Genomic DNA, 72,089 nt, shown 5'->3' with positions numbered 1-72,089 from the left:
TTTACAGTGCAAACCATGGGCTTAAGTTGAAAAAGGAAGAAGCATATTGCTGGTGTCCATATAAGAGAGATCGTCTCAATGTTTAATGAGGTGTAGGAAATAAGGGTTAACTTGTTGGGTAGTAGGATATGGTTAGAATCTGGGACTGAAGCTTTATAGGGCACTTGCACTACTGTTTGTGGTAGCAAAGAACTAGAAACAAAACAGATGCCTCTTCACTGGAAAATGGCTAACAAATTGTGGCACATGAATGCAGTGAGATATTAATGAGCATGAGAAATGCAGAGACTTGGGGAAAAACTTGCATAAACTGAGGTCAAATAAGTGGAGTGAAGCAAGCAGAGGCAAGAAAACAATAAATGCCAGGATTCCAACAATGTGAATGCAAAGAAAAATAATCATAAAACAAGTGAAATTATTTTTAAAAAAGAATTTTGGCCCCAAAGCAAAGGTTCCTTCCTCCTTTGCAGAGGTTAGTACATATAGTACAATTCTCTGGAAGGAAGAGGGGAATACCAAGGGAAATCTAGAAGACATAAAAACCAAAAAAAATTTTTTTAATTTATTTTTTAATAAAAGAACTGACTAAAAAAAAAAAAAAGAAAATTCACACCATGAATGCAGAGAATGGGGCCTGTAAAGAAAGGTTCAGGAAGCAGGAATATTTTATTTTATTTTTTAATTAATAATTTTAGTTTTAGTTTTCAACATTCACTTCCATAAGATTTTGAGTTCCAAATATTCTCCCCACTCTCCTCTCCCCCATTTCAAGACAGCATGTATTCAGATTACCCCTTCTCCCAGTCTGCCCTTCCTCCCATCATGCCCCCACCCTTTCTCTTACCCCCTTCCCTTCTATTTTCCTGTAGGACAAGATAGATTTCTATACCACATTGCCTGTATATCTTGTTTCCCAGGTGCATGTAAAAACAATTATTAACATTCATTTTTAAAACTTTGAGTTCCACATTCTCTCTCTTCCTCCCTCCCCATGTGTAGTCATGCAAAACACTTCCATAATAGTCATGTTATGAAAGACTATATTTCCATCCTAAACTGCCTCCCATTTATTCTATTCTCTCCTTTGACCATGTCCCACCTCAAAAGTGTTCGCTTCTGATCACCCCTTCTGCCATGTGCCCTCTTTTCTATCATCTCCCATTCTCTTATCCCCTTCCCCCCCTGCTTTCCTATAGGGTAAGATAGATTTCCATACCCAATTGAGTGTGTGTTATTCCCTCCTTCAGCCAAATCTGATGGGAGTAAGGGAACCAGGAACATTTAAAAGAAAGAGAAGAGTCGGCACAGCATAGAAAGCCTTGGACCTGGACCCAGTAAGTGCTGAATTTGAATCTGGCCTCAGACACTTACTAGTTGTGTGACCCTGATCAACTCACTTAATTTATGTTGGTCTCTGTTTCCTCATCTGTAAAATGTGGATACTAATAGCACCTACCTATTGTTGTAAGGGTTGTTATGAGGATCCAAACAAATTTTAAAGTGCTATATAAACGTTAGCCAGCTGGTAGTGACGGTGGTGGTGGTAGTGATGAGTTGTAGGATTAATGCAAAGTAGTAGTAGTAGTAATGCTACTAACATACTAGTAATAGTACTATTAATGAGTTGTAGAATTAATGCAAGGTACTACTACTACTACTACTACTACTACTGCCACTACTACTAGCTAGCTAGCATTTATATAGTACTTTAAAGTCTCTTTGGATCCTCACGACAACCCTGTGAGGTAGATGATATTATTATCTACATTTTACAGATTAGGAAACTGAGACAGAGAAAAGTTAAGTGACTTAGCCAGAGTCATACAACTAGTAAGTGTCCAAGGCTAGATTCAAACTCAGGACTTACTGGTTCTAGGTCCAGGGTTGCTGCTGCTGCTGCTGCTGCTGCTGCTGCTCCTCCTCCTCCTCCTCCTCCTCCTCCTCCTCCTCCTCCTCCTCCTCCTCCTTCTACTACTACTACTAGGAACTCCCAGGTAATGAAACTCCCTCAACTAATGCTGCCTAAATCACCAAGAGATTAAATGATTAGCCCAAGATCACAAGGCCGCTCTACGGAGTGTTTCCAAAGTCAGTGCAGTTTTAAGCTTTAATATCAGGCAGAATTTGAATCCAGGATTTCCTGGCTCCGAAGGCAGTTCTCAACCACTATAACATGATGCTTCTCACTAGGGAATGACATAGTTGAACTTTGCCTTCATCATGCATGTATGTATGTATGATAAGGATCACTGACAGTGAAACAGGGTGAACTGGTGGAAAAGATAGAAAGGAAATAGAAGACAGGATGCCCACCTTTAAGAAGTTTATGCTTTAGGTAGGAAGAAGGACATGAGACAACTGAAAAAGCCTTTTTACCAAACCATGAATCACAAGTGGTACAAATTCTTAATAATATGAACCCGGGGCATGCAAAGAAGAGCAAAAACAGAGGCTAAAGTGGAGGATGAGCAATATGGGTGGGGGGGGGGGGACATTTTCAATAACTTATAGAAAGCACTTTGCAAGCCTTGACATGCTCTCTTTGTGCTGGCTAGTATGTCTAACCTATAAAAGATCCCAAGTTACACACTGAATTTTCCAAATTTCCATTGCCAGTTTTTGATGTCTTTCAATAGTCACTAATTAAAATAGATAGTGAGCCTAAGGAAACATTTGAGAATCCAGGGAAATTTGGAGAATTTAAAGAGAATGCTAAGGAGAAGAGACAGATGACCTTGAGTATAGAAAAAAAAAAATGGAACCTATGAAGAAAGGTACAGGAAGCAGGATTACTTCTCCTGAAGAAAGAGAAGTTCTCGTGACTACATTTATAGATCATAGCATAGCCAGCTTGCCAGCAGGTAGTGTGGCCTAGTAGGAAGACTAAAGGATTGGCTAGACAGAGAATAGAAGTTGGAAGTTCTAAGTTCTTCTTATGAAGTGGTCATTCTGACATTCCTTGAGGAATTAAGAGCTAGTTTGTTTGACTTGAGGCAAATAACCTTACTGGGCTTCAATTTCTTCATCTATTAATTAAAGAAATCAGAATAACATGAATCCCCCCTAAAAATAATAGCAACAGCCCATGCCAGTTATCTCAAAAAGATGTTATGAATGAAATAAGATAAAAGATTATAGAAATATAAAAGTGTGGGCCTGAAAGGGACCTCGCAGATTATCTAGTCCATGGTATCTCTTTGCAGATGAAGAAACTGAGACATTAAGTGACTTGGTCAAGATTATAGAGTCAGTTAGTGGTAGATGTGAAAATTTGTTAATGTAAGGGTGGGATGCTTTACTCCATGCCTCCTTTTCTTGAAATGGATGGTAAGATGCCCCATCAATTGGTTTTATTCATGGGCCTTGGATTATTGCTGAAAGTCCTAGAAAACTTTTAAAGTGGAGGTCTGTTTCAATTGCCTGAGGAGTTCAGGGGAGAGGGTTGTTATAGCCTTTGGGTTTTATATAAATGTATCCAGTCATATATGCAACTAAAACTGAGAACATGAAAGAAATAGAGGAATACCTTGAAAAATATAAGACACCCCCTCTAGCAGAAGACCAAATAGATATCATAAAAAGAAACAGAACTAGATGTAAGGGAAAAAACTCCTGGTCCTGATGGATTCTCAAGATGATTCTGTGAAACTTTACAAAAAAAAATAAAAAACTCAAGTAGCAGGAAAAATATTCAGAGCACATGGCTGGGTTGTGCCAATATAATAATAATAATAATTCTACCAAAGTTAATTTATAGTTTTAATGCTATATCAATCAGATTACCAAAGGGATACTTTATAGAACTCAATAAAATAATAATAAAATTCACTTGGAAAAATAAAGGATCTAGAATATCAAGGAAAATAATAAAAAGAGGTAAGGATAAAGAGGGAATAGCATTTGCAAACCTCATGCTGTATTATAAAGCTGCAGTAATCAAACCATCTGGTATTAATTAAACAATAGAGAAATAGATCAATGAAACAAACTAGACAAGGAACAATTAGAAAAAATGGAACTCAATAACCCTGAAACCCAGTAACTGGGAAACATAAACTACTTAGGAAAGAACTCCCTATGTGATTAAAAACTGCTAAGAAACCTGGAAAGCAGTCTGACACAAACTAGGCTTATACCTTACATCATATTTTACAATGCATTCTAAATAGTTACATGATCTTAATATTAAAGATGACCATAAACAAAACAGAGAAGAGAAGCAGATCATGGGTCTCTCCCAACTTTGGATAAGATGTATTTTAAACCGAACAATGGACAGATGCAATTACAAAAGATAAAAAAAAGATAACTTTGATTACATGAAACCACACACAAAATTATTGTACCAAGGATAAGAAAGGGACTAGTCCAATATTTATATCAAATTTCTCTGATAAGCTTTTGGGATGCAAGATATATAAACAACAGACATATGTAAGACCAAAAGTCAATCCATAATAGATAAATGGTCCTAGGAGATGAACCAACTTTGCTCAAAAGAGGAATTGCAAACTATTAACCATATGAAAGAATGCTCCCAAATCACTAATAATTAGAGAAATGCACATCAAAACAACCTTGAGGTTTTAATCCACACCCAGAAAACTGACAAAAGATGGGAAGAGTCTGGGTTAGAAGGGGGTTGTAGGAGGATAGCTATATAGTAACTAGCATATTGTTATCTAGTAGCTAGTACATACTATGCTGTTGGTGGAGCTAGGGTTCAATATAGCCATTTTGGAAAGCAATTTGGAGTTATACAAATAAAATGACTAAAATATCCATACCCTTTCATTCCACTATTTTATTTATATCCCAATGAGGCCATTGGGGCATAAAGACAAGAAGAAAGTCCTTATATATACCAAAATATCTTTAGTGTATCTTTTTATCATAGCAAAGAATTAGAAATAAAGTAGATGTCCATGGACAGGAGAATGGCTAAATCAATTGTGGTACATGAATAAAATGGAATTTTACTGTGCTATAAGAAATGATACATATGATGAATTGATGCAGAGTGACATACGCAATCAAGAAAACAATGCATGCGCTTGTATAACCTATAGCAAATTACTTCCCTTCTCATTGAGGGTATAGAGGAGGGAGGGAGAGAATTTGAAACTCAAAATTTTAAAAACAAACATTAAAAATTGTTTTTACATGTAAAAATGGGAAAATTGATTTTTACATAGAAAAAAAGGAAAAATATTTTAAAAAAGAAAACAGGGCATGCAATGATTTATAACAATGTAAATGGAAAAAAAGCAACCACAAAGAAAAAGTCAAAAGTGAAATGTTGCAAAATTATGGAGAACAAGCATAGCTTGAAGGAAAAGATTTAAGAAGTCATCCCTACCCCACTCCTTTGCAGAGGTGGGAGATCCATCAGGGCGTATATTTTCAGACTTTTTCAATGTATTGATGAGTTTTGCTGATTTTTCCTTCTTCCTTTTCTTCTTTTATTTTTGCCTTTAAAATATCATTTGTTACATAATTTGTCTCTCCGGTAAGAGGAAGGAAAAGAGGGAGGAATACTGGAAGAAAATTTGGTGTTTAAGAAAAAACTTAAACAAAAAAAAAAGCATCAAGTTAGCTAGAATGGGGAAAATCCAGGAATTGGCAAAAGGATAGCTTTAAGGACATCCCTGAGGGGGAACCACTTCGTCGGGAATAAGGGGGAGGGGAAGGGGAACAGTGAGGTCCTGGCTTTGTCCCCAGTCTGGTCTCCTTCTCTCACTTCCGCCTTTGACCAGAGAAGGACCTCCTGAGTTCAAAGGAGTCTGTAGGTTATCGGCCCTGCCACCTTCCCTTGAGTATCTTAGCTACAACCTTGTAATGTCTGGAAGCAGTGACTTGGGGGAAAGGAAAGGCAAAACCAAACTGGACTCAGAGATCAACAAGGAACCCAGAAACTATATCTTGCCTAAGGGGAATTTCTTGAGCACCCCAAAAACAGGAGAGAAGAACTTCTAGAAACCAGGTGCTGTGAGTTATCCCTTCCTCTTTGATGCACATGCTCTCTAAATTTGAAGCCATTTCCCCCTGGACTCTGTAAAGTTCATGTCACCAACTTTTAGGGGGTTATTTTGTGCCAACGAATCTTATTGTACCACCTTAGTAAATAGCACTTTCTGCTTTTTTTTGTTGTTGTTTTGGTTTTTGGAGGGGGAAAGCAGGGCAATTGGGATTAAGTGACTTGTCCAAGGTCACACAGCTAATAAGTGTGTCAAGTGTCTGAAGCCAGATTTGACCTCAGGTCCTCCTGACTCCAGGGCAGGTGCTCTACTCACTCCACCACCTAGTTGCTCCTAAATACCACTTTCTAAGATCTACTTAAGGCGGGCTGATTAAATTGATGCTTAACTGACAATCAGTGGGGGCTTGAGCCACAAGCATTCCAGAATTATCCCAACATTTCAGGGCATTCCTAGGACTCTTTGGAGCAGATGTAGCTAGCTAAGTTCTGTGGACCCAACTGATGGGTGAGTGTGAGAATTGATGTGACAATCCTCAGATCCTCATAATGGTTACGTTAAAACAAAAATTAAGTGCTGGATTGGAGTTAGGAAAATCTGGTCAAAGCCTGCCATACCAAACCATTCAAGCTATGTAATTGTGAGCAAATCGTTCTCAACTAAAGGCAACTCCCTGAGAATTGTCTAAATAACGGTCTTAATGAAATTGTAAATCCTTGATCTGTTTAGCGTTTATTTTCAGCAATCCTTCAGCATGAAATTGAGCACATAGAATTGAAATTAAAGTTGATACTATTGCCAATGGGATTTATTTTTTTCAAACTGCGTGATGATCTTGTAGACTGGCTAAAAGGGGAACTTTGGGATAATAAGAAATGTTGGCATTTGAATAAGTACTGGGAGGGAGGCTATACCCACCAGAGATCTTCAAGAACAAATAAAGGATGTATATGTTTGAGATGGGTCTTTTTTTTGTCTTGTTTTGTTTTTGCTATTCTATCTGGTAGCAAAGGTAGCACCCATAACTTTCCACCCCTGAATCCTAGGTCTCTAAACTTTTGTTCCCTGGTGTTCCACATGGGTGACTAACTTAGTACGGAATCAATTAACATCAAAAGCCATCAGTGGCAAAGGCATATTTTAAAATGCTAGAATAGCTTGCTCAAATATTAATTTGCATCCTACTTTCCCTAAGCTTAAAGACTATTATATTCAAAAAAACTTAGCTCTCCTGGGAGAAAGTATTATAAAAGGATTCATGAGACCTAGACTTTAGTCCAGGTACTGTTTCCTATTAACAATCAATCAGCCAATTCAATTAGTTCTTAGTGAAGGCATTTATTAACATTACATAAGGAAAAAAATGAAGCTACAAAAACATCTCTTCCACCCCTTAAAAAATCTGGGGTGCATCTCCCCATAAATACACAGTGTCTATAGGAAGAGTGAACTCAAATTTAGAATATAACAATAATGAGGCATAGGTGTATGCTATGCATGGGGCAAGGATAACTCATAATTCCTGGCATTATAGGGCCTGGAAGTCCTTTCTTTCTTAGCACAGAGCTCCCCTTGGGTACAGCTGCTCTTCTGGGTAGACTGCTTAGCTGTGCTCCCCAGGTGTACTTCTCTAGATGTCTGGCTCTCTTCTCTGCTGCCAGGGATGTTCTTCAAAGCTATTTCCTCCTTCCTATCTCTCTGTATCCATATCTGTCTGGTGTGTGTGTGTGTGTGTGTGTGTGTGTGTGTGTGTGTGTGTGTGTGTGTGTGTCTGTGTGTGTGTGTGTCTGTGTGTGTCTGTGTGTGTCTGTGTGTGTGTGTTCCCTATAGTATGCAGTGTCTTCTGTTCTAATAGCTCCCTTTCAAAGCAACACGGTTAATGGAATAGAAATGAGAAAGAAAATTCTTCCCACTACCCTCCTCAAGGAGTGTCCACCACAGGTATCTGCCTCACTTACAAACCCTCATCTACTTTAACTTTGGAACTCTACATTTAGTACTGGGTTTAGCTATTTAAAGCCCTCTAAGGCAGGATAATTTGTTCAGCCAATCACATTGTTCCCTTCTTGACTCAATGGAGAGGTGTTCACAGCTCATAAAGGGATCTAGGCTTAGACACATCTCTAGAGTCAATTTAACACCTCATTAACACTTTATGATTACATTCTGGGCCTTCTGTGACTTCACCAAGTGAAATGAGGAGAGGAATTCCCTCCCTCAAATTAGGAGCAAGGTGGATATGAAAGGGTTTATTCAAACCAAGCAATGAGATTAGTGGGAGCAGAGGAAGGGGAGTGACTGTCCGTAGCTTGATAACTGCATAATTGCAAAAAGGCAAATTGAGGCTTGATAGATAGGAAAAGTTCCCAACCTTTAGAGCTATCCAAAAATGGAAGAAGCATGCTTTGGGAGGCAGTGTTTCTTCCTTATTGGAAGTCTTCACGTAAAGGCTGAATGACCACTTGGTGGGAAGTTGTAGAGGTGGTGTTTGATTAGGTACAGATTGGATTAATGACCTGAGTTCAGACCCTGACTCTGCCACTAGCTAACTATGAGATCTTTGTTGTTGTTTATATCATAATTTATTTATTTCTTTATTTATAAGATTTGTGGGGGTTTTTATTTTGAGTTCCAAATTTTTTCCCTCCTTCTATCTCCCCTCCACACACACCCTCCTTCTATCTCCTCCCCCCCACACAAGGAATACCATACTCATTATATATGTCAAGTCATGCAAGACAGATTTCCATATTAGCCATGTTGAAAAGAAAAGAAAGGAAAAAAAAGTATGCTTCAATCTGCACTCAGGGTTCATCAGTTATCCACCACCTGGATGTAGATATCATTTTTCATCACAAGTCCTTTGGAATTGTCTCAGATCATTATATGGATTAGAGTCTAGCTATGGGATTTTAGGCAAACTGCTTTGCCTTCCTGGCCCTGTAAAATCACATGCTTAGATTGTGTCATCTCCAAGGTCTCTTCTTGCTCAGAAATTCTTTGACTGGTACATGGTGGCTATTCTTCTCCTTCTCTTTTCTTGATGAAGCTCAGCTCCCACAGGTTCAATTATCATTTCTATACTGATGACACCTAGTTTTATAGATCCAGTTCCAGTCTCTCTCCTGAGCTCTCATCACACATAACTAGCTGCCTATTTACACATTCTGGAGTGAATATCCCACAGGCACATAAACTCAATAGATCCAAAGCAGAACTCATTCTCTTTCCCCTAAACTCATCCTACTTCCAGGCTTCTCTATTTCTTTTAAAAACTCCACCATCTTTCCAGCATCCTGATTTATCACCTTTGGATCATCCTTCACTAGTCACTAGTCCTTACCCTCCATCTTTAATCAGTTGCCAAATCTCATCAATTCTACTCTTCAATATCTCTTACCTCAATCCACTTCTTCTACTGGGACAGCCATCACCCTAATTCAGGAGCTCGTCACCTGTCATCTACACTGTTCCAATGATCTCCTCATTGATTTCCTTGCTTTAAGTCTCTTCCTCTTTTCCATTCTACCTCCTCATAGCTGCCAAAGGTGTTTTGTTCTTATTCAGTGACCCCATTTCAGGTTTTCCTGGCAAAGATAGTGGGGTGGTTTGCCATTTCCTTCTCCATCTCATTTTACAGAGGAGAAAATGGAGGCAAACAGAGATCAAAATATGAGGAGACACCTTGTTTTCCAGAGCTAAGGCCCAGAAAGCCAGTTGTGCCCTGACCTTGGCATAACAACAGTCCTTTGCACTTACTCTTTGGATGATCTCGGCCATAGCAAAATCCCAGAATTGTTTTATACAATTACTGTATTGCTTTGACTGGCACCAGGTATACTCTGAGTTTGGACAAGCAAGTGCTGTATCCATGTTCTGGTCATGAAGCCCTACTACTTGTCTCACTGTTGCTGTTACCCCTCATTGTCAGGGATACACCTCACTTGTGTAGCCATAGGTATAAATATGGAGATCTCCCCACACTGCCTTGGGTCCCCCCACACACACTAGGGGCAGGGCTCCAGCGCTGTGTCTTTGCTTGCAAGACATTTCCCTCACTTCGAAATTAAGCTTGTATTTGATTCCTGACTCACCTGTCTCTAGCCTGCTGTATTCCACTCCAGCCACCCACAGATTAGAGGCCAGTTCCATCTGATTGACAGTGACTTACCTGGAGTCACCCAGCTAGAAGTGTCTGAGGCTAGATTTGGACTCAGGAAGATGAATCTTCCTGACTGCAGACCCTGTACTCTACGCTGCCCCAGTGACGTACCTAAAGCACAGGTCAGACCCTGTCACTCCCCTTCTCAGGAAGTTCCAATGGTTCCCTTTTGCTTCTATGATCCATTTAATATTTAATGCCTCTGACAACCTATTTCAACCTACCTTTCTGCCTTGCTGCTCCTTCCACATGATACTCTACCTCTTATCTTTATGCCTTTATGTAAGTGTGTCCCAGCTCTTTGAATCCATTCCCTTTTTCCCTCAGTGTTTTAGAATCTTTAACTTCTTTCAAAATTTCCCTCAAGAACTCTCTTGATTTTCTTGGCATATAGTATATATTTATATGTGTACATGTATATTTATAGTATACATTTCTATGTGTCCATGTCTCTCCTTTTAGAACATAAGCTCCTTGAGAACAGGGTCAGTCCCATTTTTGTTTGTCTTCCTAGCACCAAATGAGCGCACATGCACATCAGGCACTTGATCAATGTTTGTGGCTAGCTTGCTTGTTTCTTCCACATCATCCAGCAGGCATACAGTAGAATTCTAGGGTACCCAAGCAGAATTTCAGAAAGAGACCCTTTTCTGATTCTCCCAATTCTTAGTGCCCCCTCCTCTGAAATCACTTTGTGTTGATTTGTATATAGCTTGCATCTGCTAAACTGTGAACATGTCATATTCCCCCCAGAAGAATGGGAGCTCTTTTAATCAAACAAGGGACAAACATTTATTACTGTGTGTCGGCCACTGTGCCAGGTTCTGGATACAAAAACAGAAATGAAAGTCTCTCTCCTCAAGCAGCCTATATTCTGTAGGGGAAAACAACATGTATATTACATATAAGTAATTAAATATAAAATATACACAGAAACTGAATACAAGGTAAATTGGCAGGCATTGATAGCTGGGGAAAGGGTGTGGGGACAAGAAAAGCCACTTATAGGAGGAAGCATTGGAACTGAACTTTGAAGGACATTTTAGGGAGTCTAAGAAACAGATGTAAGGAGGACGTGTATTCCAGGCATAGGGGACAGGTTATAGTATAACTATATGGCTCACAGAGAGAAAATGAATATCATGTGGAAGGAACATCATAGCGGTTTAGCGGGACTAAAGTGAACAGGATGGACACAACAGACATTATCATGGTTACATTGACAAAACTCAGCAGCTTGATCTGACACAGGGATAGGGAAGAGTGAAGAGTGGAAAATGACTCCAAGTTTGAGAAGCTAAGTGACTTGGAAGGATGCCGGTACTCTTTATAGAAATAGGAAAGTTTGGAAGAGGGGTATGTTTGTTAATGGATTTTGTTTTGGATATGGTGAATTTGAGGTGCTTATAGGAAACCCAATTCAAAATGCCAATTAGAAAGTTCCTAATGAAAGGAACCAGATCTCCTTTGTTCTACATGATCCTGCAATTCAACTGCCATTTGCCCAGTATTTGTGCTACTTATGAGGAAAGGGGCCCAGAATTTCTCTCTGCTCAGACTCTTACTTACCCCCCACTGCCTTTTGACTTTATGCATTCAGACTACAAGCTTATTTATCAACATGCAGAGTTATCAATTTATCAGCATTACTCTCAACACACGAAATACCTCATGCAAATTTGGAACATTTGATAGTAGTGAGTACGATGATCATTATGTACAAATGTAACACTTTGCAAAGTCTTCAGGGTCTCTAACAGCACTGCCAATACCCTTCACTGAATTGGCAGTTAGAGGAGTTCTGCTCACTGTGCCAGGGCTTTATCTAAGGAATCAAGACTAAAAAACTTGAATTCAACTTTCTAGAGCATGGTTGGATGGTGACAGGTGGGAGTATGTATAGCAGATGACAAAGAGATGACAATCCTGCTTTCCACTTCTGAAATATGTATTCATTCACAAGAGCAAAGCAATAAACAAATGTGAGGAACAGCTGGCTACCAAGGAGAAATAAGAATTTAGCCTAATAAGTGAACCAGCAACACTCTCCTTGTATGAGGTTAATAACTTACTGTGTGACCTTGGGTACTTACTTAACTTCTCTGGGCCTTAGCATCTTCATTTGTAAATTAAGAGGACTGTACTGGACGAGTCCTAATGTTCCTTTCTGCATTAACATTCTTTGATTCTAAGAAGATAATCCTTTGCAAGTTGTTCCCTACTTCCATTTAAGAATTCAGCCCCCCCCCATAGGATTTCTATCCCATTATATTCATATATCCCACAGAAATTAGTAGGCTTCCTATAACTATTTTAAACAATTATTTCAGCTGTCCCAGCATTCCAGCATTTACTCAATTTTAGCTACCACAGCCTCTGCTATCAAACCGAATCTCAGAATAAGAGGGAAATATCAAATTGGCTCTGTGCCTCTAGGCTTTGCAGAGGCTTCTTCTACAGCAGTCAGTACCAATTCAGATCGAATAGGCTACCACCTTCTCTGCCTACCAGTTTGACAAGTCATCAGAGTAGGTTCCAATCTATATGGTATAGTTAGTTCATAAGGCACCAAAATGTGTTTTCCTCCCTGACTCCCCACCCCAGAAAAAAAGAGAAGGGGGAAAAAAACCCTTCACTCACATTATTAGCCTCCCATATGCCTGAAATTTGTCCAATATTAAATAAAGCTAGATCATCTAGACAGTTCTCCCCACATTCCCATTTTACAGATGAAGAAACTAGGCCCAAGAGGCTGTGACCTTGTTCAAGGTCATACAGGCAGCCAGTCGTGCCAGAGCCAGAACCACTATTAGAGAGGCAGCACTTTTTACAAGCATCCTCTTTTTAAAACGAAAATGTCCCCAGAGCAAATGGGGATGTGAATTATTGTGAATGAATTTGTCAGATCACTTTTCTCCTAATGCTGAGCCCGGGGCACTGCAGGAATGGTGGTGTTGATGGGGGAGGGCAGTGGGTAGGAGCAGAGTGTGGGAAGTGGGTCCCGAATTGCCTAGGGAAGGCAGGTCTAAATAGGTTACCATAGTAGGAAGCATTCGGATTCTTGAACTTAAGACAGCAGAGGGGGAAGGCATCGGAAAGCTGACAGGAGCTTTGACGAGAGGTCGAGGAAGGAGCTGAAGAATGCTTTCCTTCCCAGTTTCCCCTTCTAGCCCTGGTGGCTAGTAGTCATGCAGCAAACCTATCCTACCCTCCAAATGCGATTCATGGAATCATAAGAGCATCAGATGAGGAAGAGACCTTTAGAAACCATCTCGTCTAACACGCTCCCTCTCCACCCCTTTCATTTTACAAAATAAGACACTAAAAACCCTGAGATGGCATAGACCATAAGATTCAAAGCTGGAAGAAACCTTAGAATTAAGCAAATCACACACACACCCCTCACTTTACAGATCAATAGACTGAGGCCCAGAAAGGTGATTTCCCCAAGGTCATACACGGACTTAGAGACTCGGGTGAGGCTGGAACACCGGGTGAAGCAGCACGGATCTTCCTAAGCCTAGATGTGGAAAAAAGCAGCCTGCTCGTGGAAGATTTCTATCCCAGATCTAAGGACGTCGGAGGTGTGGGCGGCTCCCATAGCTCCTGGGTGAGCACCTCATTTCTAAGTGCTTTAACTGGACCCACTGCAGCTATTTTCTCATACGTATGCCCCTCACACAGGGCCATTCGGGAGCGGGAGGAGGGAGAGCCCAGGAAGGGGAAGAGAAATGCATTTCTTCCCATTGAAATCTAACCAAGAGAGATCAGCTCCCGCCCAAGCAATCTGGGGTGGCTGCGCCGCTTCCGCACGAAGCAGCCAGCTTAAACATCCGCACCCTCGCATCCACAGCAACACCCCGGCTCCAGAGGGTCCAGACCCTTGGGGACCCTAGCAGGGCGGCCCAGCGCCCGCGGAGGAGGAGCCCGGGGCGGAGCTGCGGCGCCAGGAGGAGGAGACCGGGAAGGGAGCCCGGGTGTCGGGTTGCTCCGGTAACTGTGACGTGCCGGGGCCGTGGGCGGGGCAAGGAGGCAGGTTGCATATTTTAGGAAGTGAGGAGTAGGCGCCAGCTTTAGCTGCAGCGGGGACTGGGGCGCGGAGGAGGAGGCGGACACGTGGCAACTGCAGCAGAGGCAGCGGCGGCGGCAGCAGCAGGCAGCCGGAGCGGGAGCGGGCCGCGCCCCGGTCGCCCCCTAGCCAGCCCCGGCCCCGGCTCCAGCTCCTCCCGGCCCGGCGCCGGGAGTTGATCCCTTTACCTGTTTGATTCAGAGGCGACAGGTCCCGGCACAGCGGGCACCAGGCACCGCAGCCATGGGGAAGGGGGTGAGTGGCGTTCCTTTCTCCCGGCTCGGCTGCGAGCCGAGCCGCCGGGGGAGGAGAAGGAGGAAGAGGGGGGAGCGAGCGCTACGCAGAGTTACCGCGCAGGAGGAGGAGGAGGAGGAGGGAGAAGGAAGTGGAGGAGAGGGAGACTGCGGCAAAGGGGGTGGGGTGGGAGAAGGAAAGAGGGAGGAGGAAGGGGGAAAAGAGGAAGAGGAAGATGATGTGAACCTGGGACTGGGCATGGGGGAAAACGGTAGCTCTTGAATGGAGAGGGCTTTGGAAATGGGCATGGGGAGAGGAGTTAAAAGGAGAGCGCAGGTTGGAGGTGGTGGGAGCTTGGAGGAAGGTTGGGACAGCGAGAGGCCCTGGGGCCAGAGAGGAGGGAAAAAGTGGGCAGCCGCCGGGCTCGGCGCTGGTGGCGGCGGCCGGGAGACTGGGAGGGGGGCCCCCCGGGCAAGGCGGCCAAGGGCGGTCCCAGGGAAGGAGCCGGCTGCCAGCTCTCTCCATCTCTGAATGACCCGTTTCCCCGCCCTCACCTCCCGCCTCTCCCTCCGCCCCTTCCCTCTCGGTGCGCCCGGAGGGCGAGAACTCCCTTCCTCTCCGCCTGCCTGCCCCAGGGACGCCTGACTTGCCGGACGGAGCTGGCTTCTCTCTCTGCCGCGCCTTTGCGCGCTGCCCACTCCCCAGGACTGCTTGGATGGAGCGGGAGGAGGCAAGGCGGCAATGGAGGGAGTCCTGTCTCTCCCCTTGAACCGACTAACTACCCTGAAAGGCTTCCTCCTTCCCCCCAACTCCCTGGAGGGCGGCGGGAACCACCACAGGGTTTTCCCTTCTTGATGAGCCTGCCTCACCCCCGGGCCCAGCCTCTGGCTCTTAGCAGCTCGGGTGTGCCTTTTTCACCGCCCAAAAGTGGCCTGGAAGGTATACTTGTTTAGATACTTAATTGGGTACTTTTACTGCTAACCCAGGACCTGCCCACTGGCACGGTCTCTTTAAGGTGCAGCCCTAAGATGGGGCTGGCACACCGGTGGACTTGCTTTCTTGGCCAAGCTTCTGAGAACCTGTATATGTGTCCTCCCTTTCTTGCACTCCGGTGGGTGGTTTACCTTCCATGCCCATTTCTGACCACCGAAGAGCAGTCCCCCTAAACACTGGGAGCCGGGTTCCTCTAACTAAGAGAAGGGCCTAGGGGAGGGGAGAGGATTAGGTTAAAAAAAAAAAAAGATAAATCCCGGTCCCTGCCCTCCAAAGAGTTTACTCCCACCTAATTGTGACCTATGGTGAAACTGACTTCACTCTCCCAGAATTATCCCCAGGAGTACAAAAGTGGCTATTCAGTCTTGGGAGCATGTAGATTAGAAGAGTGGAATTGGGAGAGATTAATGAGGGCAGCATTCCTTCAGGAAAAAAAAAATGTCCTTTAGGCCAGGTTTTGAAAGCAGTGCTGTGCCTGGGGATGGGTCATTCATTAAGCATTTATTTAGTGCCTACTGTGTGCCAATATTCTGCCTTTAAGCACTTGCGGATACAAAGAAAGGCAAAAGCTGATTCTTGGCCACAGAGCTCAAATTCTAAGGAGAAAGACAATATGCCAACAAGTAACTGCATGCAAGATACAGACAGTGTAAATGCCAAGTAATCTCCAAGGAAAGACACTCCCAGTGGGGGACAGGGGACTGATGCAGAATCTGGGACCTTAAAGGATTCTGGGGTGAGGAGGGGGAACACATTTGAGCATGGAGGCAGCCAGTAAAAAGGCAAAGATGGGGAAGGACTCACCTTGTAGGAGGAATAGAATGCACCAATCTGTCCTCCTCTAGCCTCAATTCAGCAAACTTCCTGGGCACCATGCTAGCCCTGGGGGAGATAAAAAGGTGAGTTAAGGTAGAATCCTGACCTCAAGGAGTCTACAACACATTAGCCATATCAAAGAGGTCAAAATTCCAATACAAAAAAAAAAACCCCTCTGCTGCTTTATACCGCCTTAGAGGATGGAATGGATGCCTATATATACATTTTGCATTACACAAGAGTCCCAATCATCCTATAAATGAGCATACCCAGTTCAGGTATAAGTTTGGTGGCATTTTTTTTTAAAGTGCAGGTCTTCAGAATTATTAATCTCAAATGGCAGTTCATCTTTGGAAAAGTCATAAATTTAAAGGTTTGGGGAAAATATTCAGAAAACTGCTAAGTCATATTCAGTGTTCTTTCTGACAACATACTTGCAGGTTTAGATCCTGAGCATTTGGTGTCAAAAGACCTTTGAAAATATAGCTGGAGAATGAGCCTGTTTTCCTGCCAGGTGTCCTATGGGTAACCTCTCACTGCCTGGATCTCTTAGTAAATTACAAATACCCTGAACTCTAAATGAGATCCTAGGCTGTTGAATTTTCATCAAAGTTTTTGGTGCTCTGCTAAGTTGAATGAGATGTTTGGGCTTGCATTTTTTTTTTTTTTTTTTGGTATGTGGTGGTTCTTGATGGGTGAGATAACAGAAAAGTTTTTTTTGTATCTTCTCCCTCCCCCACCTTCTTCCTCACCACTCCCCACCCCTCAGTGATTTAATGTGATAATCCAAATGTTCAGAAGACTTTCATGAAGAAGCTTTGGGATTTTTCCATATGGGGATTAAAATGTGGGTGGAGGGGTTGACTAAAAGGCCTGTTGATAATTGGTTTACCAGGAAGCCTGGGCTAGCAGCTAATTTTTTTAAGGTCATTGTTGAGTTAGCTGTGCCTTTCTCAGTTCTGCTCACCTCCACACCCCGCTTTTTAAAGGTCAAGGTATATAGATGATGGCTCTTAATATTTACATGCATGTATAATGCCCAGTCTCTGAAAGAACTGGATTTTGTTATAGCTTTCTCCTTTAAAGAAGGACTGAATCATTCCCTAGACATATTAAAACTTCAATCAAGTTTTTTCTTGGGGCTCTTGGGCTAAACAGTTCTGCTGTAAGCTGGAGGGCACTGGATTTGGAGTCAGAACTTGGGTTCAAATCCCAGCTCTGCTGTTGGTTACCTGTGTGACCTTGGGCACACAAACTCTATGGGCCTCAATTTCTTTATCTGTAAAATGAAGGGTGACCTCTAAATACCTTCCAGCTCAGAATTTATGATCTTATTACCTTACCTGGCCTATGTCACTTTTCCTTTTCCTCCATTTTTCTTCTTCCCTCCCTTTAAACAAATCTCCATAAGAGATGTTTATGGATTGCCTTTAGAAACTGAATTAAGATTAAAAAAAAAAACTACTTTGCTTCCTTAAGCCCTTAAGAAAGTTGTTTCTTTTATTCCTTGGTCTTGGTTAGAGCTTTCTTGCAATCCCTGGCTGTGTGTTTGAATATTAACTTTGATAATTAACTGGAAAAGTTCTAGCCAGAGGAGTGATTTTAAAAATCTCTATGAAGATTGCACAAGCCAGCCAACAAACAGTCAGCAAAAATCCTGGTTGTATTGTAACATTATCAGCTGCCCTTTTGGAGCGCTACTTGAAAGTGACTAAATACCCTCTGGCTGTTAATAAAACCTGGTACTTTAGACTTGAAAAATTGTAAATGGAGTCTTGAGTGGAAAGTTTGCATGGGCCTGGCCACATGCCTGCTGAGTTATGGCAGGAACTAGTCATTCAAATCTGAGGGGTGGAGGAGGGCCGAGTTCTAGATTGCATCACACCCTTGCCTGGTGATTGTTCTGTGTGTTACATTGTAACAGCCCCGTGGCCTCCGGGTTCTCCCTGTACCTTTCTGCAAGGGTGTAACTGTTCTGGGTTACTTACTGTTTGCTAATTTGTAGAACTGCTTGCCAGTAACTTGGTAGCACTGAGGTGACTAGCCCTCTCTAAATTCGTACATTTTCTCCAGGTTATATAGATCTATTACTAAGATTTAAAAAAATAACCTGAAGGTTCTCCCTTATAAGACCCCACCCCCCAGGCCTGATGCTAACATGGCAGAATCTTCTGAGGGACAAGTATGGTCTTTTCAAAGGTTGATCATTAAAGTGTCCCCAAGTTGGCACCCATCCTTGCTTCCTCCTTAGCGCCTGCCCTCTAGAATAAAAAATAACTGGAAACTTGTTTGACCAGTAAATTCTTAATTGTAAGTTTATTTGGCTACATTCACACCTCACTAAGGTTCCGGTTATAATCCTTGGAAACTCTAATCCACATTGGAAAAAAAAAATGTATGTAGGAAAGGGTGGAAGGATGATGATTGATCCAGACTCAGAAAAGACTATTTGGGAGGGGAAAACAAATGGAAATGCTAGTTAATACTCAGCCTTTTACTTAGTTGGGAATAGAGGGGGCTTTCATTTTTAACTGTAATTTATGATGTGAGGATGAGATCATGGGATAAAGAGAGCAAAAGGAAAAAGAGGCCAGAGTAAAATGGTAACCCTGCCGATAATTTTGGGCTTCTTATTACCTCAAAGAGCATCCAGGAGTATGGTAGGGAAAACTCTGACATTACAGTGACAATACTTCCTTAGCTAGCATTTTATATAGAATTTTAAGATGTGCAGAACACTTCCATACTCATTTTGTCCTCAAAATAATCTCATGAGGTGGGTGCTTTTATTACCCCCACTTTATAGATGAGGAAAACAGGCATAGAGGTTAAGTGACTTGCCCCAGGGGCAAAGAGCTAGTAACTGTCTGGGGCAGGATTTGAACTCCTGTTCTCCTTATTCTCAGATCCCATGCATACTCTTTCCCATTGGAACACAGGATTTTTGTGGGGATCAAGTCAGATGATGTATGTGAGGCAATTTGTAACCACAAAGCCCTCATACCATGTTTCCTCACATTATTATTAGTAATATCTTGGGTTTGAGTCCTTGTACTCTCCAGGTATGGTGCTTTCTGGATTTAAAAATGCATTTCTGTCACTGGGTGAGTCCCCTACAAAGACATCTGTAACCCCTCTCCCCTTTTTTTAAGCTAGCTATTCAGCTTTCCAAATTGGGGGTGTAAGGCACCATGTTTTTGCTCTAGCTTCCTTCTGTGGTGGTCTAACATGGAATGAGAAGAAACACTAAGGTCAGATGAGTTGAACCTCCTTGATAATGTGTTTGGAATGCGTAAGTTTGGGCAAGGAGAGATAATATTCAGAATCTTTTTCCCATTGCCTTCATGTCTGTGCTTCTGAGTTGAGACAGACTACTAAATTGAATTCAGATTGTATATGCCATATTCCAAGCTTTATGGAAAACTTAATCCAGGTTTTCCCTTGCCCCTTTTTAGAGTCCACTTCCTTAAGGTGCAAAATACCCTTGCCTCAGTTGTGTGTACACACACACACACACACACACACACACACACCCCAAACCCTAATAGGTTCCCAGGTGTCGACTCTAAAAATGGCTTAGAGTTTCTAATTTCAGGAAACATCCTTCTGTTCCCCCACCTTTCGGTTTTCTTGCTTTCTTTCTGAAGTAAGAGAAAGGACTACTAAAGCAAGTTTGGACTTTCTCTTGTTGCTTTGAGTTGACTGGATGAGAGGAAGTGTATGCCTTGGCTGAAGTCATAGAGAAAATGTTCCTTGCATATGACTCATCTAATTAGTTGTACTGAATTTTTTCAAGGCTCTGGAAAATGTCTTTTCATTTCTTTGATTTATTGTGATATACTTGGGGGGGGGGGTGTAGATAACTAATAGAACCTGGAAGGTACCAGGACATCCTGCCCACCCCCACCCCCTTGGGCTCATTTTACATTCTGATCCTAAGGCACTGGACTAGATTGGTAGAATACCAGCCCTGGAGGGAACCTATATCATTGTTCCAACCTGCTCCTTTTACAGATGAGGAAAGGACTAGCTCCCAGGTCAGCAGCCGGGGTAGGAGCAGAGTCAGGACTAGAACCCAGATGCCATAGTGACTGCCTCCCCTGGTTTCTAGCAAAAAGAAATCTTGAATGAATGAATGGAATGGAATGGAATGTTAGAAATTCTATCAATATTTAGAAAGATTACCTGGTTCATTTCTGCTAACAATTACAAATTTAAATTTCTGAACAAACCCTTTGTTTTGGACTTTGGTCTTTTTTTTGCTCTGATAGTCTTTAACTTTTGGATCATCAGGGCATAGTGTTTGCATAGTATTGGATTTTCCCATAAGTCTAAGGGTGAAGATGGCTGTGTTTTTCACGGAGCCTACCTTTTATGCATTCCCCATCCTACCCCAGTATTTCTGCTCAAGTGCCAAGAAGTATCCATGGTAATTAAGAAATTTTTTTTTTTACTGTTGCTGCTTTGTTTTACGTTAATTTTTTATCAACTTTGTCCACCTAGTGAGCCATCCCATGTACTAAAGATTAAAAAAAAAAACAGAAAGGGGGGGGGACACTATTGTTTTCCACCTCTATAATAAATGTGCACATGTTCCTTTTCCTTTTCTCTTGTTCAGCTGCTTCCACACAGTGTTGCTATGAATGTTGGGGTGGGGGAATGGAACCTTTGAATTTTGACCTTGGGGTATATGCCTAGTGTAGTGGATCATGGTATCAACATGTCCTTAGGATCCAAAACAGGAGAAATTCATGTCTTATGTTTGTTTTTTAAAGATTTATTTAGCCTTATCTCCTATAAACCTCAACATGATCAGTGCTTACTGCCTTGTATGGCTTTAGTTAGGCATTACTTCATCTCTCTGGGCCTCAGTTTCCTCATCAGAAAAGTGAAGGGAGTTGCACTAGTTTTAGAGCTGGAAGGAAAATTAAACCGTGATCCTTGGTGAAGTACGATTGGAAGGTGACAGATTCATTGTCCTCTTGGGTAAGAGTAGCGGCAGCTATCTTGGGCATCAGCCAGAAGGTTTGACCTAAGAGAACCTCAAGAGATAGAGAGAAAGGTGGGGAGGAGGGCAAACTGAGCCTCCCAGAGAAGGCTGAAGTCCCGTTTGTTGACTTGACTCTATCCCAAATCGATAGTGTACAATGGGCATTCTTTGGATAAACCTCAACTATTCTTTCAGTATCTAGAAAACAATGAAGCCGTGTTCAGAATATGGAAATAATTTACCTCTTCTAAGAAAATCATTTGATTTGCCTATGCTGTAGAATGATTAAGCTCCTTAAGAGTTGGAACTGTCTCATCTTTGCAGGCCCAATACCTCCTAGCAGAGTGCTCTGCACTTAGTGGGCATTTTAATAATTGTTCTCTCTCCACCCCCCCCCATCCCACCCCCACCCCCCCCAAAAAAGTGTTCTCTAGTCCTTTGCTCTTTCAGGATATTAACCTGATGATGATGTTTTAAGGACGATAAACAAACCCCTGAAGAAGGGGGTTAGAGCCTGCTAGTTAAGAATTTAAAGACAAACCGATTTTCCTTGTTTTAAGCCTTGTTTATTTAGGGGTGAGGGACCAGTTGGTAAAGGCTTACCCTCTTCCCTGGGGCTGCTACTATTCTCTCTGTCTCCTGCTGGGTGACTGGCTGACACCCAAGTCTGGACATACTGTATGGGTATGAAACAAAGGGAGTTTACTCTGAGTTTACCAGGTTATGCTCTCCAGGACCTCCCCACCACCTTTGGGGGAGCGGATGGGGGCAGGTGGGAAGGAACGGGAACTTGATGTCATGTCCCAGGAACCCCATCTATAGAGGAAAGAAAATTTGCATCAAGTTCAATTAATGATTTCACAACAGGGGGCTTAGAATATGAATTACAGTGGAATTCACATTTACAAATAGTCTCTCCATTTTGCAGATGAAGAAATCTAATTTACTTGTGTGACCTTGGGCAGGTCATTTGACCTCTAGGCCTCAATCTCCTGAAAATCTCAAACATCCGAATTCAGCTCTAAATCTATAATCCCATAGAATAATTAAGGATATGAATCCTTTAGAAACTGGGGAACACTCCCTCTTTTATGTAAGAGAGACACATTGAGTAAGAAATGACTACTGACCTTTGAATGAAAAGTCAGGGCAAATTTTAATTTCTTGATTCAATACTAGTTGCCTTCTTCCCCTAATTGCTGTAGACACACTCTTGTTTGGATAAATTTATTTTACCCATCCTCCACCCCACTCCCACCTCCATCAGTATTTGGGGGTTAGGGTTGGGGGAGGGGTGGCAGTAAAGAGTCAGGGGACCTTAGCCTATCAAGTTCTCATAGCATAATGGGGTAGCGGGTTTGAGCCTTCTCTGATTCCCTTCCTCCCTCTCTCCCTCCCTTCCCCAGGCTGGAAATGTTCCACAAACCACTAAGACAATAAGGGTTTTATATCCACTAATAAAATATAAGTTCCTAAAAGGGAAGATAAATTTTTAAATGGATTTTTTGACTAAATTAGCTTCCCATCACAGGTCCTGACTTGTCTGAAGTTCTCTTTCTATCAATTCCTTTGCCCTTTGTCCTCTTCTATAAACAGGAGAGAGGAGGATCTAAGAGATGTCCCCTGAAACCAACACCAACGTATTGGTGTGCTTAGAGTGAATAAAGATGCTGGGTTTTCTAGGTGGTAGCTCCAGAACAACCTTCGGATTGATCCTCAAGCAGGCTGATCCAGTAGGTCTAAGATGCACGGATATTGACATCCTTACAACATGGAGGATCCATTTTGCTCATCTCTACCCCAAGCCATGGAAAAGAGATGGAAGCAATGAGATTGGAATAGCTAATCCAGCCTTTTTTCTGGGAGCCAATCTGCTTAAATAAGACATAAACCTAAATTTGAAAGGGAAAGAAATCACCCTTGTGAAAAACACTTTTCCATTGCTTCTCAATCATCTCCGACCTTTTCTTTGAATTTTTTTTTTAATATGCAGAAATGGTCAGAGAAAGGCTAGGACAGCTTGCTTGCTGGATTCTAATTCCAAGCGTTGTTCTCACTGATGAGCTGTCCTGGAACAGTCACTTATTTTGTAAGTGAATCTCAAAAATCCCAGAGGCCCCTTAGCACTGCTTTTGAAGTCAGAGGACTCTTAGGCAAATCCATTTCGTTCCCTCAAGATTACTCATCTTTGAAATGAGAGAGTATATATATTTTTAAAATGTGCCTATCAGGTACTGGTCACATTTATTATACTTTTAGATTTGCAAGGCACCTTAAGTGTTGATTTCATTTGATCCTCACAAAAACCCTGTTACCATAGGTACTGTGATTATCCCCATTTTCAGATGAGAAAACTGAAACACAGAGATGTTAAGTAACCTGCACGGTCTGAGGCAGGATTTGAATTCAGGTCCAAGCCTAGCACTCTATCCACTGCACTGCCTAGCACTTTACAGTCTGAGGCACCAGAGATAGAAATTCTACCAAAACCAAAAAACCAAAAACAAACCAGCAACCCTAAAAAACCTGGCTGAGCTAGATTTTCAGGGTTCCTTTCAGCTCCATGTGCTAGTCCTATGATCCACAGCTTTTCTAGAACCTAGATAAAAATACTTTTCCTTAATTTAGCAGCAGAAATGGGGGTGGGAAGGCCCAGTAATTAAACAGATCATCAAAATTAATTGGAGTACCAGAATTTTTGCTTTAGGATTGCACTTTTTGTATCAAACTCTCACTAAACTTGAAGCAGTGAGCTCCGGGAGGGCTTCCCAGGGACCCTGCCTTAATTCCTTCTCACTGCTCCCTTACTTCCTAGTTCCGTGGAGCTCTATTGTAGGAAAGAATGTCCAGAATGTTTCCTCTATCTTTAGACCCATTTCGTTCTTAGGAGATAAGATAGAGACTGAGCTAGAGAATTGTCCTCTCCTTTGGAAGCAGCCTTCTGTCATACTTTCACTCCCAGCTGCTGACCTTTAAAATGTAAAGGCCCTTTGATGTAAACTTGTCTTTTATTATGTGTATAGTTCAAGGCCTTTTTTCCTTTGATTTGGTTTTCTTAAAGGATTTGGTGGGGGGAGGGGGTTATTGACTATTGACCTTGGGTTATTTATACTGGGATTTTTCTCCCCAAGTTCAAATAGATAACAATTCTACACTGTAATTTTTTAAGACTAGGCTTTATATTGAAAATGTAGTTATAGCCAACAAATATTTGTTTCACATGTAATATAATTTAATGATTATTTTCCAAGCAATATGATTGCTCTGTTATCAGAATGCACACTTTTCATTAAAACCCAGCCAGTATTGTTTGGAAAATGGTCATTAAAAACTTTGTGTACATTTTGATAGGCAGTAGACCCATCCCATGAAGGATTCCTCTCCCCATAGCCAGTCAACTGCCACGCCTGGTCAGTTCTCGTTCTGTGACCCCTTGCCCAGGACACTGCAATGATTTCCTAGTTGACATGCCTTACCTGTCTCCTTTCCCTTATCAAACCATCTCCCACGTAGCGGCCCAATTGATTATTGGTGAAGCCCAGACCTGGCCTGTCTTTCACCCATTCCCCCTGTCCCCCCCTCCCCAAGAAGTTTCAGTGGTTCTCCATGCTGGGATTAAACACATACTTCCCTGTTTGATATATAAAACCCTTCACAAATTTGGCTTACAGTGACTTCATATTCTTCATGTACTGTGTGGCCCAGCCAAACTACCTGCTGCCTCAGAAGCATCTGCTGGCCCAACAGCACTAAGACTTTTGGGACATGCTGGATTTGATATTTTCTCATCTGTACCTGTTTTTTCTCACCCCCTACCCCCAGGAGAACATAAACCCCTTGAGGGCAGCTTCTTTCTTTGTCTTTACTCCAACACCTTGCCCGTACTTAAGATATTCCTATTTAAGCCCTGGTGGAAACCTTCTATAGATTTTAGAGTTTGGGTTTTGTTTAGACCATTCTTAACTTTGAGCAATGACAGGGACCTTCCTAGGCCGAAGTAGTTCTTTTGGCCAAATCTTCTATTGCTCCAATTTGAGCCTAGGACAAAGGTTCTGATGTCCTCTGAAAAGACTCAGGCATTGGGGGGGTTGGGAGGAAGATTCTAAATTTAAACTATAGAATCAACATCTAAAAATTGTTGCAATCCTTAAGTGGTGTAGGTGGATCCTGTGAATTGTGTGACAATGCACACACTTCTCTACATCCTGCTTATGTCAAAACATTTGCAGTGAACATCTTCCTTTTTCTAGGTTTTATTTTCATTCTGCAGGTTGGCAGGGGAGCTCCTCCCCCCCCATCCCCCCAATCTCCTCCCTCCAAACTTTCCTAAGGGGGAAAAAGACTCAATCATTCTCTCCTTTTTTTTTTAATTTAAGTCTGTTACTGAAGTAACAACTTTTTTTGTTCTCATGTGAATGCTAAAAAAAGATTTTACTTTGAGACTTGTGATTTCTTCTATCAGTATAGTTGCAATTCTCAAAATAGGAAAGTGAGTGCCATGCAGCTAGCTTGTCCTGGTCTTCAGATTGAAGAGAGACTGGGAATTGAGGATGTTGCCACCCTCATCACATCCACTGGAAACCATAACAATGGCAAAGTGGTCCCACTAAACTCATCTCTGCCAAATCTCTCAAGATGAGTCCTTAGGAAAGGATCATTACAAGAAAACTAGATATAGCGAACAGGACACCAGATGATAATCATAGAACATAGCAAGACTGTAATCTATCCTCGTGTCTGACAGATGAGCAAACTGAAGCAAAGTAAATTGAGGCTCAGCACTCTTGTTTAGATTATATTTTAGGACTCTTGACCATTTATTTCAGGCTTTATACCATACCATGTTGGCCTGTTGTAAAAATCTACAGAACTTGTTCACTTTGAAATCTCTGTTGAGGTGCTATTTGGCATTAGGACCAATTTTAAAGAATTTTCTGTCTCTCCCCCTCACCCTAAAATAGGTTGGACGTGATAAATATGAGCCCGCAGCGGTGTCAGAGCATGGAGATAAAAAAAAGGCCAAGAAGGAGAAGGACATGGATGAACTTAAGAAGGAAGTCTCAATGGTAAGATCCTTTGGAGGTTGGTATACAGACACTGTACGCTGCTACTTTTAAAATCCCCCTTTAAAATTGGCTTCCAGTTCTTTCAGTTCGGTTTATGTGTGGCATTCTTAGTGATCGGAGGAGTATGGATTAGTACTTTTTAGGGCATGTGGTAGAAGGGAATTCTCATTCATGGATGGCTTGAACTAGATGGCTTCTGGGATCCCTACCAACTTGGTGGTTTCTGTTCTTCTAATAGAATTGCAGGATTTTAGAATCTGGAAAGAGACCCTCAGGACATTCAGTTTAGAGATCATGTTCCAGACTTTTAAAATTATGGCAAAAAGGGTATTGTTATATGAATAGAAATGGCAGCTTTGGTCAACACACTTGCAGCTTGCCATCTATCTCTCTTGGGTACTTGAATGAACAATTAGAGGCCTGGCCCATCCAAGGAACTTCTTCCTATTTATAGGTTGGAAAGGTTTCAGGCTGTCAACTTTCTTTGTATAGGGGAAAACTTTCCAAGGCGTCTCAAGTTTCAGTTGAGATCAGTTGAGAAACAAAAGATTTGACCGTATTTCAGTTGTCAGTATTAACTTTTTTTCATGAAATTGATGAAGCCTTAGTCTTTAAATGAATAAGGAAAGTTTATGAGCTGAGCTAATCAGTGCTTCAAGTAGTGATTTTTGCTTATTTATCCTAGGATTTACTTGTTTTTTTCAGGAAGACCATAAACTTAGCCTTGATGAGCTTCATCGGAAATACGGAACAGACCTGACCCAGGTAAGTACAGCTTTTTAGAGTCGGGAGTTCTATATTGGCTATATTTTCCCCTCATCATAATGCTCTTTTTTTCAAAATATTTGAGCATTTTAAGTCAGTTTTACAGTTGGTTTCTTTTGCTTACTAAATTTTTCTTTAAGATTCTTATTAGCCCAAAAGTACAAAAATCAGTCCCAAAGCTCAAAACGATTCCTGTGACTATGCAAATTTTAAAAGGTGGACCTGTATTATTACATGGCCTTCCAGTCTTTTCAAACCTTGAAATGCTGAAAAGATCAGAGATAAGCCTGCTCCAGTGTGCTGAATCAGATCAATTTGACTGATTTGTGCTGAGTGCTAGGGGTGGGTACAGAGACAAGTCAATCAGTCCCTTCCTTTTAAGGAGCCTGCGTTCTAAGAATGAAGAGTACCTGAAGAGGTATGATGAGTAAGGCTACCACGGTAGGTTGAGGTCTTAAGTTAGTGAGTTTTTAAGTTGTATTTACAAACTCTAGGGAGTTACGGAATGACCAGATCAGATAGTTTTTGCATCTCCCATTCCCCTACTTTGGTCTACAGTAAGCAGCACAGTTGTGCATCCAGAAACCAAACAGTACGCATAAGTGACTTTTCTGACTCAATTAATTAATTTAAAGAAAGGTTAGTGAAACTAACAAGATAGTGTTCTTATGTCCAGCAGTACTTCACATCTGTTGGCAATTCCTTATTAAATTTTTTTTAATTAACAAAAATCTATTTTTTTCTCCCCACCTGATCGAAAATAAATTTTCCCTCATTGGCTTTATAGAAATATATATGTCATATAAATGAAATGTCTCATTCTGTACCTTAAATCTGTCACCTCTCTCAGGTGGTGGACAGTATGTTTCATCCTTAGTCCTCTGGGGTTTCCTTTTGCAGAGACTCCTTGTTGGCAGTTTCTGGGGCAGGATGACATTCTTAGGAGCCTTTTACAAGCAGGCAACTGTAAGAGTGAGATAGTCCTCATCCGGAATTGAAAGACATTGAATAATTTGAAATCAGACCAGGACAAATAGGAGAGGGCTCTTTTCTGTGTTCTGGAGGCCTCTCACTGTTAACATTGGGTAGCCTTTCAGTGACACTGTGGACAAGGATGAGCCCCTGCCTGCTAGTCTTCGGTTATCAGGTTGTAAGGCCTGGTGCTAGGATTAAACTCATGATGGAGTTGTTTCCTCTAGCATTTTGCTTGGGGTTCTTCACCTCATAGTGCTAGATAGAGCCAGAAGGAATTTCAGAGGCTTCTCTGGTCCAACCCTCTCATTTTACAGTTGAGGAAATGGCCCCAGGGAGGTTGTTTTTAATTTGCCCAAGGTCATACATGGGCAAGTAGTATATGTCAGAAGCCGGATATGAACCTTGGTCCTCTGACTGCTTTTGGCCCTATTAAAAATGTGCCATCTCCATTTTTCACGTCAGGGTCTAACAAGTGCTCGTGCTGCAGAAATTTTGGCCCGAGATGGCCCAAATGCCCTCACACCTCCTCCCACCACTCCCGAATGGATCAAATTCTGTCGGCAACTCTTTGGGGGTTTCTCAATGTTGCTGTGGATCGGCGCTGTTCTTTGCTTCTTGGCCTATGGAATCGTAGCTGCCACTGAAGATGACCCTCAGAATGATAATGTGAGTTTCCCTTCATTTCCTGGTTGGGTTGCCCAGATACACGTAAGGCACAAGTGTCTGTTTCTTTATTCCCCTGCCTTCCCCTTCCCTTCTCATTTTCAAGCACTGTTAGTGATATATCTCTGTGAAAAGCTAGTGTCAGTAACTTGTCTGTCTTTCTTTTTACAGGGCTCTCTTTCTCTCTCATTCTGTCTCTGCCAGACCCCTCAGCTTTTCCTTCTCGCCTTCTACCTCTAATCACTGTCTTCATATACTCCCTTCCGTCCCCATGCTGCAAAGCACGGACAAAGTTCCACTTCACCCTGTACTTTGCCATTGTGAACCAGCCATTCTGCTTACTATGACTTTGGAACCTGGCATCCTTGCCCATGCGAGGCAGCCCCTGCTCCCCAACGGTGTTGATGCTATTCCACTGATCAGGTCCAAGAGCTATGCTCAATCAAGCGTCTATTAATAGTAGCCCGCATCTCATTTAGTTTTAGAGTTTGAGTCACCCATTCTTCCCAAACCCTGTATATTGTTGGGAAGCAGACCCTCATGTTAAGAAAGCAGTGGAAGAAACTGAGCTGTGGAGGGGCTCCTAGGAATAGACATAAAAGAACTCAGATTATCTAGTCCAGTTCCCCAAATCTTAAAAATGATGAAAAAAATTAAGAGAAATTAATTAATTTCAGAAATTTCAGAAAATTAATTAATTTCAGAGAAATTAGAGCTTTTTCCAGGCATCACAGAAGTGGGATTTAAATCCACCTCTTGGTCCACTACACCTACCCACTTCTCATTTGTGACTTCTAAAACATCATAGCAAAATAATGATGCAATCTCTAGACAAGTAGTTCTCATTCTTACTAATTTGATCATCTAAGAACCATGTAGCTATAGAGGGTCAATCAAAGCTTTCAGCTAAATGAAACAGACCACCAGATCCATTTTCTCAAAACTGAAATTCAAGACTCCCCTAGTTCATGTTTTTGTCCACTAACCCTCAGTTTCATCTTTCACCTTATAACTGTCAGTAAGTTGAACAGAAGGCTGCCATGTACTTGGTCACCGAGCATCCTTCACTCACTTGGTTTGTTCCTTTCCAGCTCTATCTTGGTGTGGTCTTGTCTGCTGTGGTCATCATCACTGGCTGTTTCTCCTACTACCAAGAAGCAAAGAGTTCAAAAATCATGGAGTCCTTCAAAAACATGGTTCCACAGGTAACCAATCCTTTCAATCGTCCATTTCCCAGTTCTCACCTGGGGTTGTGAATAGCCTCAGGAATGTTCACTACCTTGGCATTCTGGTTCTCCAAGTATTGAGGCATGACTGATTTCAAGATGTAGTCAGGTATTCCTTCAAACCAGGTCTGTTTTTCTTTAACACTGGAAAGTGGTGCTAGCTTGCTTACCACACTCCGATCCTACTGGTGGGGAGTTGAGGAAAGCACTTTGTAAAACACTTTGAGTGCTATGGAGATTTATATATTTATTTTGTTATTTATTGAACTCTTTGAGTGAGAGGGAAAATAAATACCAGTTAACATATTTTAGAGAATTAATCAGTTACATGTTAGTGTTAGATTCAGCCCTTATAATTTGCTGATTTTAATGTTTTTAAACCAGTGAGTTTTTCCCATTTTTAATGATGCAAACTATTTCCTCCCAAAGCAAGCCCTTGTGATTCGAAATGGCGAAAAACTGAGCATCAATGCTGAAGAGGTTGTAGTTGGGGATCTAGTAGAGGTGAAAGGAGGTGACCGAATCCCAGCTGATCTCCGAATCATTTCTGCAAATGGATGTAAAGTAGGTTGAGTTCTTGTTTTCTTCTTGCCTACCCCATGCCCCAATCACTTCAATATTTCTGTTGATTGGGCTGACGAAAGGAGTAATAGGGGACCCATTTGCCCCCTTCTATGACCAGGGACACCTCTTCACCACCACCCTCCCACCCCAGCAGTTAGCCACCTACTGTAATAGAAAGCTTAAGGAGTTATTCAGCAGCCATACTCTATCTTGTTAGAGAACTTCCTGCTTTCCTGTTCTGGCAAATATACTGTTTTTATATAGTATGTCATTAGAGGGAAGAATGAACCTCTGAAGACACCAAATTTTGGCAAAATCTCTGGTTGCTTTGAGTCTCACTGCCTCTTTGAAAATTTTATTTCCATAAAGCCCACGAATCTGCTGAGCTTAGTTTAAGCAGATGCTTTTGGCAAGATGCCTCTAGATTTTCACACCCTGACTACTTTCACATGCAAGATTTAGGTTGGGTATCTCATTGAATTTCCCACCAATTTACAAGAATCTAAGAGGTATATATTTCTTAATGCTTCATCAAAAAATGATTTCTACTCTTTCACTCATGCAGGTGGACAATTCTTCTCTCACTGGTGAATCTGAACCGCAAACCAGGTCTCCTGATTTCACTAATGAAAACCCACTGGAAACCAGGAACATTGCCTTTTTCTCTACCAACTGCGTGGAAGGTAGACCACTTTGACAGTTTTGTAAATATAATGCATATTTAAGCACAGCGTGAGGCTTATCTTAATAATTGTCTGAGAAACTGGTTTATGATTATAAGCCACTGTTCCTGTCTATGTATTAAAGTAACTGCAACCCAGTAAATGCACTTTAGGGTGTTATGCCAGTTGGCTAGTTTTCTTTCCTCAAATCACTCCCCTGACCTCTTCAATTGGATTCTGGTTTTGATTACCAGATCAGCAGTTCTCAAAGAGTGACATGGTGACCTCAGACCCTTTCAGGCAGTCGTGAAGTCAAAACTGTGTTCCTAATAATAAACAACAAAAAAGACATTATTTTGGCCTTTTTTACTCATTCTTTCAGAAATGTACAGTGTGGTACAGTGTAGTATTCCAGAGGCTGTACTGTATGATCATGCAGATTTAGCTACGAACACAGACTGAGTTAATAGCTTGCCTCAGTAGCCATAACCACATAAACACTTTGAGCTCCTCTTAATTTTTAAGAGCGCAGAGGGTCCTAAGATCAAAAAAAATTGAGAACTAGTGATCTAGATTTCATCTGGGATGGACCCATGAATCTATTTCAGGGTTTCTAAGCATTTGAAGAAAATGACATCTTTATTTTCACAAACCTAATGAAACGTTTGCATTTCTTTCAATTAATGGATATGACAACAAAATGTGATTGTGAAAAGAAGCTGTAGTCTGCACTATACAGCCAGAGGGGGGTCCATGACACACAAATTAAGAGCCCCTGAACCAGATGTTGATTTTGCCCTCTTTTATGAGAAGGAAGCTCCTTTCACCAAAGGTCACAAACTTTTTCAAGCAAACAGCCCTTTGAATTCTCTGTAAGCACAGATAAAGAATACATGAATCCTTGGGATGTGTTTACCTTGCATTGTGCTGAAACTGAGTGTGCCTTTATTGGTCAGAAGGTTTGTGTTCTCTGGTATATACAAACTGGTATAATGTTTCCTCCCTAAGGCACTGCCCGAGGCATCGTTGTATACACTGGGGATCGGACTGTAATGGGACGGATTGCTACACTTGCGTCTGGGCTAGAAGGTGGCCAGACTCCCATTGCAGCAGAGATCGAGCATTTCATCCATCTTATCACTGGTGTGGCCGTATTCCTGGGAGTTACCTTCTTTATCCTTTCTCTGATTCTTGAATACAGTTGGCTGGAAGCAGTCATTTTCCTCATTGGTATCATTGTTGCTAATGTGCCAGAGGGCTTGCTGGCCACAGTCACGGTAAGAGGGATTGAGAGGGACGTGGACCTTTGGGCTAACTAATAGCACACAAAAAGAAATTGACTTTAAAGACTTGTTAAAGAACACCTTTCTTCTGAGGTATTGAGGGTAGTTATTAATCCTCAAAGTATTCCTGCATAAGATGTAAAAGCTTATTGCATGGGAGGAGGGGGTCTAGTTCCCTCCAAAAAAATGGAATTAATGGGTTGTTTCAATAAATTTTTATTGGTTAGTTGTTGGGTTATTTTGGGAAAGGGGCAGAACCTGGAAGGTATTTCTTTAGATAAGGAAACTGAAGCCCTGAGAAGACAAGCTAGACCTTGGGCAAGTTAAGTCAGAACCTATTTCTTTGAAATGTTTCCTAGGTATGTCTGACTCTGACTGCCAAAAGAATGGCACGGAAGAATTGCCTGGTAAAGAACTTGGAAGCTGTGGAAACACTGGGCTCCACATCCACCATCTGCTCTGATAAAACTGGAACCCTGACTCAGAATCGGATGACCGTAGCTCACATGTGGTTTGACAATCAGATCCACGAAGCTGATACTACAGAAAACCAGAGTGGTAAGAGAAAGTCATTCCATCAGCAATACATTCTAGATTGTCCTAGCTAGGTTTAAAAGCCATGCTCAACTTTTGATAGATAAGTAAGTGTATATATACGTGTGTGTGTGTGTGTGTGTGTGTGTATTTTTTTTCTCTGTTTTTAATTTGTGGAATGAAATAAGCATTTTCATAACAGTACAGTTATAAAGATGATTGTAAGTGAAACTAAATCTGTTATGCACAATTTGCTATTCCTTTTGAGTATACAAAATTATCATATAAATTTATTTTTCTCCTCAGCCCCCCTCCCCCCAATGGCTACCATTAGACACAAATGGGTGTGTGAAAGATTATTCTATACATCTGTTTACCAGTTTTTTCCTTTAAAGTTGCCCAAAGATAGTATCAGCTTTTTTTCTTGTCCTATTCAGATTCTAGTGTGTCAATTGAAAAGTAACTTTTTATAGAATTGCCTGAATTTAGGCTAGTTTCCCCAGTCGTTCAGAAATTCAGATTATTCCAGGTGGGTATGGAGACTTTTCAGAAGGCATTAAGTAGGAAATACCTTGTACTTATTTATGCCTGTGGTTGGTTATACCAGTTCATTTCTGGGTGTGGACAATCCCACTCTACCCCAACTAGTAGCCCCCCTTTGTAAACAAGAGAAAAGATAGACCAAATGTGAATATAGGAAACGTTCCATGTGTCCTCTACTGCAGAGAGGAAGGGGAAGTACTTAGTACATCGAACGGAATTATTTTTTGAAGCTTCATTTAAATGAATTAATTTGTACACATACAATATCTCTGTTTCTCTTCCTTAGGTGTCTCTTTTGATAAGACTTCAGCTACTTGGCTTGCTCTGTCCAGAATTGCAGGACTGTGCAACCGTGCCGTGTTTCAGGCTAATCAGGAAAACCTACCTATTCTGAAGGTAAGCTTGTGAGACTCCAGCTTACCTTGAGATTTCAGCCCTAATTCATCCTTAATTTGCTTACTAGTCAAACCCCCTTCTTCATATATTGTTATTTTCAGTTCAGTGGGTTTCTCATGAATACTTCTCAGAAATTTCTTCATCTACAAGAAGTGGAAAATCTCAGGCTATAAATTGACCCATGGCCCTTGGTCTGAGAAGGAGCTCAAAGCAGACCTTTCGATACTTTTGACTCCAAACTAAGGCTGCCTCTTGGGCTTTTTAGTAGCTGAGGCTTATTTGGGGTAACCACCTGGGGTTAAGAGGTACCCTAGATAGTGGAATGAGATCAGTTAGGGGACAGCTAGGCAATGCAATGGATGGGCTCTAGGCCTGATTTCAGATCTGACCTGGGCAAGTCCTTTAACAACCTCTGTTTACCTTCAGTTTCCTTATCTGTAAAATGCAGATTAATAATAGCACCTATCACCCAGAGTTGTTGATTGTCAAATGAAATAATAATTGTAATTAAGCACTGTGCTAAGTGTGCAATGTTAAGTATTGCCAGTGAGTAGTAGCATTTTCAGATGGGGCAGGCCTTTTGAGTTTTATGACACCCCTTATCACAAAAGGGGGGTATTTTTCTTGGCATTAAGTTAATGTTGAGGCTGTTGATCTTGGAATAAACCTTCAGACTGTACTTTTGCTTCCTTTTTCTAGGAAGTAGAAATTTCCTAGACTCTTGACCTTAGAGATCCATTAGGACATCCCTTGTTGTGGAAAGAATTTTCTGTCCTAGAGCCCTGGGAGGCCAATAATAGTTTGCTGGCCGATGTGCTACGCAGATCACACATGTTGATGTTTGCACATCAGAGGAGTTTGTTAATACACACATTGACTGTTTTTAGTAACTAGAGGTTTCTTTGATTAGATGGCCCCATCGTTTCAAATTTCTGGCTCTCCTCAGACCCTGCCAGTCAATTTAGAAAGTTTTCAGCACTCTCCTATAAGTGAGACCTAATGTCTTTGGTAATAAGCTGAAATCTTAGACTTGAATTAAAATGTTGGCATGGCCACAGGGCCTTTTGGTTATGTTTTGTTTTGTTCTTTTGGCTTGGAGCCTTTAAAGCCTGGACACATTTGCATGATTAAGATAATGCTTCAATTTCAAGGTCCTTCAAACTGCCCTTGAACTCTTGCTTGCTTACCTGACATTCAGAGCACTTAGAAAAAAGACCATGTGAATTGAATTAGAGTATAGGCCAACACTTCCCTAGGTGGGACACCTGCAGTCTGTAGATAGAAATAGGGTGGGTCAAAAATGGAATGAGAAGAGTCTTGTTCCCTGAAGGGGCAATGGCACATTACCTTCATAGCTGTCCTACAGCTTTTGAACAGAATGGTTCAAATCAGGCCACAGCTGTGAGAGCCACAGGAGACTCTACCAATACAGAGATAGTTTCCCCATTTTCTGCCCACCTAGTCTTTTTTCATATATACCCATTTCTTTCTACTATTCCATTCCCCCAGTATACTGAAACATAATATAATCAGTAACATGTCTGTGAAGTTATTTATCTCATTTCTCAAGGCTGTCTTGCTCAATGCTAAAAATTTTTCGTGTCATTAACAGATAATGTCCTTTGTTTGCAGCGGGCAGTTGCTGGAGATGCTTCTGAATCAGCCCTCTTAAAATGCATTGAAGTGTGCTGTGGTTCTGTCAAAGAAATGAGAGACAGATATACCAAAATTGTAGAGATACCCTTCAACTCCACCAACAAGTACCAGGTTAAATAAGGTTTCTTTGTGTGAGTTGGTGCTGGGCATGAGTGGGAAAGGAAGATAGTGGGGGAGGAAGCATTTTCCATTTCTACTTTGTAGGAGTGAAATGCCCTTTAAAAAAACAAGTCACAATTATGTCATTCTACAATCCCAAGCATTCAGGTTTGCCCTGGACCAAAAGTCGAATGCTTCTGAGCTATGTGGCTTGGAATTTTAATAGAGGAAATTATTGTTCAAAATTAACTTTTTCTTTAGATGTTGATTGAGATTTGTTATGACTTGATTTTTAAGCCTTTGCTTCAGCAATTTTAGAAGGTTTCTACATCTATAAGTTTATAATACGTCATAAGCCACATTTATTGGGTTTTTTTTTTAACCCCTGCTCATTGGAGTCCTCATTTTCAAATTGACCTAATTCAGCCTGTTGTCTCCAGGTTATAATATCTGTAGTATTGTGGTACTATGTTGCCGCCACCACCACCACCACCACCTTAATAGTGTACCCTTGATTGTTTCATGTGTAGTACTTCCCCTCCCCCTAAGAGATGCTATATCTAACTTTGTTTAGGGGATAGGAACCATGATTCCATTGGTACAGGGCACTCCCAGATTAGCCTTCTTATACCAGTGCCACTTAGCACCTTCTGTAACAGTTTTTGAGCTGTCTCAGCATAGTCACATAATCAGTATATGTCAGACACACAAAGTGGGACTTGCACCCAGCCCCTTTTCCTTGCTGCATCTAATTTAACTTGGACATTGCAAAATCTCTTTCAGCTGTCTATCCATAAGAACCCAAACACAAATGAACCCCGACATCTGTTGGTGATGAAGGGAGCTCCGGAGAGAATCCTGGACCGCTGCAGCTCCATTCTGATTCATGGCAAAGAACAGCAGCTGGATGAAGAACTGAAAGATGCCTTTCAGAATGCCTACCTGGAGCTGGGAGGCCTTGGAGAAAGAGTGCTAGGTAAAGAGATGGGGACAAGGTCCTGTCTTCCCAAGTGTAAACCCCATGCGGGCAAGGAAAAGGGACTCTAGCACTGTGATGTATACCTAGGCAATTTCAATTGTGGCAGTCTATGGGAAAGTGCTAATACTGCTTTATCTCAGAGGTTCAGCCACTGATTGTTATTTATACATATTTATACATATTGCAGTGTTCTCTGGCCCAATAAATGGGGCCTTCCTTATCATTCGAGAGTAGCAATTCCCAACCTCTGTGGCAAGGGTAATCTTTCTTTACACAAGCTCACATTTTAAACCCATTCAAAAAATTCTTTCCTGATAGATATAGACAAACAGCTGGTCCCTAAGCATCCCTTCTTTGGAATTCTGTATTCAGTTATTATGTGTTTTCTGGATTATCCACACTGAAGAGTTAATCCTGAATATCTTCTAATAGTCTGTTGCCTCCCCACCTGTCCATGAATGAGTGATCAGAGGATACAAATGTTAAAATATTGGCCCGAACAAAGCATAATTGGGTCAGTTCTCTGAGGTGGGTGGGTAGGGTGGACAGAGGGCAGCCTTGTCTCCATTTCTGCAGCCAAGGATATTGATAGACTATAGAAATGACTTGCAAAAGGCCAAAATGACTTGGCTTAGGCCTGGAGCACAAAGTTCATGATTCCAGATGTCTTAACCGCTGGACTTGGTGGTTCTTAACCTGGAGTCCAGGTAGATTTCATGGGTTTTGTGAACTTGTATGGGAGAAAAAAAATCACATCACCATTGTCATTAACCTTTGGTTTCCTTTTTAATCTTGGGAGTGCAAGGGCGTGGGAGTGGAGGGGGGCAGCGCAATCAGAGATTGTTAAGTGATTTGCCCAGTCGCACAGCTAGTAAGTTTCTGAGGCCTAATTTGAACTTAGGTCTTACTGACTCAAGATCCAATGCTCAATCCACTGTGCCACCTTCCCTTCCCTTTTAATCCTATGGGCTTTATATAATAATGCAATTAAAAGCATTATTCTGAAAAGGGAGGCAGGACATACGCTTCACCAAACTGCCATGACCAAAAAAAGAGGTTCTTAACTGCCCTGGGTGATTGCCATCCCTCCTTCTTCTCTAGTCTTTTCATAGTATCTGTAAATTAGATCTAGGAAGGGATCTTAGAGCTTATCTACCTTTCATTTCAAATGGAAAAAACTGAGGCTCCAAGTGAGAATATCCATCTGAATTTGAGCCCTGGACCTCTGTCAACTTATCATCTGTTTCTCGCCCCTCAAAGTGCTAGTGGTCCAAGAAAGTTACCCATAAAAAGGCTTCGTACAGAGGAAACAATTCATATATCAGGTTGTGGACTAAAGTCAACCAAGGTCTCTTGCCATTGGGGGATTCTAAGATTCCTTGGTATTCGGCAGGATCTCCAGTTGCCTTGTTTTCCCATGCAGGCTTTTGTCACCTCTACCTACCTGATGAACAGTTTCCTGAAGGGTTCCAGTTTGATACGGATGAAGTGAACTTCCCTGTGGATAATCTCTGCTTCATTGGGCTCATCTCCATGATCGATCCTCCCCGGGCTGCTGTCCCCGATGCTGTGGGCAAGTGCAGGAGTGCTGGCATTAAGGTATTTTTCCACACCTGCTGTCATTACATCCAGTGGGGGGGGTGGAGGGGGCGGGAATCAGGTTCCATGTTTTAGGAGTGGTTTAAAGTTAATATCGTTTTTGTTCTGTGTCCCTACTATCCACAAAACCTTGACCATTTGCTGTAAACAGAAGTAGGTGTGCCACTGTTTGAGTTTTTTCCATAGTCTTTAAACGGTAGAGAAAACTAGACTTTCTAAATTTTGAGATTTTCTTTTGGTTAATGCAGGCAGTTACACAATTTTATAAGTGATGAAACTACCTATTTTCTCCCACTTTGTTCCATTCTTTCATTGCTACAATACTGTATTCGATTGTGTTAATGTACTACATAGTGGTCATTGCTTGATTGCACATTTTGGTGGTAGACCTCCTCTCTCTTCCCCATTCGCCATCCCAAGTAAACATCCATTACAAATGTCTTTGCATGGTTCATGGTTGAGGAAGTGGGGGTGGGGAGTGTTTCCTCCAGATATACAGACATTGAGCTTTTTTATCTCTTGCTTTTAACTTGTTCTGGTTTAATACACATAGCATTTAGTCAAGTTTTCACTTAAAATTTTCATTGCTAGTATTTTGTATGTGATTGTGTGTTATTCGGGGTTCTTATGTTTTAGTTTTGCTTCATATTTATTAATCAGGAAACTTCTTTTTAAATAATGTTGCTGTCTTCTCTCCCCACTGCCCCATAACCCTTTTGTTTAGTCCCAGCCTCCCTTCACTAATAAACAATTCATTGTAACTTAGAGAGTAATCAGAAGCACTGAGAATCTCCATGATTTATTTGCCCATGCCCGCTAGTTATACGTGTGAGGTTGGAATCGGTCCTCATCTGCCTGGCTTCCAAGGCCATCCCCCTGCCCCCTCTGCCAAACCTCCCTCTTGGGAACAAAGTACTGCTTTTTCATTGGTCTTTTTGGCCATCACAAGTAAAGACTTTCTTTAATTTGTTCTCTTGGCAACTATAAGCAATTGATTTTTTTCCTCTTTTCTCTTACCAGGTGATCATGGTCACTGGGGACCATCCAATCACAGCTAAAGCTATTGCGAAAGGTGTAGGCATCATCTCAGAAGGCAATGAGACTGTGGAGGACATTGCTGCCCGTCTCAACATTCCTGTGAGCCAAGTCAATGCCAGGTAATAGCAGAAGCTCTTTTTGCTGGGATGGCTATTTTGTGAAATCAGACTGAGTGATCTCTGGTTTCTCTCTGGTTTCAAGCTTTCATCCAGTGTAACCAAACAGTGACAGGAGTTAGTTCTTTTCTGAGTGAGCATATTATCAGTTTAGAAAGTCAGGTGTGAACAGGCTTGCTAAGAAAGGCAGAGGAAGAGGCTTAGCATCCACTAGTTAGCAACCCAGGATGACAGCCACATGTTAGTTCATTCTCTTTCCCACATTCAGTATTCCCAAGGGAACAAACCCTGGGTTTTGAAGCAGTCTTCCCAAAGCAGCTCACACGTGCTTAAATGTCACCCCAAGTTTAGCTGGCAGTACGTCATCGTGGGTGTTCTCCAGTTGTTTGTTGAAAATATCTTTGTAAAAGACAAGGGTAACCAGAGGCCCACCAAATCACCGTCCTAGGTAACATGGGAAGCTAAGCCAATTCATGAGAAATTGACAGTTTGTTAGAACCTAGAGCTAGGCAAACTGCCTCCATTTATTTCTATAAGTCCTGCTTAGGGAGTTTGGGTTGGGGAAAGAGACAGGGCAACAATTTTTGAAGCAACATAAGCATTATTTAGAGATACCAAGAAAAAATACCAGTCCACCACAACAAATTAGAGTATAATAAAAAGGGAAGCAGTTATCCATATAACTGAAGCCCTTAAAAAGTTTTGTTTTTTCCCTGAAATATTCAGGCAGGCAATGTAGCATCAGAGAGCTGACTTCAGAATCAAGAAGCCATGTTATGCTCTGTCTAGTCCTCCTCCTGATAACTGGGTGACACTGGATAAGGCACTTATCTTTTGGCTGCCTACACAATAGTCCCTGATACTACAAGTTCCTTAGGGCAGTTGCTGGTCTGCATTGGTAGATAGAAGGGATTACCTCATCAGGGAGGTCCTAGAACAAAAATATTCCAGTAACCAAAGCAAGTCAATTTTTTTGAGTTATCCAGAGAGAGAATCACCTGTCTAGGCCCCTTTTGGTTCTAAATTAGGCATGTAGACAACAGGATCTGGTCAGAACACTCCCATCATTTAGTGACAAGAGTCCAAATCAGTAAAGGCAAATTACAGGATTAAACTTTTTTTTAATGTTTGAAGGAAACTGCAATAAGCCCTTCATTTTGTAGAGAAAAGGGGCTGGGGATGAGGGGCCTGTCCAGAATATCAAACAACTAGAAAGGCGCAATGCCAGGATTATTGAAAACCAAAATTTCCTGGCTCCCAATGCAGCGTTATTTTCCATGGCACTTTCCATGCTTCTCCCCAATCCTTTAAACATTTAGCCATCAATACTGATTTAGCTTGGTTTTCATTTGTCAGCCTCCTAAGTTTGGTCACATAGTTAAGAAACTTCCAAGAGGGTTGATTGAAACTCCAGGAGGAGAGGAGAGAGCATGCCTTGGCTGCTAGCATCTTGTGGGCACTTTGCCCTTCCCACTGCCCCGCACCCCCAATAGGTCTGAATCTTTTTTCCCCCAGAGCTAAAACATCAGCTGTCATCATTCCCTGTATAATAGCCGTGAAAAATGGGATAATGAAACTTGCTTTTATCTCTACAAATTGGCCCTTTTTTGGCGGGGGTGGGGAGGGCCTGGGGTTTGCAAAATACTTTTCCATACATTATTTCGTAGAAGTGCATATCCACAGCAAACGCAAGTGATGTTATCACATTTGTACGTATATGTAACAATAATTTTGTTGTGTATATATACACATATATGTGTATCACATTTGTGCTCATGTAACAAATCATGTAGATGTTTATTTTTTTTTATATTTTGTGAGCATGTGTGTGTTATGTGTATAGGTATTGGCCCCATTTTACAGATGAGGGTTGTTGTGTTTGACCTTTGTTCTCAAAGAGGACCAGGGCATCAGGGAAATGATGACATATCTTGCAGTTGACTTTGATTTGAGTGAGGGAGGGCTGTGCAGGGTCACCAGCCTCACTTTCTCCTCCAGAACCATCTGGATCCAGTGGCCTGATATTCACCAGGACAACTGGAGGTGGCCCAGCTAAAGATGAGGGAAGTGAGGCAGAGAGGACTTAAAGTGTCATGTTTGAAATTCTAGAGATGCCAAGGCCTGTGTCGTGCATGGCAGTGATCTGAAGGACATGACTCCTGAACAATTGGATGATATCCTGAAGTACCACACCGAGATTGTCTTTGCCAGAACCTCTCCTCAGCAGAAGCTCATTATTGTGGAAGGTTGCCAGAGACAGGTCAGAGAGCAGGCCTTTCAGAACAAGGGAGGGAGGGAGCAGGCAGCTTTGTTGGTAGTTCACAATGACATTTCAGGGGCTTTGCCGCCTGTGGAAGTCAAACTTCACAGCAGCAGCATGGTACCTTTGGAATCACTACTAGCAGGTTTCTTGAGGGATCATGAGTCTATGCACAGTAGTAAGCAGGAGCTAAACTATGTCTTCTCTCAACCTGGGGAGAAAATAAAGGAAAAACCGCAAAGGCTTCCTTTTCCTCATCTGCAAAGCAGGGGAGCCAGAAGATGACCTAAGATCTCCTCCAGCACCAATGAGCCTGGGGTGTTTCTGGTTTATTGATTACAAAACCACTGTCAGGGAGAAGTAGAGAAAGGAGTCTGGTTCAGTCCTAGGCTCTGTAAGGATGCCCGGACTGTAATTCCTTCTGCTCAGCAAAATCTTTCCCCTTTGAAAATTGATAGGAAAATGACTGGGAAACCCATGTCACATTTGTAGGGCAGAAATGAAGCTTCACTTTGGACATTGAGGTTGCTGGGAGAGTAACTGATAAGCATGAGACCATTTTGATAACCTCCTCCCTGGGTAGCCAGTACTTCAAAGGTGAAGCATCTCCTTTATTAATACTTTTACTTTTCTCTGGGCAGGGTGCTATTGTAGCTGTGACTGGGGATGGTGTGAACGATTCTCCTGCCCTTAAGAAAGCCGACATTGGGGTCGCTATGGGTATTTCTGGCTCTGATGTGTCCAAGCAGGCTGCTGATATGATCCTCCTCGATGATAACTTTGCTTCTATTGTGACTGGAGTCGAAGAAGGTTGTGTTTATATGCAACAAATTATGTAGATACTTATTTATATTTTTTATATTTATATTTTGTAAGCATGTGTGTGTTGTGTACAAGGAACCCTGATGCTCCTGGCATCTGCTGGAAATTGTCCCTGATCAAAAAGATGCTTCATTTTGAATGCATTTGTTTTGCACCCTTTTTTTTTTTGACTGGTTAGTGCAGCTTTAGAATGAATGATCTTGCTTTTTTTCCTAGGTCGACTGATCTTTGATAATCTGAAAAAATCTATTGCATATACACTGACCAGTAACATTCCAGAAATCACCCCTTTCCTCATCTTTATCATCGCAAGTATTCCTCTGCCCTTGGGGACTGTCACCATTCTCTGCATTGACTTGGGCACTGACATGGTGAGTTCAGGTGACAGTACATAGCAAACATTTTGTTCCCTGGTGGATGTTACATCATGGGCAGGGAGGGGGTGGCTGGTATTGTCCTCATCCACTGCAGGAATAGGTCCAGATTATGCTCGTAGCTCCTCCATGGGGAAAAGAATGTGCTTAGTCACATGGGTTGCTTGATAATCTCCCTCCTTCCCCATTTTTCATAGAATCCTAGTTGGAAAGGACCTTAGAGGTCATCTACTCCATTTCTATTTTTAATTGAGTACATGTTTTGAATACCTCCATCCCAAAGGGACACCACGGCAGAAACACTTTGTATTGTGATGGCTTTACCTTGATGTCTTTCTTGTTATCAGCAACACCTTTTTATCAGATAGCATGGCATCTTTTCCCTTTGCAAACTATCAGGTAACCAGAACGTAAAACCATCTCATCCTTAGGATAACTTAAACCAGATTGGGACAATGAGGTTACCTTAGCCTTTTAAAGCTCAAGAAAAACATTACAGCACCTCTTTGCCATGCCCCATGCTGGTCACAGCTGTAATCATGAAAGTCTGCTGTCCTTCCAAGGTGCCAGCTATTTCCCTGGCTTACGAGCAAGCTGAGAGTGACATCATGAAGAGACAACCCAGAAATCCTAAAACCGACAAACTGGTGAATGAGCGGCTGATTAGCATGGCCTATGGACAGATAGGTAAGCAGTAAACACCATGTCTGTGCAGAGTGCCAAGCACCTGGTTTGTAGAGGGAAAGAGATAGACTAGCAGACATCAGTGTTTGTCTTAGGTAGGCTAAAAGGGATAAAGCCTTATAGGATCTCTTCCCTTCCTTATATTAGAAAGTGTCTCAAGGTTAGCAAATGTTAATCTTGCCAAGTCACTTTTAGAGGAGTTTTGGGTTTTTTATTCGACATTTGGTATTTATTTCCTGGGGTAAGGTCATGTCTTTCTGGCTATTGAGGGCAACCTAACCTCATGAAGCACGGAAAAGAAAGCATGGATAGAACAGCCTTCAGACAACAACCCTTAGTCTGAATTCAGTCCTAGCCTGGAGAATTTGGTTGGCCACATTATGAGAAATGATCTTAGAGATGAAAATCCTGAACTATGAAGGAAGAACTGGAAGACAGACAGGTTTCTCTCTCCTCTCCTTTCTCACATTCTCTCTCTCTCTCTCTTTCTCTGTTACTTTCTCTCTTACATTCTCTCTCCTTTTTCTGTTACATTCTCTCTCCTTTACCTTCTTTAAGGCATGTGAAATTTGTACCATTACAAAGTTGGGCTTTCCTAGGATATTTGATTCAGTAAAAGAATGTGCAGAGATAGGGAGGGTGGGTTTAAAACTGCCACCACCACCACCACCTAGTGGAATGCTTTAAATCAATTAAAGTTTATTAAGCACTGGGGATAACAAAGCAAAGGGGAGTCCATTCTCAAGAAACTTAGTCTTATGGAGAAGCAACATGCAAATAACTCTGCAGACAGGGTATACACAGGATAAATTGGAAATGGGAAGGCACCATCATTAAAGGGAATCAGGGAAGGCTTCCTTGTGTGGCAGTTTAGCTGGGACTTGCCTGGACACCTCGGTGAGGTGGGCAAGCATCCCCCCAGCATGCAGGATAGCCAATGAAAATGCCTGGATTAAGGAGGTGTGGAGTATTGAAGAGATGATAGAGCTTGAAAAGGTCAGCTCATTCATGCTCAAAGGCAAAAAGTGAGTCATGTAGTCTAGATAGCTGCCTACAGAGGACAACTTTGTTCCTGTGAAATCCCTGAGGAACGAACTATTTCCACCTTTCTTAGGGGGTGGACAGTTCCCACCATAACTCTTAACGTGCATTTTGGGTAAGTCCTGAAGTACTAGTTGCATATTTATTAGTGGGCAAGTCAAGTGATCCATGTGTTGTCATCTGTAAGTAGAGTTGTCTGAACAGCAATTTGGTGTGGTGAAAAGAAGGGTGGGCCAGAAAGTTCAGGTGTAGCTCATTAGTTAATCTTGTTTCCTTACCTCTGGAACAGCAATAATCAATTCCTCCCCATGAAACATCTCAGGGCTACAGTGGAGATCACACAAGTTAATGCCCTTTATGTAAAAGGGCTAACAACCTTGTGAAGCATAAAGGGGGTGTGGTATTAAAAGAGCATGTTTTCTCCTTTCTCAGGTATGATCCAAGCTCTTGGAGGCTTCTTCACATATTTTGTGATTTTGGCCGAGAATGGTTTCTTACCCTCAGGCCTGTTAGGGATCCGAGTGGACTGGGACGACCGATGGACCAATGATGTGGAGGACAGCTATGGTCAGCAGTGGGTAAGACCTCTTGGATGGCTTTCTTGAGACTAGGGGGAAGATAAAGAGGGATAAGGTGGCTGGTTTGTGTGTGTTTCAAGCTGTGTTTTTGTCTCCCATTCCCTTAGACCTACGAGCAGAGGAAAATAGTGGAGTTCACTTGCCACACAGCCTTCTTTGTCAGTATTGTGGTGGTGCAGTGGGCTGACTTGATCATTTGTAAGACCAGAAGGAATTCAGTCTTCCAGCAGGGAATGAAGTAAGTAACACATGCTAAAAAGTCCTAGCTGGAAGAAAAGCTCTGGTATAAAGTACCTTGCTGGAACACAGCCTTCTGGTGGTGCTGAGTCATCCCCTGGGGACATCAGAATAGAGAATCTTTTTCACGACAACTGGGCCCTTTTCCTACTAGGCCTTTCCCCCCCTCCTTCCCCACCTCAGATATCATAGCTTAAAGGTTTGAGGGTGCAGCTAGTACAGTCCTTTGTTCTTGGGCACAATACAACCCTAGACACAAAGGTTGAAGTTATCTGGGGCACTGGTCTCAAGCATTTTTCTGACAATCACTGCTGCTTGCTCTTCCATCATGCCTTCTTATCTTTAAGATAGGGTATCAGGAAGGGAAAAAAACCCATCATTTTCAAGTTGTTTTCTAAGGTACCTTTACTGTGGTGAAAAACAAGTCTGGAAAGTAACTTGGCAGTTGAGGGAAAGCTGTACATTTGGAGTTTGAGGTATTTTGTCATTGTCTCCCCGCCCCCATTCAATTTTTTCCCCTTTCCCTCTCTAGGAACAAGATCTTAATATTTGGCCTCTTTGAAGAAACGGCCCTTGCTGCCTTCCTTTCATACTGTCCTGGAATGGGTATTGCCCTAAGGATGTATCCCCTCAAGTAAGTTACTAGACTCAGATGATATCTACTGAAAAAATGATAAGCTTTGAGATGTAGCTCTTTTTGGCAATTGCTTTCAGAACTTCTGGAAGTTTTTCCGGGTATGCTTGAGAATGTTAGTTGTCAGGGAATGGGGCTACCAACCCAGAGGCTGATATGGTCTCGCTAAACTACGTTGGTTTTGGGTTTGGCCTAGCCTGAGACTTAAAACTGTCCCTGAGGATTCCTCACCTAGAACTTGTGACTGATTACACAGGACTGATAGCCATTCTACTCCCTAAACAGAAAACCAAGTCTTCCCTGGACATCCCTCTGCCAACAGAAGCAGAGCTCTATTTTGGCCCTGCAAGCCAGAGATTCTCCAATATGATACATTTTTAAGCTTTGACCAACATGGAGGCACACCTACGTTATCAGCCAGTACAAATGCAATGACTAGGTATTGGTGCAGTTCATTGAGCACCGCTCAAGTCTAAGTATCAAGGTATTCTGCTGTCCCAAAGAAATAGGAGCTTCCTATAGGAAGTCAATGGTAGCGGCAGCAGTGTCTTTGTTAGACCCCACTGGGGTGGGGAACCCAATAGCAGGTGCCTATTAGAGGTCGGTCTTTGCTTAGCCTTTTAGTCATCCTGAGCTAATTCGATTTGTATTAGCATGGGGAAGGAGTCACACTTTTCTGAAATTATAAAATCCTCTCTGACATTTTAGTTTTAAAGCCCTCCAAGGTCCTTTGCTTCCCTTTCTGTATTTATCTGTAAAATGATGATGCCTGGAATACTTGTCCCGCAAGGCTGTTAGGGTTCAAATTTGTGTGTGTGATAACAGTACTAGGCAAACTTAAAAGGTGCCATATTAATTCCAGTTGTCCTTACTATGCGAACCCTGGTGAACTGTTTTTATCACCACGATGGATAGTTCTCCAGCATTTATTTAAAAATGGATTCCTTTGGCTAGGATCTGTGTAGAGGAAAGTAAGAGGGACATCCCTTTAAAACTTGGCCAGGATTTTGTCCAGGGGCAGGGTTTGCTGCTAGGTCCAGGTAAGGGTTTGGTAGCAGTCTCCAACTAATGAGCAAGAGAACAAGCCCCACCTCCAGTTTTCCCGTATCATTAAATATCTCCTGTGAGTTTTAGCATCTCCAGACTTCAGACTTGAAGCCCAGTATCAGTCAGTCAGTAAACATTTCATAAGTGCCTACTGTATGCCAGGTACCCTGCTAAACACCAGGGATACAAATAAAAAGAAAGCTTGTCTGTCACTGTGTTCTATGTCCCTCGAGGCTACTGTGACTGGGGTTGACTGGGCCATAGGTCCAAGGTTCAGAAGGCTGGCAGATGAAGCAAATGATTGTTCAGCTTCCAAATTTTTAAAATTTTTAATGAAATCACCACAAAATTAGGCACAGAAAATATGCCCAAATCTCTTCCCATCATAAAGAATAAAACCAAAAAGAGCTAAATAAACCCTGTGACCTGATTTCCTTTAATAAAATCGTTTTAGGCCTGAGGCATGGGGCTTCACTGCTCATTTCCGTTAGTCTTTCTATTTGACCCTATCTCAATGTGACTCTTTGTTGTGTGTTGCTGTGTGTATCCAGGGGGTGTGGTCAGGGTGTCCTTATGAGGAAGGATTTCATCATTCCTTGACAGAAGCACATGACTTCTCTCCTACTTACTTCCTCTGTCTTCTCTCCCATGTAGCCAAGAGTGTTCATAACTTATTTGGTTCTGTTTCTAGACCAACTTGGTGGTTCTGTGCCTTCCCCTACTCTCTCCTTATCTTTGTGTATGATGAAGTCAGAAAGCTTATTATCAGAAGGAGCCCTGGTGGTAAGGACATTATTATTAATTATTGGGGAGTGGGAGGCAGGTAGTGCCATCTTGGATTTGCCTTTAGAAGGTCTGTGTTCTCTGAACCCAAGGACCTGTGAATCTTAACAATTTGGGAGTGTTTAGTGGGAACCAGTCCCAGCCCTTTTCTCATAAGGATGTCTGAGCACAGCTGAATTTTTGGGTGCTTTTTCACCCGTAGGAATGTTAAGGATCCAGTGGCATCCACTAGCTTTGAAATGCAAAGTAACCACAAGGCAAAATTCACAATTACCTACTCAGCCTATACCCTATTTCCAGAGAGTTCATTATTTTGAAGTGAAATTTGGCAGTGAGATTACGATTGCACTCTGAATTTGGGGGAGAAGTGCCATCCCTATGCTGATAATCCTCAGCAGTTTTTCTTTGGTTTGTTTTCACTTAACGAGTTCTAAATCAGATAGCTAACGGCCTTTTTTTCTCCTTTTTTTCCCCACCCTTGTGTTTACGTGTGTCTGTGCCCATTTGTTCCCGCCCTTCTCCAGGCTGGGTGGAGAAAGAAACCTACTACTAGCTCCCTTGTACTGCATGTTGTGGGCCATTCCACATATTCTGCATCCATCACCACCTCTTTGTGTAATTCAGTCTTGGAATTCAGAATTTTACCCTGGTAGGAAAGAACCAAAGCATGTGGGGAAAGCAAACGTGTCCTGGAATGAAGCATGTAGATATGGGGGGAGGGGGGGTCGGGGCTGCCTGTATACATCCATCTATGGGAAGGTTTTTATGTGCCTTTTTGTTTTTGTAAAAAAGGAAAAACCGGAAAGACTGAAAGAATACATTTTATATCTGGATTTTTACAATAAAGATGGATTATAACTGAATTATTCCTGTGTCTTTTTTTGGGCGGGGCGGGGAGGGAAGATACCTGCTTTTGGCACAAATACTTACAATTTGGGGTTGGCTTACTTTGTCTTGGAAAGATGGGTGAGTTCACTTGACCCCATTTTCAAACCTCATCTCTGTCATTAGAAGCACTAGCTCATGTTCCTTTAAATCCACTCAGTTCTATAACTGTGAAGTTCTTACTTAGTATGCTGCTCACATAGCCTCAAAAGGAAATTTGCAGAAGGAGTTTCCAAATCTGAATAGCCTGGAATATCTACCACATTATCGAATCTTTTCCTCAGTTCCTATAGGTCTTGGATAAGGACTATTTAGGATAGATTCCGATCTCCAAGAGTTTTTGTTATGGATTTGATTTTCTTAAGCAGAACAATCAAATCAATAAACAATCATTAAGCACCTACTATGTGTGTACTGCGTAGAAGAGTGCTAGAGCTAGTTATATTTGTCTTTGTCTGATCTCTGTTTAGCAACACGCTTGACCAGATTCTGTAAATAACTTCTGATAGAAACTTCACTGAAATCTTTAAGAAACACCTGCTTCTTTGACACCCAGTCAGAGAATCCCTTTGGAATATGACCTACTCAGGACATTAGGACATTAGGCACATTAGGAAAATGGTCATCCAGATTCCCCAGTTGGGAGTAAAATACAATCAGTATTCTGATGTCTGACTGCGAATATTTAGTTGGGACCCATTCTGTGTCACCTTTCTTCCCTAGGAATTGCTAAGAGTTTCTCATGAAAAGTAACCAGGCCTTGTTGGCAATAGCACCCAAGAGTAACATACGATGTGTTCATACCAGGAGTGACTGTCATGCCCTTACTGGAATGCATGTAACCAAGGGTTTTTTTTTTTAGTTGTCACAGAGAAAGAACATAGTTTCTGGCATGTACATTGCAAATAAGCTGCCCGTCACAGAATACCTTTCCCATCATAATTTTCTGTCTAGGTAATAGTGACTTTTAAAGAAAGCCTTTTAATCAGCAGCCATACTCTGCCTTATATAAGACAGAAATCAGGTGACCACTAGTAAGTGTGTCAAGTGTCTGAGGCCAGATTTGAACTCAGGTCCTCCTGACTCCAGGGCTGGTGCTCTACTCACTGCACCACCTGGCTGCCCCTACACAGAGATTTTAAAGAAGAAAACTAATTTGTAAGATAGGGGTAATTTCTCAAAGATGATGGGAACTTTAGAATTCTTGGGATGCATGAAAACTCTAACTGGAAAAGAACCATACAAATATGCACTCGAGCCCCCTCATTGAACAGAAGATGAAACTTGGACCAAGTGAAGTGAATGGCATTACCCATGTCACATGACTACATTGTGGCTCGCTCTAGACCGGCAACTCTGAAACTTTGGCATGAGGAACCCTTTTCATATCAAAGTTTCAGAGTTTAGTCTTCAAAATTACTCTTTACTTTTCAAAATTGAGGACCTCCCCCTCCCCAAAATAAATTTTTTTATGTAGGTTATATCTGTCAATATTTACCACATTGGAAATAAAAGTATCTTAGTATTCTCATAAATGTGAAATAGTTTAGACTTCATAGACTCCTCCCCCAAAGGAGTCTTCTTGGGGACCTCGGGGCATCCACACATTACACTGAGAACCGCTGACCTAGAAGGAACACTAGGTTTTTCTCATACATATCCACTGGTGGTGGTGGTGGTTTTTTCCATTACACCAAGATGATGGTAATAATACAGAATCTTTCAAGTCTGCAAAGTGCTTTAAATACATCGTTTCATTTGACATAGTAGGCATTTAATAAATGCATGTTAATTGATTTGATTTGAGCCTCAAATCCCTAGGAATTCCCTGTGGCAATGAAATCACAGGCCTGGTTTAAAAAACAAAACACTGAGGAATTGAGGAAGGGAATAAACATTTATTAAGCACCTACTATGGGCCAGGCACTGAGTTAAGTGCTTTACAAATAGTACTTCATTTAATCTTAATAACTATGAGGAATTCTCATTTTACAGATAAGGAAACAAAGGTGACTTGTCCAAAGATGCAGGTAGTATGTGTTGGAGGTACAATTTGAACATCTGTGCCACATTCTATCCATCTATACTGTTGCCTAGAAGGGTGCTTATGTCTAGCTTTTTTCCTCCTGTCACAAGACCAGTGCAGCCTTTGTCAGCAGTGGCTTAAAGCCATCTTTCCGAAGCAAGAAAGACCTTGTTCTGAAACAATGGTCCTTTGCCAGGACATCCTCCAGCCGAAATCTCTGAGCTGCTTTATGATGGGACCCAATCTCCAGTTGGTTGCTTCCCCCCATGTCACCTCTATATAGTTTACATAGACACACCAACCTAGACCATCACAACAGTTTTTTAGGATGTTTTCTGTCCATTGTATCCCAATTCCAACCCATCCTTCACAGCCTTGTTGGAAAGATCTTTCACTCAGATCCGGTCCATGTTGCTTCTTGGGTCAAATCCCTACAATGGCTTCCAGTAGCAACCTGAGGGAAACTCAAGCCTGGTGTTTCCCAGCACTCAACAGCCTGGTTCCGCTTGCCCTCTCCGACCCACCTCAAACTACCGCTCTTTAGGTATTCCAGGAACACTCCAGCTCTATGGCACAATACCCTCTGCACGTCACGGTTCCTAACCCTAGAAAAACACAATGGTTACTTGGTCCAGCACAGAGTCATTTAAAATCCCACTCAAATGTGAAGTCTTCCAGAAAGCCTCCATTTCCCTCAACACTTTCCACAAAGTCAATATGCACCTTTACACCCCTATACCCCCACCCCCAGAGTTCACAACACAGGGTTTCATACACAAACACACACATATATACACATGTACATAGATATACATATATACATGTATATATGCATGCAGATTTTATACACAGGAAAACCTTTATATGTGTATGTACTGTATACATATATGTATGCATGTATCTGTATGTGTGTGTGTATTTCTCTTTTGTTATCATTATTTGTGGGTATGTATCAGTCCCTCCTAGGCTTAGCACCATGAAGACAAGGACTGGGTCCCCAGTGCCTAACACAGTGCCCTATGCACCAAAGGTGGTTAATAAATATGGGTTGATTTGAATTACAGTGATTTCCACCTGGGGGTGGGGGTGGAGATAGGGGTGGGTAGGGAGAGTGTACTGGTGGTGCTCTTTTTCCCTCTTGCTCAGGGACCCTACTCTCCCTCCATATCCCATCCCAAGGCTTTGAAGGGGGATAAAACCAACCAGTAAGACTAGCTATCATTTATTTATACAGCACTTTAAGGAATGCATGCAAAGAAACTTATGGATATTACTTCACTGATTCTTCACAACAATCCCGTGATATAGAGGCTATTATCCCCATTTTACACATTAAGACACTGAGGCTGTAACTTGCCCAAGGCCACGCGGCTAATAGGTGTCTGAGGCAGAATTTGAACTCTTTCCGATTCCAAGTCTAACTCTATCCACTATACCGTCTACCTGAATTTATTAAGGACTCCTCATATACCAAGTACTGTGTTAAGTGTTGGGTATGCAAAGACAAAAGCCAAACAGTCCCTGCCCTCAAGGACCTTATAGTCTAATGAAAGAGCCCTATACATTTATAGGTATATATGCAAGTCATGTACAAATTAGAAATAAAGTACCCTAGAAATAAGGTACCTTTCGAAGGGAAGGCACCAGCCTCAGAAAACGCCAGGAAAATCCTCCTGAAGAAGGTGGCACCTGAGCTACGTCTTGAAGGAACCCAAGGATTCTAATAGGCCGAAGAGGGAGAGTAAGACAGAGAGGGGATTGAGGGCCGAGTGTGAGGAAGAGAGAGAAGGTAGTGTGTGAAAAGAAATAATGAATGAGAATTTCTCACAAAAAGCCTCGGGCAGTTCTGCATAATACTTGAGGGTGGCCTTGGTGTAATTAAATGAAGACAGGAATCATTCTGCTGGCCCAGTCATTTTCCCAAATGAGTTGAAATGTATTGAAATGTAAAAAGGGTTCTTGTTATATGACAACTCCCAATATGTACAATTTTGTATTTATAGATAGGCTTTCTTGTGAACCATGCAAAACACCTTACATTTGTGATCATCACAAAGTTTGGGGCTGAGAGTGACATACTCCCCATTTGGGAAAACAGAGTGGAGACAAGTGTAGTGACTTGCTTAAGGTCATATAGATCATCAGTAAAGACCGGGCTACACACTCCGACCTTCTGGTTTCTCTTCCAGTACTTCCTCTACTAAGTAACTTCATGTGTTGCACTTAGCACAAGGATCTAAGACCAGCCCCCATATGAATAATAAATGAAATTTATATAACACTTGAAGTGCAACTGGGTGGGCACAGTGAATAGAACATTGGGCTTAGCATCAGGAAGACTCATCTTCCTGAGTTCAAATCTAGTCTCAAACACTCACTAGCTGTGTGACCCTGGGCAAGTCATTTAACCCTGTTTGCCTCCATTTCCTATCTGTCCAATGAGCTGGAGAAAGAAATGGCAAACCATTCTAGTGTCTTTGCCAAGAAAACCCCACAAGGGGTCACGAACAACAATGAAAATAATACTTTACAATTTGAGAAGTCTTTTTACATATGTTATCTTTTTTCAATCTCACAACAATCCTATGAGGTACGTAGGCAGTACAGATATTCCTGTCTTCATTTTGTAGATGAGGAAACAGACTCAGGTAGAACAAGGAACTTACTGGGCACATGTTATATGTGACAATTAGTTAATAAATATGGGTTGATTTGAATTTCAGTGATCTCCACCTGGGCTGGAGGGAGTACACCAGGAGTACTCTTTTCGTCTCTGCTCAGGGGTTCTGTTTCTCCCTCATGGTGTCTTAATTGATCCTATGAGGCTGACTCATTTTGCTTTGAACATAGTAGGCCCTTAATAAGGCTTTGCCCTTCATCCATTCATTACGGTTATTTGAAAGTAATTGAAGTGATGAGATGAGCTAATATATAAAGTGCAATCCTCAAAGCACTCTATAAATGGTGATCATCATCATCACCATCATCATCCTCATGATTAATTGGAGGACTTAAATGTGAAATAGGGATTAGCCTCGTTCAGTTTGCCTCCGGAGGTCAGAACTAAGAACAATGGAGAACAGAGAAAGAATGGATGGAGTCTGAATGCAGATTGAAACGTACTATTTTCACTTTCTTTATCTTTTTCATGATTTTCTTCCTTTTGGTCTGTTTCTTCTTTCACGACACGACTAATGTGGAAATATGTTCTCCATGATTGTACGTGTATAACCTATATCAGATTGCTTGCCATCTTGGGGAAGGGAGAGAAGGAAAGAGAAAAAAATTGGAACTCTAAATCTTATTTAAAAAAATGAATGTTGAAAATTGTCTTTACTTCTAATTGGAAAAAAAATAAAATACTATTTTAAAAAAGAATAAAAACTTACAGTCACAGAGACTCAGGCCTGATGCATGGTAGTGCTTCTTAAGGAATAGAATCATCCCAAAGAGGAGTGGGCTACTTGATGCAGCCATCACTAGAAGTCTTCAAGGAGAGGTTGGATGACTATTTCTCATAAAGGCAGCTAGTTGGCACAGAACATTGAGCACTAGGACTGGAATCAGGAAGACCTGAGTTCAAATCTGACCTCAGATACTTACTGTGTGACCTTGGACAAGTCACTTAACCGCTGTCTGCCTCAGTTTCCTTATCTATAAAATGAGGATTATAACATCACCTGCCTTTCAGAATTGAAAAGAACAAATGAAATAACATTTGTAAAGTACATAGCACAGTGTCTGTCACATATAATAATTCTTATAGAAGCCATTCCTGTTTGGTTGTGATAAATGGTCTCTGGGGTTGCTTTCCACTCTGAAATTCTTTGATTGTATGATACACTATCTAATTCACAGGGCTATTACAAAGTTCACCCAAGAAAGTGATAACAATAACCATCATTTACAAATATCTCGTTAATCCTCACAACAAACGTGAGAGGTATGGGCTGTTATTATCCTCATTACTACCCAGGAAACTGAGGCAGTCAGCACTTAAGGGATTGCCCAGGGTCACACAGCTAGCAAGTGTCTGAACCCATCCTTATATTTTATCCTTACTCCAGGTCAGGCCCTACCTAGCCCTTTGTAAAGCATTGTACAAACCTAAAGCTTACGTGGACGTGAACTAGAAAGTGTGGTTGGACAAGAGTTGTGATAGTCATACCTGAACATTTCAAGTGGTACGGTGGCTTGTACATTGCCTCTCCCATTAGACTATTAGCTCCTTGAGGGGAGGGACTGATTTTCCCCCTTTCTTTGTGTTCCCAGCACTTAGCCCAGTGCTCAACACAGAAATGCTTAATGACCAACTATTATGATCGTTCGTACAATTCTTCCCCACCCCCACTCCCCAACTCCTTTCCTCTGCTAACAGAGCACCTTTGCTTCTCCTGCTTCCATACCTAGAAAGGAAAAGAATAATAATTCACATTTCTATTGCATTTGAAAGTTTGCAAAACTCCTTCCTTACCAACAAGCCTGTGAGGTTTTAGCGTCCCTATCGTACAGTTGGGGAAACTGAGGCTTTGGTAGATAAAGAGATCTGTGGCCAGTTTCTGGAGCAGATTCTGAACCTAGATGTGCTGGCCCCAGGTGCAAAGGGCACTTTTCACTCTCACACCCGGTGAGCCCAGGCACTAGTGTCACTCATTCAATCCGGAATAGGTCCAAAGATCCCAAGAGGCTCTCAGCTCCAAAGGGAATGTTTTGTGTACCTGAGCAGGGACCAAAGAAAACTGGTTTTATGGGCCAAGGAATAGAAGCAGTCATCTGACCCAGGGCACTCTGCTTTAAAAAGGACAAACTAACCCCCGGGAAAGTTAGACAGAAGATCATGGAAAGTTTCTTGGAAATTAAGCGCCAGCTGCTGAAAGTTTAGGCAAATGGCCTTGCCCCCGGGTGCTGCAGCTTGTCCCGCCCCAGCTCAAAGATTAGGAAGAATGAAAGTTTAGGCGCTTTAATCCTTAGTTAATTTATGCAATTGGCCTCTTGCTAATACACGCCCTGGCTGGCTTTTGAAGGCAGGTGCTTCTTGATTTAAACAGTTAACTGTTTTCCTGAGTAAATAGAATCATTTCACCTAGGATCTTTGAGGGTTGGTGCTTAGAGATCTATTAGTCTGGCCTGCTCATTTCATAGTTCAGGAAAAGTGAAAGCAGCTGGAGACCACCGGAGCTAATGTTGCTGTCCCACTTTACTAGCTGTGTGGCCTTGGGTGAGACATCTCGTTGTGTGATCCTCAGTTTTCTTATCCCTAAAATGGGGACAACTTTTTGCACTACCTACCTTAAGGTTATCACTTTGCAAACTCCAAAGTGGTACCTAAATGTGACTTTGCTTTCTCTTATTCGATGACTTGTCCAAGATCACACGAGTTAGTCGTAAAGGCAAAATCTGAACCCAAGCCAACTGGACTCCTAGACCAATTGACTTTGTGTGGGTCCATTTAATTTTTCTGTTTGAAAATTTTCACATCAGCTTTGACTCAGTTCCTATAAAATAAATACAAGATCTTTTTCAAAAGTAGGAAGTCGACCTCTACTGCTCTTGCTACATAAATTTTTTAAAAAATCCATTTTTAATAAAAATTTTAAAAGATGACAAAAATTAATGAATTGCCCGTAATACAGTTACTACATTTTAGAGAGGGCTAGCATACTGTCATGTGGACATTTTACCATATACATACATATATACATATACATACATATATATATACACCTATATGAAGATATGTACATATACATACACACACTTTCATAGTTAAAACTGCACTGAGACTTTTGAGATAACCCTGTATAAAACTGATGTGTCAATTGTCAGACTCTCTGTTTTGTTTTTATTGACATTTATTTCCAAATAGATCTCTGTCTCTTCTCTACCCAGGAAGCTATCCCTTGCAACAAACCATTAGGCTTTCTACTGCACCATGCTAGTTCACATTTTGTTATGTGAATCTCCAAATCTTCTCCTAATTTGTTCTTTCACGTATCACGGTTTCTGAGTAGACCTGTGCTCCTTTGCTTCTATCAGAAGGGCCTGCTAAATATTTTTCCAGGTCCCATATCCAAATGATCCTCTCTCTCAGTACAATGAGGTCTTTTCTGCATCGCCCTCTCCCAGAGGAGTTGGCAGTGAACACCTAGAGAAGGCGCCAATGGCCTGGGCTTCATTATTTGCATAGTATGACAATCACAGAATGCCCAAACCAGAAGGGCCTTGGGACCAGAGAATATAGAATGTCAGAGCTGGAAGGGACTTTAAAGATCATGTCATCCATCGGACAGGTGAGTAAGATGATGGGGGAATTACAGTATGAGATATTTCTCATACCAATAACCCATACCTCAGATGCTACTGACTCCAGCACAGCTGCTCAGTCCAAGGGGGAGATCTGGTTTCCTGAAGTTGGTGTTACTTCATTCTTCCTGTTAATCTCCCCGTGGTGGAAATTCATACCAGGAATCCTTGGCCTGGTGCATCTTTGGAGTGGGGAGGGGTCCTACTCTGAAAATGTAGCAAGTGAGGGACGGTCATGGTCAAGGTCAATGTATTCCTAATAAGGATGTCCTGACTGCCTCCTTAAAGTCCTTCAGTGTTTTCAGAGAAGACCTCCCTCCTCTTGAACAGGACTGGAAAAAAGAGCTGGAAGTATGCCTCCTGGTAGGCCATCAACAACATTGTGCTGCCTTGGCCTGAGATGAACTATAAGTACAAAAATGCATAGTGGGGGAGGGGAGAGAAAGAGAGAGAGAGACAGACAGACAGAGACGGACAGAGAGACAGACAGAGAGAGAGAGACACATAGACACAGACACAGAGAAAGAGACAGACAGAGACAGAGAACGAGAGAGAGAAAGAAGAGGAAAGAAAAAGAGAGGTAAGGAGAAGAGGGGAGGGGAGAAGATGGGAGGAAAAAAGGGAGAGGAGGAGAGGAAAGAGGAGGGCGGAGGAGAGGAGAAGAATGGAGAAGAAAGGAGAGGAGAGAAGAGGAGAGAGAGGTAGAGAGAAAGAGACTGAGACACAGAGAGGAAGCTCATTGTGTCAGGCACCATGATACAGATAAAAGCAAGCAGGACAAATGTTGCCCTCAAGGAGGCTATATTCTAATGGGTTAAGACAATACTTAAAGGGGAGAGGAACATGCAAAGGCATATTTCATATGTAGTAAGGGCTTATGTCAGACAAAGTAAAAGCTCACTTATCAGAACTGACTCCAAGGGTGGAGTCCATATTATCTGAGGGGAATGAAGGTGATAGCCAAAGTGGAGAAGGTATGGGAGAGTGGACTGGGAAGTTAAGTACATTGATGTGATGGTTTTGCTATAGTTCAAATGCATAATAATAAAGTAATAGTGAATAATAGTTATATAAAATGGGAAGTTTCTTGATATTTAGTATCCTAATATTAATACAATCAATAACAGCTTACACTTAAAAAGCCAGGTGGTGCAGTGGATAGTGCGCTGGGCCTAGAGTCAGGAAGACCTGAGTTCAATTCTGGCCTCAGACACTTACTAGCTGTGCGACCCTGGGCAAGTCACTTAACCCTGTTTGCCTCAGTTTCCTCATCTATAAATTTGAAATAATAACTATGCTTACATGACAAGGTTGTTGTGATGAATCAAGTGTCTAAGGCTGGATTTGAACTCAGGTCCTCCTGACTCCAGGGCCAGTGTTCTACTCACTGCACCATCTAGCTGCCCCTATGATGGTCACTTTTAAACATTTTTTAATAAGTGCATATACCTTTAATATTAGGAAATTCCCCTTTTCATAGGAGGTAGGTATTTCTATTTTGATATGGTAAGTCACATAAATTATAGCAATGGATTGAAAGTGTCCAATGGACATCCATCTAAAAGGTCATGATTTTCAAACCTTGCCTAGGACTCAAGATGCCTTATCGAGGCTCCACATTTATTCATCCACTCACTAACATTTTTTTTTTAAATTAACAAGCATTTATTTTTGTCTTCCTCCCAATCCCCCCTCCACTGGAAAAGAAAAAAAAAATCCATGTAACGAACATGATCAAAACAAAACAAATTTCCACGTTGGCCACATCTAAAAATGTATGTCTTCTAAGTTGTGACCCCATAACTTCTCTGCAATGAGTTGGGCGGCATGCATCATCACTGGTCCCTTAGGACTATCATTGGTCATCACGTTGGTCAGTATTCTTAAGTCTTTCAAAATTATTGGTCTTTAAAATTTGTTGTAATTGTATACATTGCTCTCTGGATTCCGCTCACTCCATTTTGTATCATCATAACAAACACCTGCCATTTTTATTGAGTTAGTCCGTTGATATAAAAAAGAAATCAATTCATAGCCTATTTTATATAAATTATGGATCTTAAAGGATAAAATTTATTAACTTCATTGATTTTAGACTCAATTTTGTATTGCTTTTTTTGTTTTTACCCCTTAAGTCAAGCTCTTTTGTTTTGCTCTTAAATCCACAGAAAGTTCCTACAAATTTGCAAGTGAACAAACCCATTTATGGCTAAATTATTTTTTTTTGAGTCTTAACTTATACACACACTCATTCACACGTGTATATATATATGTACAATTTGTGCATGCAAATATCCAGGACACCCACAGACATCTACTTATGCAATAATAAGAAGTTATATTTATGTAGCACTTTATGGTTTTAAAAACATTTCCTCCACAACCAAACTGTGAGGTAGGAAGTACAAGTGTTATCAACACCTCCATTTCACAGATGGGAAAATCAAGTCTCAAAGACGTGAAATGGTTAGCGACAGTCACCTAGCTGGTAAACCCACTTTGCTCAAGTCTCTCAGTCTCCCAAAACCACTGTGTGCTCCATCATATCATGAGTAGAGAGAATTTGCCCTGGAGGTTGAAAGAGGTAGGAAGTGAATGGTAGATAGCAAGTAGGATGAAAAATTAAATCAGTGAGTAGTTGAGAGGTTCCCAGGATGCTAGGAAGAAGGATGAATACTTAATCACCTCTTCCTTAAAAGCCCATGTCAGGTACCACCACCTTGGTAAAGCCATCTTTGATACATCCACCTCCCTGCCCCCTACTATCCACTTCTCCAAGTTATCTTTTTTTTTCCTTGTTTTTTTTTTTGGAGGCAATTAGGGTTAAGTGACTTACCCAGGGTCACGCAACTAGTAAGTGTCTGAGGTTGAATTTGAACTCAGGTCTTCCTGACTCCAGACCTGGTGCTCTATCCACAGCGCCACCTAGCTGACCCTCTGAGTCATCTTGACATTTTCCTTGCCCCTGGACTTTGATGACTCCAGAAGAGAGAGTGAGGCTGATGACTTTGTGACACTCTGCCTCACTTAAATCCAATTCCTCTTCAGAAAATGAAGGATGAGCTGCAACAAAACAACCCCTTTCTCCATATCAGCTGAAGGTGATCTCCCCCTTCTCACAGGGTTTCATATCTTTCTTTTTATCATTTATCAGGTATTGCTTTACATTTAAATTGAGTGTGTGCATGCCTTAGTGTGCCCTTCCCCCAAAGGAGAGGACAGGGACTGTTTGTATTTCATCTGTTTCTCTAGAACCTAACAGGGAGCCTTGTGCATAATAGGATAAAGGGAGGGAAAGGACCCAGGACCTCACAAGTGTGTGGAATTCCTGAGTGAGGAAAATCAGTCTAGTCACGCAGGAGAACATCTCCCAGTTTAGCCTTAGGGAGTTGCCTAGATCAGTAAGAAATGAAATGACTTACCCAAAGTCATCCTGGCTGTATATCAGAGGCAATAAGCGGACCTTGAGCTCCAGCCAGTGTTCCTGGCATTGAGACCAGCATTCTACCCACTATCCCATGATGCCTCTCTATACAAGATAAATGTTGAATGAATATTGACTGAATTCTAAAGAATCATACACCGTTCCCACCAGGAAGAAGTTAGCAGTCTCATTGGGAAAGGGTGAGTATTATTCAAAAAAGGGTTAGTGAACAAGAGAAGATAAGACAAGATGCTCCATAACTGGGAGCTATGTGGTGGTCACAGATAAGGGCTAAGAGACTGGAGAAGAGAGTACTGGGTGTGGGCTGGAGTAACAGGGGAGGGCTTCACCAAAGGGAGGAGATAGTAGAATCAAAGGAAGGCACTGAGTTGGAACAGCAGATGGAGGCAGGTTAACTTTATAGCCCTCTCTCTTGTGTAATTGGACAGGAACACATCTTCCCTGGATCCCCTGAGGGGAGGGAGGAAGAGGGAACGAAAAAGATAAATTTGTCCAATTTTGAAATACCCACCTTCTCTCCTCTTAAAATGGAGGGTGGGGAGGTGGGGCTTGAAAAATTTGAGAAGGGAGAGAAGTTGACTTTTAAGGAAGAGAAGAATGTCAATAGACTGAGATGGGGCAGGAGCCTATTGCCAATATGGGAAATATGGGGAAGGAAGCAAGGAAGGAAGGAAGGAAGGAAACAAGCATTTATTAAGCACCTACTGTGTGCCAAGTAGGGGAAGCTAGGAGGCACAGTGCATAGAGCATTGGTCCTCAAGTCAGGAGGACCTGAGTTCAAAGCCCGTCTCAGAAACTTACTGGTTGTGTGACCCTAGGCAAGTCACTTAACCCTATTTGCCTCAGTTCATCTGTCAAATGACCTGGAGAAGGAAATGGCAAACTACTCCTGTGTCTTTGCCAAGATAGCACCCCCTACCACGGGTTCATGAAAAATTGGACATGACTAAAATGACTCAACACCGACATGTTATACAAATATATTATTTGATCCTCACGACCACCCTCAGAAATGCTTTTATTATCCCACTTTCCAGTTGATGAAACTGAGGCAGGCAGAGGCTAAGTGATCTCAGGTCTCCCTGACTCCAGACCCAGATCTCTATTCACTAACTGCCTCATTAGTGTGAGAATAGTAAGATGCCCGGTTCAAAAGGTGGCCCAAAGGCAGCTTACGGGGGACCTTGCATGCCAGGATGATGAGTTTAGCCTTTTTAAACTAAGCAACATCAAATCACATTTGAGCCGAGGGAAGACACGGTCAGACCTACATAATAGAATAATGATTCTGGTGGTGGTGTGGAAAAGTAATTAGAGACGGGAAACAACACGTACAAGAAGACCCATTGGGAGATTGTTAGAATAGACTCAGAGAGAGGAAATGAGGGCCTGAGTTGGTTGGTGGTAGTTTGAGTAGAAATGTGGGAGGAAGAGGGAAGGATCAAAGGTCACCCTGAGGTTTTAAACCTGGGGAATGCTGGTGCCATCAACAGGAATAGAGCATTTTGGTTTGAGCCATTGTAATGTTAATGGCATATAAGATCTTCCTGGCCCATTAATAGGCCTCACATGGAGCCCATTAAGGGAAGCTTGCTTAGGGGAGGCTTGCTTATAGGAAGGTTTTCACACCTTTTGGTACTAGGTTAATTAAGCACTGAGTCACGAGGGTTGTGATGCCTTCTGGCTCTGAGCCTATTAACCAAAAGAGTATATGTTCTAAGAGGTGAGCTTTTGCTTTGAGGGTTCGCTTATCTTTTGATTCCCTGGTCAAGATTCTGAGTAACCATATGTTCAGAACTCCCCCACTACCCAGTTGTAAAGGCCCTCTCGATTCAGTGGTGTATAGTAAAGTATATACCAATATTGCTCTGATTCAGGCAGTTAAGAGCCCCATCTTTTGGTCAATTTCTCTGCTTGTATTTTCTCTGCTTATATTTTCTCTGAATTAGTGAATGTAATTAAAGAAGATTGTCGACCCCTTTAAAGTTGCTTTCCTTTAAAAGCAGATTAAAGAACCTGTGCTAGCAGGCCATCCTGGGTATGCTAGGGTACTTGCTGTTACAGCTATGTTGAGTTTAACCTATCAGAGGGGCATCCAGGTAGTGCTGTCCATCAGGTCATAAGAAATATAAGACTGGAGCTCAAAGGAGAGGTCAAGCCTAGATGTTTAGGGGAGAAAATACTTTGTTTCTTTTTATGCAAATTTTACTTTTTTCAATGAATGAGGATTTTTTTTTTTTAATTCTTCCTGCTCATGGCCATTGAAAAAAAAAGAAAGAAAATCATTATGCTACTAGAGATGGTGTCAGAGGAACCTGGGAACACTTGCATGAACTGATATAGAATAAAGTGAGCAGAAGCCATTTGTTTCTAAAGATGTGAAAACTGGGCGGAGCAGGGGAGGTATCGCATTTGGTAATGCAATCATCAATGTTAATAGTTGGCATTTATTTAGCATTTTAAGGCTTAGCAGCTAGGAGGTACAGTGGAAAGAGCTCTTGTTCTGGAGTCAGGAAGACTTGAATTCAAATCTGACCTCAGATACTTACTAGCTGTATTACCCTGGGCAAGTCACTTACCTTTGTCTGTCTCAGTTTCTTCAAATGTAAAATGAGACTAATAGTAGCACTTATTCCCCAGGGTTGTTGTGAAGAGAGAATGAGTTAATGTTTGTAAAGTGTTTTGTTTGCCCCGCTCTTCCTCCCATATAAATGCTGTTATTTGTACAAAGGACTTTGCATAGATCATTTCTCTGGAGGTTCATAGCAACTCTTTGAGGTCCATACCACAGGTATTATTCTTTCTGAGCCTCAGAGAGCTTGTGTTTCACCCAACATCACAAAACAAGAGATGTGGGATATGAACCCAGTCTTCCTGAGGCCAGCTTCAGCATGCTTGCCCCTGTGCTAGGCTGTGCTCTCCCTAAGAGAAAGTAGAGACAGAGAAGAGGGACTAGGATAGACAAAGTCTTAAGAGCCACCTACACTTAGAGGGCAGGAAGAGGAAGAGGAGCCAGTGGAGGAGTCCAAGAAGGACCAGAAGAGGCGAGAAGAGAACCATGAGAGCATCATCAAGGAAGAGAAAATATCAGGGAGAAGGGGATAGACACATGGGCTGGGGGATGGGTAAACCATTGGTGGTGAAGGAGTGCTATGGACTTTGCTTTAAGAAATAATGTATATGAAGAATTCAGAGAAGCATGAGAAGACTTATCTGACCTAATCCTGGGCAAAGTAAACAGAGCTAGGAAAACAATATATCGAACACCTACAACAATGTAAACACAAACAGTAACAACTGAATCTGAACTCCACATAATTATAATGATCAAGTTTGTTTCTGAAGAAGAAATAGCAAATGTACCAGCCTCCCTTCCCTTTATTGGAAAAGCAGGGCTATACGTATATGGTATGTGTGTTTGTGCGTGTGTGTATGTATACACATATATACACACATATATTTATATGTGGTTTTATACATACACATACATATACACACATACACATCTATGTATATATTATATTATTATACATGTATGTGTGTATATACATGCATATACATACACACATACATATACATATACTTATATACATACATATGCAGCCAGACTCACTTGATGTATTGATTAATTTTGGTGAACTGCTTTCTTCCTCCCTTTTTTTATTCTTTGTTTAATGATATGGTTCAGAAGGGGAGGGAAGAAGAAAAGGGTATATTGAGAAAGGAAAGTAACATAAGAATAACAGCTATTAATAAAAAAAATAAATGAATGAATGAAACAGCCAACAGTAGCAAATTTACAAAAAGATCAAGAAGGATAAGGACTGAGAAAAGGTTTCTCTTGTATCCCCCTGGAAATGGACCCACTCTCTACAGACTTGCTGCTCAGTTGTCTCTCCTCTCATGTTTTCCCAGAATGCCTTTCTGCAACATCTTCTGTAAGCAAACTGAGGCCAGAGACTCTTCTCTGTGTATTCTGCATGGTCTCTGGGGCACTGTGGGCACAGGGCCCCTGTTAATGAACAGATGACCAGGAGGATTAGCTGGCCCCCATGACCTTGGCAGGGATTCTCAAGTTTCTGGACCCAGTGTCTGATGCCCCACCCAAGTGGGTGCTCACCTTGATAAAGTCCCTGAGAAGACAAAGCAAAGAGACAGACAGGTTTTGTTCTCCTTTGGTGTAGTCACTCTCTGAATACCGGTTTTGTTTGAGCCCAGGGATTAGGAACATTCCATGGCCCTGGGAACTTGCTGCTTCCCCAAGGTCAGACCTTCTTTTAAAAGCATTCTTTATTAGAAAGTCTCTCTTGAGTGTTCACTTCTCCATTAGCGCTTTTATGTAACTAATAGATAGACCTAGAAACTAAAACATACGGTGTCCTGAATTCTTGACACACACTCCTGACTCATAGCAGCATTTATGCTACCTCGTAGGATTTTTTTTTTAATACAATCCATTAGCTGGGGTGGTAAGGGGATAAAAACAGCACTTGACTGCAAAGAATAGCCAGTCTTCTTCCAGAAGGTCTAGAGGCAGGGAACTCAAATCCTTGTTCTGCTTCTTAATACTTCTGTGAGACCTGGAACGAGTCTCTGGGCCTTAGGATACTCATCCGTAAAATGGATAAACTGGACTAGAATGAGCTCTAAGATTCCTTTGAGCTCTGAATCCTATAACCTCATTGTAAAGAAAGGCAACTGTTGGAAGTGGTTGAGGATTAGGTCCTCTGGATTCTTCTCTTTATGGATGACAATATACACATTGTTTCGACAGAACCGGTTAGGTGGAATAACCAATGCTCAGAACCTTGTAAAGACTGAGGTACCCGTTGGTAATCATGGTCCAGTCCAACCTTCTCATTTGACAAGTGAGGCAACTGAAGTCCAGGGAGGGGAAGTAACAACTAAAGTCATGTCATGAATAAGCTAGAACTAGATTGTGTGTGTGTGCGTGTGTGTGTATTAAAAGCCCAGGTAAAGAATATGGCGCCACTGCAAAAGAATTTTTGTTGTTGCTGTTTTCAGTCTGGACCATGCAAGTTCTTAGTATAAGAGGCTCCTAGTGTGCAAACCTGTCTACTATAATTTCTAGTCTTAGAGAATTGCCTGGGTCACTGAGACTTGCCCAGCATCATACAGTCAGTAATGTGTCAAAGGTAACACTTGAACCCAGATCTTCCTGCCATCAAGACCAACTCTATTCACTAACTTATGTCATGCTCGTTTGTGAAATTCTGTAGATAATAAAGCTTAAAAACAGGAATGCTAATTTTAAACTTGAAGTCAAAATCGATTGGAATAATAGAAGGCTTACCCTTTTTTGGTTAGTTGGTTTTTGCTTGGTGTAAGTGGGTCTAGGTCAGGGCAGTTCAACCTTAGGTTTTTATTGAAACAATAGACAATATATTTTAATTTGTCACTTTAGTGAGAGCTCTGTGACAGCTAGGCTTCATTTACTAAAGCATTTATGTAAATTTCTATATTTGTAGGCAGGCCACATAAATCACACTGCAGGGCCCGGCCCATGGAGACATCTAGGACATGTTCAAAAATCTGGACACAATGTGCTTCATGATACACATGGAAGGCAAAGGGGAGCTAAGCTATGTCTGCAGCCATTGAGCTAAACGGTGTAGGTTGGCTGTTGGCCCTTGCTCCATGACGTTGGAGAGGTGGAGCAGTTTGGACCATAGACAAGGCCAGGGACGACTCGCCATGGGGAGTAGGTAACGGCCCCCTTTCATGCTCTCCCATTCCCCCAAGAAGAGGAAGACAGCACAGTGTAGTGAAAAGAGCTTGAGATGTAGAGACCAGATGAACCAGAGTTATTCCGATCTCTGACGCTCATCAGGGATGTAAGTTTCCTAGACAATGCTCCTTAACCTCTCCTAGCTTAATAAAAGCTTGACAACTATTAGTCCATTCCACCAAAAAAAGATGATTGTGGAAATATCAGTAATTACTGACATGTACACCTGCTTTTACACTTCTACAAAATCATTTTGAGGATGATTGACACTTTTACAAAAGCATCCTTGATGAAGGAATGAAAAGGAAACAGGAAGACTTTCACAAGAAATATTTGACATCAGACAAAAAACATGTTCTACCTTAAATCAACATCTTTATAGTCATACAATTGATTCCCTCTGCGTTTATTGTTTGGTAGAGCAAAATGCCACCATCATCCACCTCTGCACCTTTGCACTGGCTATCCACCATGCCTGAAATGTCCTCCTTCCTCACTTCCATCTCTTAGCTTATCTGAGATCCTCCAAATGCTTCTTTTTATAAATAGGACATTGTAAAGATTACACCAAACCCTGGAACACCCCCCAGAGAATTTCTTAAATGAAGTCCATAATCATTCTAAGGAACTATCCACATTATGAAAGAATTATTATTAAAGAATTATCCTAATTATCCACCTAGGAAAAACTAAGTGGATGACAAATGCCCACTGTTTAGTCTGTAACCCCTAATATACAGTTGGGTAGCTAAGCTAAAGAGCTGGTGCTTAAGTACACAAACATTGTGGAGACTCTATCAGAACCAAATAGGATGAATAAAGAAGACTGGGTTGCCTTTGGAAAATTATTCAGGGCTTCTGATCTCAAGTTTCTCCCTACAACACAGGTCCCTCTGTTTTTTTTTTTTAATTTAGCTTGGCTTCAAATGCTATCTCCGAATAATTAAAGTTGCAGGACACCCCAAAAACAATGGAGAGGTGAATGATGGGCATAAATTTAAGGCTGTAGCATATTACCAATGAAGAATTACATTCCAGAGGCATGACTCATTGTCAATGCCCACCAAGTATTAGAACTTTTCCTTTTTAAATGATTCTCTGCCACTCTGTAAATATATTATATTTGTGTATTTGAATGCATGTTGCGACCCCTCAGTAGAATATAAGCTGCTTCAGAGCAGGCATAATTATTTTTGACTTTGTATCTCCAGAACTCAGCACGGTGCTTGGTACATAGTCATCACTTGATAAATCATTGTTAATTGAACTGAATTGGTTTGAATCTATTGGATTGCATTTAGCCAAAAGTGTCTTAAACAGAGAACAATTTTTTTCTATTTGCATCACTTAGAGTTTTTTTATATTTTATTTTTTCCAATTACATGTATAAGCAGTTGTTAACATTAGTTTTTTTTTTAATTTTGAGTTCCAAATATGAGGACAAATTAATCCATGAAATTTTGACTGAGTACTGAACTCTTTGTCCAGCCTTATGCTACCAGGAAGCATGATTTTTAAATAATTAAAAAAAAAAAGAATCAAGGCTCCAGAACCAGTTGGAAATTATGCTTCACTAACTGAAAATATTGCAAAGTTTTAGAAGAAAAGATGTAAAAACCATTTCTTATCCTCCCATCTGTCCATGAATCTCAACAATGTGTTAGTCCCTCCACTGGTGTAGATCTCAATCCATTCATGAATTATAATGTGAGACTTTTGTCCATGACATCCCTAAATTCCCCAAAGGAGATCTACCTAACCCACTGTATGTTTGCTCTGCCTTTTTTTTTAATAAACTGTGGGCTACCAGGGTAGAACTCAAGACTGTCCATTTGTTGCCCCTTGCTTCTTACTACATAACCAACTTGCCTCCTTCTCTGATTGCACATTTTCTAGATGATAGACTTCCTACTTCTTGCACTAGAACCAGTGGTGGCAACAAATTGCAGCCTCCCTAGGTCACCATGAATCTCTTCCGTTTGTTCTTTGCTTAAGTGGCAAACTTTATGTCTCAGAGATCATGGTGTTTCATGTGTCCATATAAAGCTAACAGGGGGGATAGGAAAAGGATTTCAGTAAAATAACGAAATATGTACAAATGTACTAGCTTTCATTGTGACCTTCAACAAGTCTCTTTCTCTGTCCTGGCCTTCTTTTCCTCAAGTGAAAAATAGGTAGGCCAAACTGGAGGGCCTCCAAGGTCCCTCCAGCTTTGGGATCTCACCATTCCTTAGAGCTAACTGACCATGAAGTTACTTATAAGTGCAAACCATGTGGCAGCAATTTCCCTAGAAGGTCAAAGTCCTTCCAGCAATTTGGAGTAGCTAGGAGTAGCACTGACGTTGATGGGTGTAACAAAGGATGGTGGGTGTAAACCTATGTTAAATAGAAATAGTTGAGTCCCTATACTTAGTTAAGAAGCAAAATTCTTCTCAGTCAGGCAGCCACAGATCTTTTTCTTGAAGCATGGAAGAAAACAAGCATGATTCTGCATTAAGAAACAATCGACAATCCCAGGGGAAGAATGAATTTAATGCTATGAATATTTGGGCCTTTAATTCTCAAAAAAGCCTGGGTTATCAGTCGCTTTTGTATAGAAGGGACTCTAAAGAGGTCTGCCTCATGAAAGGGACAGTTTCAGAGAAACCTGAGAAGAACTTACATGACCTGATGCAATGACATGAGCATGACCGGGAGAACAATTCATACAACGACAGTAATGGTGCGAAGACAATTAACTTTCGAAAGATTCAGGATACTCCAATCAACACAACAATTAACTACACACTCCAGAGAAGTCATTTTGTTTGTTGAATAAATAAAATTTAATTGTAAAAAACTGCTGCTTCTCTCTCTAGAAAGGGAAGGGAATAAACATTTATCTAGCCCCTACTACGTGTCTGGCATTGCGTTAAGTGCTTTTTACAATATTACCTCATTTGATCCTCACAACCACCCCAGGAGGTAGGTGTTATCACTATCTCCATTCTACAAATGAGGAAACGGAGGCAGACAGTTCAAGTGACTTGCTCAGGGTCTCACAGCTAAGAATCTGGAACTGGAGCTGAGTCCTGGCCCGGTGCTACATCTACTGCATAATCAGCTGTCTCCAAAGTGTTGTGGTTTTTTTTGTTTTGTTTTGTTTGCGAAGTACTGCAAATTTGGTCCACAGTCCTTTTATTTTATAGAAGATAATAGAGGAGCCCTTGACAGGTCCATATGGATCAGATGCATACTAACTGGGTCCCTGTTAAAAGCACCGCTGAGTAGAGAAAGGCAGCTAACTAGCCTTTTAGCCAGCCTTGCTGATCCAGCAGGCTATGGTGATTTCTCTGGTCTCAGAGAATGAGGTGGACTTCCTCCTTGCCCAGGCTAGGTTATTTCCTTGACCCCATCCCCACCATCTCCTCCTCACAGATGAAATAAAGCTGTGAAAGGCAGCTAATACTTTTGGATAACAGAGTCAGGGTTCAAGCTAAGATGCTGGAAATTTAATAGAGTAAATGGAAAGTTTACACTTGGGTTCGAAAAAGTCAACTTTACATGCATAAGATAGCAGGGTGTCTGAAAAAATATCCAGGTGTTTTCATGAGCTAGAAATATAATTTTTGTTCATAATGCAATATTCTAGTCCTCCCAGTGGATCTGTGGTCTCATCAATATGGGCATCTCCTCCAGTGATGCATAGCTCATCCCCTGGGCCTCTCTCACCCATGTCCTTTCTTCAGCTCATCAGAAGGGTTCTACCCAATATGCCTGGGGCCTTCCTCATATGGAGTGTTCAGCCATCCATGGGTTTCCCCTTATTCTCCCCATGCAACTGGCTCATCTTCCTTTTCAGTCATGCATTTCTTCCATGACATCCTTTCCTCCAGTCCTTCTGTGTAAATTCTTTGTTTATAATGTTTTGCAGGTGTTTCATGCCCAGTGTGTGTCTCCCTTGTCCTTTGTATGACCTTCAACTTTAATTCTTTGTTGATCAAAGTGTTCTATTACTCATAGCCATTCAATTTCCCTGGAAGAATACTGGGTGGAAAATATGGTCCTTTGTTTCAGGCAGAAGCTTGGGGCTATTAAAAGAACTCTGCAATTTCCTAAATGTAATCCAATCTGCCTTCTTTCTTCCTTTTACTCAACTGTGTTCCCATTTCTTGTCCATTTGCAGTGTCTTTCTGAGATATAGATAATGGGGACAAGCTCTACAGGTTGTTTAATTCAAATTCATAATATAATAGTGGATATTTATAGAACGCTTTAAGGTTTGTTGACTGACTTCTATATGCTATTTGATTAATTCCTAACAATACCTCTGTGAGGTAATTATCATTACTAGCCTCATTTTACAGCTTGTGAAACTGAGGCTGACAAAGGTTGAGCGACTTGCTCAGGATCTCACAATATTGTTTCTGAGGTCAGATTTGAACTCAGGTCTTTCTGACTCCAAGTCCAGCATTGTATCTACTCTGCCACACCCTCCCTCATAATGTAGGCCGGAGGTGTCAAATAGATGGGCCACATGCAGCTTTCAACACTCCTGAGCACTGAGGGAACCAGATTAAAATGTAATTGAGAAATATTTAACAAAATAAATAAATAATATTTTTTGAGGGGGGAAGGCAGGGCAATTGGGGTTAAGTGACTTGCCCAAGGTCACACAGGTAGCAAGTGTGTCAAGTGTCTGAGTCCGAATTTGAACTCAGGTCCTCCTGACTCCAGGGCTGGTGCTCTACTCACTGCTCCACCTAGCTGCCCCTAAGAGATAATGTTAACATGTGGTTTTTGAGTCAATACAAGGGCGAATGGGTCGTTCAAAGACGATCAGCCTCTCTGGTGTGAAGGCTTGCTGAACCCTTTTTAAGGATGCTCAAACACCTTTGCTGCCACCTCTTACCCAACTCTCACTTGTGGCTCCAAGAAGCTGTAGCATGTGCAGTGGCCACACCCTCGTATACTGTCTCAGCAGATGAGCTCACTCAGACTGATGGGTAACCCACAGGCCTCAAACTCATCAGTGAGTTAGAGGGACACCTATCCCCAAGCATGTGAAGACTTCTTGAGATAGAATGGGCAGATGAAAACAATTTGTTCTGACAGCCATGAAGGCAACTGAAGCAGGCAGTGTGTAGTGCTTGTTTGGTCAGTCATAGAAGACATTGAGGTCATCCACTGCATCTCAGGCCATCGCCAGTTGTCCTGACTTTTGTCTTGTCACTAGCCTTCGATGACTCTGGAAGAGAGAGGGAGGCTGATGGCTATGCAACTCTGTCTCACAAATTCACACACAGGTCAAGACATCACCCTGTGATATCATTGGTCCTCTTCAAAAATGAAGGACAAGCCACAACAAGACCATAGGAATCCTTACATATGGTTCAACAGCACCCAGTTCTTTTGGAGATTGACACCACTGATGTATAGTCAATAGGTCTCCTTCACCCACTTGATTTTTCCTATGTGGGCAAACTCTTTGGAGTGGTCATATGCCTCAATTGGGGTGATTTGTGACCTTTCTGGCCTTGATGCTATCAGCACAATGTCATCTACAAACAGGAGAGTCTAGAAGACCTTGTCATCTATGAGGAATCTTTCCCAGAGGAGATGCACTGTCCCTACTAGGAGATAACGGTCCCCTTGTACTCTGTCCTAGCCAGACATCAGGCATCCTGTGTTCAGTTTTAGGCACTAAATTTTATCAAGGACCCTGAGAAGATGGAGAGCATGCAGAGCAAAGTAACCAGGATAGTGATGGGCTTCAAGGTCATGCCCCGTGAAGATTGGTCCAATAAGGAAGAAAGATTTTAATGGGGGACATGAT

The 72,089-nt window shown here is 41.7% G+C and overlaps 1 protein-coding gene across 1 annotated transcript; it reads left to right on the top strand.

The window, feature by feature from the left end:
- The first annotated feature begins 14,220 nt into the window (after nt 1-14,220).
- ATP1A1 (ATPase Na+/K+ transporting subunit alpha 1) lies at nt 14,221-48,729 on the top strand. The gene is made up of 23 exons (XM_036769315.1): nt 14,221-14,464; nt 26,204-26,308; nt 27,014-27,073; nt 28,511-28,714; nt 29,803-29,916; nt 30,367-30,501; nt 31,067-31,184; nt 32,172-32,440; nt 32,806-33,004; nt 33,810-33,919; nt 35,552-35,686; nt 36,458-36,650; nt 38,077-38,252; nt 39,273-39,409; nt 41,516-41,666; nt 42,308-42,476; nt 42,705-42,859; nt 43,426-43,549; nt 45,020-45,165; nt 45,273-45,403; nt 45,935-46,036; nt 47,775-47,866; nt 48,391-48,729. Exons 1-23 carry the CDS (start codon nt 14,453-14,455, stop codon nt 48,417-48,419), a joined length of 3,066 nt encoding a protein of 1,021 aa, XP_036625210.1. The 5' UTR covers nt 14,221-14,452; the 3' UTR covers nt 48,420-48,729.
- The last annotated feature ends 23,360 nt before the right edge of the window (nt 48,730-72,089 follow it).

Source organism: Trichosurus vulpecula, chromosome 7 (genome assembly GCF_011100635.1).
Source record: "Trichosurus vulpecula isolate mTriVul1 chromosome 7, mTriVul1.pri, whole genome shotgun sequence".
NCBI classification, from domain to species: Eukaryota; Metazoa; Chordata; class Mammalia; order Diprotodontia; family Phalangeridae; genus Trichosurus; species Trichosurus vulpecula.
Note: the sequence above shows the minus strand (reverse complement) of the source record. Positions and strands in the feature narration are given on the sequence as shown.

Bases quoted from the DNA above. Each gene is read 5' to 3' on its own strand.
- ATP1A1 (XM_036769315.1), top strand. The intron at 45,404-45,934 runs GTAAGTAACACA...TTCCCTCTCTAG, and splicing joins GTCTTCCAGCAGGGAATGAA to GAACAAGATCTTAATATTTG. The intron at 47,867-48,390 runs GTAAGGACATTA...GCCCTTCTCCAG, and splicing joins TATCAGAAGGAGCCCTGGTG to GCTGGGTGGAGAAAGAAACC.